Genomic DNA, 72,089 nt, shown 5'->3' with positions numbered 1-72,089 from the left:
ACTAGGCTAAAGAGCCTAGATGGGTCACCCACATGGTTGGCAGTGCATATTGGCTGCTGAGTGAGATACCTGTCTGACATCTCCATGTTACCTGGAGTCCTCACAACGTGGTAGTTGGTCCCAAGACACACAGGCAAATACTACAAAGCTTCTTAGGACCTAGCCTTGGAGGTCCTAGAATACGACTTCTGATCCATCCTATTGGTAAAGCAAGTCATTGTGACTAACACAGATTCAAGAAATTGGGAGATTCGACTCTAAGTCTCAATGTAAAGAGCAGCATGTGCATGCAGGGAGGAACGAAATTGAGGGCATCTTCTTGAAGACTATCATATCACACCATTATTCCAACTAATAAACATTATGTTTTAGATGGGTAGTACTAGCTACTCTTCTCTCCCCCAGAACCCCAAGCCAGGGATGGACATATTGAAGAGAATGTCAGCACCATTAAAAAAACTGTAGAAAAATCACATGTGATGACTGAGGTTAATTCAGTCTGTCAATTACATCAATATAATACCCTTCTTGTAACCCTAAATATGGTGAAACAGAATTGAATTCTACATAAATCTTTCATCTGTTTTCCTATGGAATAATTAACAAACCCAATAAATGTATAAATAGTATGAAGTCTAATTTATTTTAGATTTTTACCTCTTAATTTCAAAGCTCATAGAAATCCAGAGAACTAATCATGATAATCCATAATGCCTAAACAAGAAGTCCTTGTTCTAAGAGTATCCTGTGGCATGCTAAAAATGTATTACTAACTAGGAAATTTAAAACTTTTTGGTTAGTGATTTTAAGAGAGCTGACTAACTCATCAGCACAATTCACAGATTAAGAATGGAGGTTACTCTGCTGAGTGGATTCATAGTGATCAGGAAAAAAATCACAGAAGAGGAAAAGAGACAGAGAAGGGGAAACATACTGTCAATTCCAACAATTAAAGTGATTTTTTGAATGGTTTGATTTTGTATTTGCAAAGGAAAGTCAGCATATTGTGATAGAATAAGAATCCCACTTACATATCTTTGTTTTCTTTTTTGTTTGTTTGTTTGTTTGTTTGTTTGTTTGTTTTGAGACGGAGTCTCACTCTGTCGCACAGGCTGGAGTGCAGTGGTGTAATCTTGGCACACTGCAAGCTCTGCCTCCCGGGTTCACACATTTCTCCTGCCTCAGCCTCCGGAGTAGCTGGGACTACAGGCGCCCGCCACCACGCCTGGCTAATTTTTTGGTTTTTTTGTAGAGACAGGGTTTCACCGTGTTAGCCAGGATGGTCTCGATCTCCTGACTTGTGATCCGCCCACCCCGTCCTCCCAAAGTGCTGGGATTACAGGCATGAGCCACTGTGCCCCGCTCTTCTTCTTTTGAGAATTGTCTGCTTTTGTCCCTTGTCAGTGTTTTAATGGGGTTGTTTTCTTAATGTTCAACATCACTAATCATCAGAGAAATGCAAATCAATGTGAGATACCATCTCATATTAGTCAGAATGCCTACTATTAAAAAGTAAAAAAATAACTAATTCTGGTTAGACTTCAGAGAAAATCAAATGCTTATACACTGTTGGTGAGAATGTAAATTAGTTCAGCCACTGTGAAAAGCAGTTAGGAGATTTTTCAAAGAATTTAAAACAGAAGTACCATTCAACCAGCAATTCCATTGCTGAGTATATGTCCAAAAGAAAATTAAAAATTCTACAAAAAGAAACCCCACATGCACTTGTATATGCGTCATATTGCTATTCACAATAGGGAAGGCATGGAATTAACTTATGTGTGAATCAATAAATTGGATAGAAATATGTGCCACATATACACCATAAAATACTATGCACACATTAAAAAGAATACAATCATGTCCTGTGCAGCAACATGCATACGTCTGGAGGCCATTATCCTAGGGAAATTAATACAGGAACAGAAAACCAAATACCACATGTTCTTGCCTATAAGTAGGATCTAAACATGGGGTACTCATGAATATAAAGATGACAATAGACACTGGGAACTATTAGATGAAGGAGGGAAGGAGGAGGGCAGGGGGTGAGAAACGATGAGTGTTATGCTTACTGCCTAGGTGATGGGATCAATTATATCCCACAATATATGCTCACTACCTTGGTGATGGGATCAATAATATCCCATATAGCTCAGCATCACACAATATATCCATGTAATAAGCCTGCAAATATACTCCCTGAATCTAAAAAATTTAAGGCAGATACAGAGTAAGAGGGCAGAATAGAAGACTACATTCTCATCCCCCACACAAAACACCAAATTTCCACAACTCACTACATTCAAGAAGCACTGTCAAAGGGACCAAAAATTAGGTGAGCAATCACAGTACCTGGTATTAACTTCATATCACTGAAACAGACATTGGAGAAGACAAACAAATAAAAGACCGTCTAGAAGCACGGATGCCACCTCTTCTTCAACCACCAGTAGTGGCTACATCGTGCAGAGATAGTATGTTTGGGAGAGGGAGCACATAGTTTGTGAGGCTTTGCAATAAACTCGTTACTACCCTGTCACAGTGAAGAGCAGAACCAGACTGTACTCAGCTGACATCTGCCAATGGAGGGAGCATTTGTATTGACCCTAGAAAGAGGAAAACCTCCCATCCTAGTGTTGGGAGCTTGAGTTTTTACAAGTCTTGCCATCATGAGTTGACGTGCTACTGGACTCTAAGAGAACTTAAGGGGCAGTCTAGGCCACAAGGACTTCAATTGTTAGGCAAGTCATATTCTGAGCTGGGCTCAGAGCCAGTGGAATGTGGAGGGTGGGGAGTATGGGGTCTACTGAGACAGCAGCCAGAGCAGCTAAGGGAGTGCTCACAGCACCACTCCCCCACCTCCCACCTAGAAGCAGCCACACAACACAGAGAAACCTGTGAATTTGGGAGAGGGAGAGCACAGTGACTGGAGGACTTTACATCAAACTCAGTGCTGCCATGTCAGTAAAGACCTGGCAGAATTCATCACCTGCTGACTAAAGAACCCCTGTACCCAGAATAAAAAACAGTGTCAAACAGGTAATACACGATGGACATTGGGCTCTGAGAAGTGCTAACTTCAGGTGTGACCCAGTACATTTCTAGCTGTGGTAGCTATAGTGAAAGACTTCTGTTTGAGAAAAGCAGGGGGGAAAGTAAAGGGAATTCTGCATTGCACCTGATATACCAGCTCAACTACAGTGGGGTAGTTCACCAAGCAGATTCTTAGAGTCCCTGAGTCCAGGCCTAGGGTCTTCTTGGTCAGCATTTCTGCACTTGCCCTGGGCCAAAGGTCGAGTCCCAGGCATTGCAGAATTTATCACAAGTTAACTAGTGTCCTTGGGCTTTAAGTGAGAAAGTGATGATGATTTGTTAGAAACCCCCCATGGACCAGTAGTGTTGGTAGTCACAGAAGAGGCTCTTCTGCCTGCAGACAGGGGAAAGAAGAGTAGAAAATACTTTGTCTTATTCCCTAAGTGCCAGGTTAGCTACAATAAAATAGAAGATCAGGTAAATTTTGAAGATTCTATGCTTTAATCTCTGGCTCCCATGTAGCATCTGTGGACCCACTCATGGCAAGGGGAACTTGCCACCCTATAGACAGAGACACAAACCTGGCTGGCTTTGCCAACTATTAATCACAGAGTCCTAAGGCTTTGAATAAACTTATATGGTAGCCAAGTAGTGGTTGCAGTGGGCCTTGGGTGAGACCAAGTTCTGTGCCTACTTCAGGTGTGAACCAGCACAGTCTCAGTGGTGGTGGCCACAGGAGTGCTTATGTTACCCCAACCCCAGCTCCACATGTCTCAGTACAGAAAGAGAGACTGCTGATTTGAGAGAAAGTAAGGGAAGAGAACAAGAGTCTCTACTTGATAAATCAAGAGAATTTTTCTTGATGTTAATCCAAGGCCACCAAGGCACTACCTCTATGTGTTTGCATAAACTACTGTGCTATTGGGTTTGGGACCCAAGTTTCTTTGAATACCTGGAAAGTGTTCCCAAAGATAATGGCATGAACAAGCCCAGACTGTGAAGACTACAATAAAGACTGAATTCTTCAATGCCCAGATAGAGATGAACATCTACAAGTATCAAGGTCATCCAGGAAAACATGACCTCACCAAACAAGCTAAATAAACTACCAGGGACAAATCCTGGAAAAACAGAGATATGTGACCTTTTATACAGGAAATCCAAAATAACTGGTTGAGGTAATTCAAAGAAATGTACAATATAACAGAGAAGGAATTCAAAATTCTATCAGACAAATTTAACAATGAGATTGAAATAAAAAGAATAAAGCAGAAATTCTGAAGTTAAAATGCTATTGTCATACTGAAGAATGGATCAGAATTACTTAAAAGAATTGACCAAGGAGAAGATAGATTTAGTGAACTTGAAGCCAGACTATTTAAAAACACAAAGTCAGAGGAGACAAAAATGAATAAAAAGTAAAGCATGCCTATAGAATTTAAAAAATAACATCAAAATAGCAAATCTAAGAGTTATTGGCCTTAAAGAGGAGGTAGAAAAAGAGATGAGTTGAACATTTATTTAAATAAATAATATTAAATAATATTAAACAATTCCTCAACATTTGATATCAACATTCGAGTCACAGAAAGTTACAGAACATAAAGCAGATTTAACCCAAAGAAGACCACCTCAAGGCACTAAACTGAACTCCCGAAGGTTAAGGGTAAATAAATGATTCTAAAAGCATCAAGAGAAGAGAAACAAATAACATTCAGTGGAACTCCAATACATCTGACAGCAGACTTTTCAGGGGAAAATTTACAGGCTGTGAGATTGGCATGACATATTAAAAATGCTGAAGGAAAAAAAAGACTTTTACTTAAGAATAATATATCTGGCAAAAACATCCTTTAAACCTGACGGAAAAAAAAAAAAAAGAACTTTTTCCAACAAACAAAAACTGAGGGATTTCATTAACACCAGACCTGTCCTACAAGAAATGCTAAAGGGATATCTTAACCTAAAAGAAAAAAAGTTAGTGAGCAATAAGAAATCATCTGAAGGTACAGAACTCACTAGCAACAGCACATGTAAAAACACTGAATATTATAATATGGTAATTATGGGGTGCAAAAATCTCAAATAGAAAGAGTAAACAATAAACCAATAAAAACTACAACATATTTCCAAGACATAGACTGTAAAATAGGGAATGAAGAGAAACAACAAAAAGTTGAAAAGAATGGCAGTATAGAGTTTTTATTAGTTGTTTTCCTTGTTTCTTTTTATATTATACTGTAAGTTATAGGGTACATGTGCACAACATGCAGGTTGGTTACACATGTATACACGTGCCATGTTGGTGTGCTGCACCCATTAACTTGTCATTTAGCATTAGGTATATCTCCTAATGCTATTCCTCCCCAATCCCTCCACCCCACAACAGGCCCTGGTGTGTGATGTTCCCCTTCCTGTGTCCATGTGTTCTCATTGTTCAATTCCCACCTATGAGTGAGAACATGCGGTGTTTGGTTTTTTGTCTTTGTGATAGTTTGCTGAGAATGATGGTTTCCAGCTTCCTCCAAATCCCTGCAAAGGACATGAACTCATCATTTTTTATGGTTGCATAGTATTCCATGGTGTATATGTGCCACATTTTCTTAATCCAGTATATCATTGTTGGACCTTTGCTTTGGTTCCAAGTCTTTGCTATTGTGAATAGTGCTGCAATAAACATATGTGTGCATGTGACCTTATAGCAGCATGTTTTGTAATCCTTTGGGTATATACCCAGTAATGGGATGGCTGGGTCAAATGGTATTTCTAGTTCTAGATCCCTGAGGAATCACCGCACTGACTTCCACAATGGTTGAACTAGTTTACAGTCCCACCAACAGTGTAAAATGTTCCTATTTCTCCACATCCTCTCCAGCACCTGTTGTTTCCTGACTTTTTAATGATCACCATTCTAACAGGTGTGAGGTGGTATCTCATTGTGGTTTTGATTTGCATTTCTCTGATGGCCAGTGTTGATGAGCATTTTTTCATGTGTCTTTTGGCTGCATAAATGTCTTCTTTTGAGAAGTGTCTATTCACATCCTTCACCCACTTTTTGATGGGGTTGTTTGGGTTTTCTTGTAAATTTGTTTGGGTTCATTGTAGATTCTGGATATTAGCCCTTTGTCAGATGAGTAGATTGGAAAATTATTCCCCCATTCAGTAGGTTGCCTGTTCACTCTCATGGTAGTTTCTTTTGCTGTGCAGAAGCTCTTTAGTTTAATTAGAACCTATTTGTCAATTTTGGCTTTTGTTGCCATTGCTTTTGGTGTTTTAGACATGAAGTCCTCGCCGATGCCTATGTCCTGAATGGTATTGCCTGGTTTTCTACTAGGGTTTTTATGGTTTTAGATCTAATATTTAAGTCTTTAATCCATCTTGAATTAATTTTTTTATAAGATGTAAGGAAGGGACCCAGTTTCAGCTTTCTACATGTGGCTAGCCAGTTTTCCCAACATCTTTTATTAAATAGGGAATATTTTCCCCATTGCTTGTTTTTGTCAGGTATGTCAAAGATCAGATAGTTGTAGATAAGCAGCATTATTTCTGAGGGCTCTGTTTGTTCCATTGGTCTGTATCTCTGTTTTGGTACCAGTAACATGCTGTTTTGGTTACTGTAGCCTTGGAGTACAGTTTGAAGTCAGGTAGTGTGATGCCTCCAGCTTTGTTCTTTTTGCTTAGGACTGACTTGGCGATGTGGGCCCTTTTTTGGTTCCATATGAACTTTAAAGTATTTTTTTTCCAATTCTGTGAAGAAAGTAATTGGTAGCTTGATGGGGATGGCATTGAATCTATCAATTACCTTGGGAAGTATGGCCATTTTCATGATATTGATTCTTCCTATCCATGAGCATGGAATGTTCTTCCATTTGTTTGTATCCTCTTTTATTTCATTGAGAAGTGGTTTGTAGTTATCCTTGAAGAGGTCCTTCACACACCTTGTAAGTTGGATTCCTAAGTATTTTATTCTCTCTGAAGCAATTGTGAATGGGAATTCACTTATGATTTGGCTCTCTGTTTGCCTGTTATTGGTGTATAAGAATGCTTGTGATTTTTGTACATTGATTTTGTATCCTGAGACTTTGCCGAAGTTGCTTATCAGCTTAAGGAGATTTCGGGCTGAGACCATGGGGTTTTCTAGATATACAATCATGTCATCTGCAAACAGGGACAATTTGACTTCTTTTTTCCCTAATTGAATACCCTTTTTAGGACCACTATGAAGGAGTTTATGACCACTAAGTTTGTTCTTCAAGAAATGCGAGAAAGTCCTTTGAGATTAAAAAATGAGAGTACCAAAAAAGCCATACAATACTATAAAGCTCTGTTGTAAAGCAAATATATAGAGAAATATAGCATCCTGTATTATTGTGATGTTGGTAAGTAATTTTAATTCCCTTATAGAATTTGAGACAAAATATACAAAAATATTTTATATGTATGTTAAAGAATTCATTATATAAAAAGGCCTAATTTGTAACATCAAGAACAACTTGTGTGTTGGGAAAGACAGTCACGTAAAAGACTGGAGTTTTTATATGCTACTGGAGATAACATCAGATTAAACTAGATTGTTATAACTTTGAGACGTTTCATGTAATCTGTATAGTAATCACAAAGATAATACATGTAGAATGTATACAAAAGAAAAAGAAATAAAAACATATTAGTACAAAAATTAATTAGACAAAAAGGAAGAAAGCAAGAAATAAAATAAATAAAAGAACTAAAAAAGAAACACAATACAATTAACAAAATGGCAGTAGTAACTCCTTAACTGCAAATAATAACCTTATATGTAACAATGTTAAATTCTCCAATAACAGACACAAGGTCACTGAAAAAATAAAAATATAAAATCAAATAAATTCTGTTTATAAGTTGTTTATAAAAATAAAAATATAAAATCAAATAAATTCTGTTTATTTAAGAATAAACATGGACTGAAAGTGCAGAGATGGAAAATTATATTCTACATGGTAACCAAATCATCCTAAATAGCAACCAAAATAGAACAAAGTGGGTCACATTTACATTAGATGATTAGAATTTAAGCAAAAAACTGTCATAAAGACAAATAAGGACATTATATAATAAAAATAAATCTCCAAGAAGATATCATAATTAAAATATGCACATGTATCAGCAACTATTCCAAACACATAACACAAATAATGACAGAATTAAAAGGAGAAATAGGCTGAGTACCGTGGCTCACGCCTGCTTGTAATCCCTGCATGTTGGCGGGGGCTGAGGCAGGAGGATGGCTTGAGCCCAGGAGTTGAGAGTAACCTGGGCAAGAGAGCAACACTTCGTCTGTGTAAAAAACAAAATTATGAATAAAAATAAAGGGAGGAATAGAGACCACCACCAAAATGATAGGAGACTTTAATAATGGAGAGGACAACCTGGCAGACCAAATGAAGACAGAGGATTGAGCAAGGAGTGATTCAACCAAATCCAACAGACTTTTAGAAACGGTCTTCTCAACAACAGAATGCACATGCTTCTGGTGCACACATGGAACATTCTTGAGACTATATCACAAATCGGACCACAAAGAAATCAATTCAAGAAAATTAAAATCATATGAAGTATAATTTACAACTAAAATGGAATGGAACTAGAAGTGAATACCAGAAGAAAAATTTAAAAATTTGCAAATACATAAAAATCAAGTAACAAACTCCAAAACAACATTATGGGTTAAAGAAGAAATCACAGTGAAAATTTCAACATAACTGGAGACAAAGCATAACAAAATTATTGAATGCATCTAAAGCTTGTATTCAATTGTAGTAGTAAATGTGTACATTTAAAAAAACTATCTAAATCAACTAGTAAATGTAACCAAACATCAGTAAAGAATAAGAATTTCAGCAGTTATAAATAAATAACAATTAAAAGCCATAGAAAAATCAATTAAAGTTTGGTTTTATTGAAAAGATTAAGAAAACTGACAGATTAAAAGAAAAAGGAAGATATCTCAAATAATTAAATTCAGAAATAAAAGAGGAGCTGTTACTACTGATGCCACAAAAGTAGGAAAAGAAGAGATGATAAAAGTTTACTTCCAAGTATATGCCAAAAAATGTGATAAGCTAAGAGAAATAGACAAATGTCTAGAAATATAGATTATACTAAAAATAAACCATAAAAAAATCTGAATAGGCATATAAGTAGTAACAACAACCTCCCCTCAAAGAGCCCAGGCCTGGATCACTTCATTAAATATATTTTTTGTCAAAATGTTAAAGCAGGGTTAACACCAACACTTCTTAAACTACTTCAGAAAAATGAAAAAGAGAAAACAATTTCCAACTTATTTTATGAGCCCAGCATTAACACAACATCGAACCCCATAAAGAACTTAAGGAGAAAAAAAATACAGCTACAAATCAATTTTCCTGTTGACTATTGATGTAAAAATTCTCCTCGGAACATTAGAACACCAAATTCAATAACATATTGCAAGGATTATACACCATGACGAAGAAGGAGTTATCTCTCCATTGTAAGTATTGTTCAACACATGTAAATCCATCTATTTTTTTTTATTATTATTATACTTTAAGTTCTAGGGTACATGTGGACAACGTGCAGGTTTGTTACATAGGTTTACATGTGACATGTTGTTTTGCTGCACCCATCAACTCATCATTTAGATTAGATATTTCTCCTACTGCTATCTCTCCTCTAGCCCTCCAGCCCCTGACAGGCCCCATTGTGTGATGTTACCTGCCTTGTGTCCAAGTGTTCTCATTGGTAAATTCCCACCTATGAGTGAGAACATGTGGTGTTTGGTTATCTGTCCTTGTGATAGTTTGCTGAAAATGATGGTTTCTGGCTTCATCCAAGTCCCCGCAAAGGACAAAAACTCATCCGTTTTTATGGCTGCATACTATTCCATGGTGTATACGTGCTGCATTTTCTTAATCAGTTCTATCATTGATGGACATTTGGGTTGGTTCCAAGTCTTTGCCATTGTGAATAGTGTTGCAATAAACATACGTGTGCATGTGTCCTTATAGTGGCATGATTTATAATCTTTGGGTTATACCCAGTAATGGGATTGCTGGGTCAGATGGTATTTCTAGTTCTAGATCCTGGAAGAATGGCCACACTGTCTTCCACATGGTGGAACTAATTTACAATCCCACCAACAGTGTAAAAGCCTTCCTATTTTTCCACATCCTCTCCAGCATCTGTTGTTTCCTGACTTTCAAATAATCGCCATTCTAACTGGCGTGAGATTGTATCTCATTGTGGTTTTGATTTGCATTTCTCTGATGACAAGTGATGATAAGCATTTTCTCATGTGTCTGTTGGCTGCATAGATGTCTTCTGAGAAGTGTCTGTCCATATCCTTTGCCTGCTTTTTGATGGTGTTTTTTTCTTGTAAATTTGTTTAAGTTTTTTGTAAATTCTGGATATTAGCCCTTTGTCAGATGGATAGATTGCCAACAATTTTCTCCCATTCTGTAGGCTGTCTGTTCACGCTGTTGGTAGTTTCTCTTACTGTGCAGAAGTGCTTTAGTTTAATTAGATCTGATTTGTCTATTCTGGCTTTTGTTGCCATTGCTTTTGGTGTTTTAGTGATGAAATCTTTGCCCATACCTATGTCCTGAATGGTGTAGTCTAGGATTTCTTCTAGGGTTTTTATGGTTTTAGGCCTAACATTTAAGTCTTTAATCCCTGTTGAATTAATTTGTGTATAAGGTGTAAGGAAGGGATCCAGTTTCAGCTTTCTACCTATGGCTAGCCAGTTTTCCCAGCACCAATTATTAAATAGGGAATCTTTTCTCCATTGCTTGTTTTTGTCAGGTTTGTCAAAGATCAGATGGTTGTAGATGTGTGGTGTTATTTCTGAGGCCTCAGTTCTGTTCCATTGGTCTATAGATCTGTTTTGATATCAGTACCATGCTGTTTGGTTACTGTAGCCTTGTAGTATAGATTGAAGTCAGGTAGTGTGATGCCTCCGGCTTTCTTCCTTTTGCTTAGATTGTCTTGACGATATGGGCTCTTTTTTGGTTCCATATGAACTTTAAAGTAGTATTTTCTAATTCTGTGAAGAAAGCCATTGGTAGCTTGATGGGGATGACATTGAATCTGTAAATTACCTAGGGCAGTAAGATCATTTTCGCAATATTGATTCTTCCTATCCATGAGCATGGAATGTTCTTCCATTTGTTTGTGTCCTCTTTTATTTCATTGAGCAGTGATTTGTAGTTTTCCTTGAAGAGGTCCTTCACATCCCTTGTAAGATGTATTCCAAGGTATTTTATTCTCTTTGTAGCAATTGTCAATGGGAGCTCACTCGTGATTTGGCTCACTGTTTGTCTGTTATTGGTGTATAGAAATGCTTGTGATTTTTGCATATTGATTTCTTATCCTGAGACTTTGCTAAAGTTCCTTATCAGCTTAAGGAGATTTTGGGCTGAGACGATGGGGTTTTCTAAATATACAATCATGTCATCTGCAAACAGAGATAATTTGACTTCCTAATTGAATGAATACCTTTCTTTCTTTCTCTTGCCTGATTGCCCTGGCCAGAATTTCCAACACTATTATGAATAGGAGAGGTGAGAGAGGGCATTCTTGTCTTGTGTCAGTTTTGAAAGGGAATGGTTCCAGTTTTACTGATTTAGTATGATATTGGTTGTGGGTTTGTCATAAATAGCTCTTATTATTTTGAGAGACATTTCATCAATATGTAGTTTATTGAGAGTTTTTAGCAGGAAAGACTGTTGAATTTTGTCGAAGGCCTTTTCTATATTTATGGAGATAGTCGTGTGGTTTTTGTCATTGATTCTGTTTCTGTGATGGATTACATTTATTAATTTGTGTATGTTGCACCAGCCTTGCATTCCAGGGATGAAGACTACTTGATCGTAGTGGATAAGCTTTTTGATGTGCTGCTGGATTCCATTTGCCAGTATTTTACTGACGATTTTCACAATGATGTTCATCAAGGATATTGGTCTAAAAATCTTTTTCTTTGTTTTGTCTCTGCCAGGGTTTGGTATCAGGATGATACTGGTCCCATAAAATGAATTAGGGAGGATTTCCTCTTTTTCTATTGATTGGAATAGTTTCAGAAGGAAAGGTACCAGCTCCTTTTTGTATCTCTGGTAGGATTCAGCTGTGAATCCATCTGGTCCTGGATATTTTTTGTTGGTATGCTATTAATTATTGCCTCAATTTCAGAGCCTGTTATTGGTCTATTCAGAGATTCAACTTCTTCCTGGTTTAATCTTGGGAGGGTGTATGTGTCCAGGAATTTATCCATTTCTTCTAGATTTTCTAGTTTATTTGTGTAGAGGAGTTTACAGTATTCTCTGATAGTAGTTTGTATTTCTGTGGGATCAGTGATGATATACCATTTATCTTTTTTTATTGTGTCTATTTGATTCTTGTCTTTTTTCTTCATTAGTCTTGCTACTGGTCTATCAATTTTGTTGATCTTTTCAAAAAATCAGCCCCTAAATTCATTGATTTTTTAAGGGTTTTTTGTGTCTCTATCTCCTTTAGTTCTTCTCTGATCTTTCTTGCCTTTTGCTTGCTTTTGAATTTTTTGCTCTTGTTTCTCTAGTTCTTTTAATTGTGATGTGGGGCTGTCGATTTTAGATCTTTCCTCCTTTCTCTTGTGGGCATTTAGTGCTATAAGTTTCCCTCTACACACTGCTTTAGACGTGTCCTAGAGATTCTGGTGTTTTTTGTCTTTGTTCTCACTGGTTTCAAAGAACATCTTTATTTTTGCCTTCATTTTGTTATTTACCCAGTAGCCATTCAGGAGCAGGTTGTTCTGTTTCCATGTATTTGTGCCGTTTTGAGTGAGTTTCTTAATCTTAAGTTCTAATTTGATTGCACTGTGATCTGAGAGACAATTTGTTGTGATTTCTGTTCTTTTACATTTGATGAGGAGTGCTTACTTCCAATTATGTGATTGATTTTAGAATAAGTGTGATGTGGTGCTGAGAAGAATGTTTATTCTGTTGATATGGGGTGGAGAGTTCTGTAGATTTCTATTAGGTCTGCTTGGTGCAGAGCTGAGTTCAAGTCCTGGATATCATTGTTAACCTTCTGTCTTGTTGATCTGTCTAATATTGACAGTGGAGTGTTAAAGTCTCCCATTATTATTGTGTGGGAGTCTAAGTCTGTTTGTAGGTATCTAAGGACTTACTTTATGAATCTGTGTGCTCCTGTATTGAGTGCATATATATTTAGGGTAGTTAGCTCTTCTTGCGGAATTGATCCTTTTACCATTATGTAATGGCCTTCTTTGTGTCTTTTGATCTTTGTTGGTTTAAATTCTGTTTTATCAGAGACTAGGTTTGCAACCCCTACTTTTAATTTTTAATTTATTTTGCTTTCCATTTGCTTGGTAGATCTTCCTCCATCCCTTTATTTTGAGCCTATGTGTGTAACTGCATGTGAGATGGGTCTCCTGAATACAGCACACTGATGGGTCTTGACTCTTTATCCAATTTGATAGTCTGTCTTTTTATTGAGGCATTTAGCCCATTTACATTTAAGGTCAATATTGTTATGTATGAATTTGATCCTGTCATTGTTATGTTAGCTCACTGTTTTTCTCGTTAATTGATGCAGCTTCTTCATAGTATCGATGGTCTTTACAATTTGGCATATTTTTTGCAGTGGCTGGTACCACTAGTTCCTTTCCGTGTTTAGTGCTTCCTTCAGGAGCTCTTTTAAGGCAGGCCAGGTGGTGTCAAAATCTCTCAGCATTTGCTTGTCTGTAAAGGATTTTATTTCTCCCTCACTTATGAAGCTTAGTTTAGCTGGATATGAAATTCTGGGCTGAAAATTCTTATCTTTAAGAATGTTGAATATTGGCCCCCACTCTCTTCTGGTTTCTAGGGTTTCTGCTCAGAGATCCACCGTTAGTCTGATGGGTTTCACCTTGTGGGTAACCCGACCTTTCTCTCCGGCTGCCCTTAACACTTTTTCCTCCATTTCAACCCTGGTGAATCTGACAATTAGTATCTTGGGGTTGCTCTTATCCAGAAGTATCTTTGTGGTGTTTGTTCTCTTTATTTCCTGAATTTGAATGTTGGCCTGCCTTGCTACGTTGGGAAAATTCTCCTGAATAACATCCTAAGGAGTGTTTTCCAACTTGGTTCCATTCTCTCTGTCACATTTAGGTACACCAAGCAAACATAGATTTGGTCTTTTCACGTAGTCCCATTTTTCCTGGAGGCTTTGTTCATTTCTTTTCACTCTTTTTACTCTAAACTTGTCTTCTCACTTTATTTTATTAATTTGATCTTCGATCACTGATATCCTTTCTTCCACTGGATTGAATCAGCTATTGAAGCTTGTGCACGTGTCACAAAGTTCTTGTGCCATGGTTATCAGCTCCATAAGGTCATTTAAGGTATTCTCTACACTGCTTATTCTAGTTAGCCATGGTCTGACCTTTTTTCAAGGTTTTTAGCTTCCTTGTGATGTGTTCGAACATACTCCTTTAGCTCGGAGAAGTTTGTTATTACCAGCCTTCTGAAGCCTCCTTCTGTCAACTCGTCAAAGTCATTCTCCCTCCAGCTTTGTTCCATTGCTGGTGAGGAGCTGCAATCCTTTGGAGGAAAAGAGGTGCTCTGGTTTTTAGGATTTTCAGCTTTTCTGCTCTGGTTTCTTCCCATCTTTGTGGTTTTATCTACCTTTGGTCTTTGATGTTGGTAACCTACAGATGGGGTTTTGGTGTGGATGTCCTTTTTATGTTGATGCTATTCCTTTCTGTTTGTTAGTTTTCCTTCTAACAGTCAGGTCCCTCAGGTGCAGGTCTGTTGGAGTTTGCTGGAGGTCCACTCTGGACACTGTTTGCCTGGGTATCTACAGAGGAGGCTGCAGAACAGCAAATATTGCTGCTTGATCCTTCCCTGGAAGCTTCGTTGAAGAGGGCCTCCTGCCTGTATGAGGTGTCTGTTGGCCCTTACTATGAGGTGTCTCCCAGTTAGGCTACACGGGGTTCAGTGACCCACTTGAGGAGGCAGTATGTCCATTCTCAGAGCTCAAACACCATGCCAGGAGAACCACTGCTCTCTTCAGTGCTGTCAGATGGGACGTTTAAGTCTGCAGAAGTTTCTGCTGCCTTTTATTCAGCTATGCCCTGCCCACAGAGGTGGAGTTTATAAAGGCAGTAGGCCTTGCTGAGCTGTGAGTGGCTCTACCCTGTTCAAGCTTCCTGGCCACTTTGTTTACCTACTCAAACCTCAAAAATTGCGGATTCACCTCCACCTGCTCAGCTGCAGCATGAAGGTTAATCTCAGACTGCTGCACTAGCAGTGAGCAAGGCTCTATGGGTGTGGGAACCAATGAACCAGGCACAGGAGAGAATCTCCTGGTCTGCCAGGTGCTAGACTGTGTGAAAAGTGCAGTATTTGGGTGAGAGTGTCCTGTTTTTCCAGGTACAGTCTGTCATGCCTTCCCTTGGCTAGGAAAGGAAAATCCTGCAACCTCTTGCACTTCCTGGGTGAGTTGATGCCCTGCCCTGCTTCAGCTTACCCTCCATGGGATGATCTCACTGTCCAACCAGTCCCAATGAGATGAATCAGGTAGCTCAGTTGGAAATGCAGAAATCACCCATCTTGCATTGATCACACTGGGAGCTGCAGACCAGAGCTCTTCCTATTTGGCCATATTGGAATGAGAGTTTAAATCAATCAATTTAATATATCATATTAACAGAGTAAAAGATATAAACCACACAATCATCTCAAATAATGCAGAAAAGTCAATTGACAATATTAATCATCTTTTCAAGATAAAAAACACTCAATAATCTAGAAATAAAAGGAAACTAACATAACAAAAGATATGTAAATAATTCATCACCAACTGGGTTCAACAGCTCATGCCTATAGTCCCAGCAGTTTGGGTGGCTGAGGTGGGTGGATGATTTTAGGTCAGGAGTTCCAGACCAGCCTGACCAACATGGTGAATCCCTGTCTCTACCAAAAATATTAACATTAGCTGGACGTTGCAGTGTGTGCCTGTAGTCCCAGCTACCAGGGAGGCTGAGGCATGAGAATAGTTTGAACTCGGGAGGTGGAGGTTGCAGTGAGCCCAGATCATGCCATTGCACTCCAGCCTGGGTGACAGAGCAAGATCCTATCTCAAAAAAACAAAAACAACAACAAAAACAAAAACAGCAAAAACAATCATCACTAATATTATACTGAATTCTGAAGTGTGGAAAGTTTATCCTCTAAGATTAATAATAAGGCAAGATATTCACTGTTGCCACATCTATTCAAAAATAGCAGTGAAAGTCCTGGCAAAACAACTAGGCAATGAAAAAAAGAGAAGATCCACATTCTAAAGGAAGAAGTAAAATTACCTGTTACTTATGATATGATGTTATACACAAAAAATCCTATATGCTGAACACAATATCTGTTAGAACTAATAGTTGCATTTAGCAAAATTGCAGAATACAAAATTAAGTGTGTTTATCTTCATTACAAGGTACAATCCAAGTTTTTAAAATTCCATTAAAATAGCATTAAGAAGAATATACTTTGGAATAAACAAGCAAAGAGATGTAAGACTAGTATACTAGAAGATACAAGATGTTGTTGAAGAAAAGTCACAAAAAATGGGGAAGATGTTCTATATTTATAGATTAGACAATTGAAAAGATATCCCATATTCATAAATTAGAAAACAATATTCTTAATTCTATATTAACAAAATCAACAACAGATTAAATGCAATAGCTATATAAATCATAACAATATTTACTCTCAGAAATACAAAATTCTAAAACATATGAAATCTCAAGACTGAAAATAGCCAATTAAACTTGGAAAAGAATGTCAAGTGTGGAGCCCTCACAATTTTTAAATCAAAAACTAATTACAGTGCTGTTGAATTCTTTTCAAATGTGGTATTTTGAGGCCAGGTTCTATGGCTTACACGTGTAAACTCAGCATTTTGTGAGGCTGAGGTAGGAGGATTGCTTGAACCCAGGAGTTCAAACCACACTGGGCATCATAGTGAGAACATCCATCGCTACAAAAAAAATTAAAATTAAAATTAAAATTAATTTTTGGCAACGTGACATGAACCTGTAGTCTCAGCTATTCCAGAGGCTGAGGTGAGAGGATTGTTTAAGCCTGGGAGAGCAAGGCTGCAGTAAGCCAAGGTCGCACCAGTGCACCCCAGCCTGGATGACAGAGAACCTGTCTCAAAAATAAAAAGGAGAAAATCTAAAAAGAAATGTATTAAATCAAGACATGTAGACATAGTAAATAATAGAGACCCCCCTCTCCACAAAAGCCTTGTATATATGGTCAAAATGATCTTCAACAAGGGTGCAAAGGCCAAACTATGGAGAAGGAATAGCCCCCTTTAACAAAAAACGGTATGAAGACTTGCTATCAACATGTAAAATACAGAAGTCAGAATTGTAGTTTATACTATATTTTTTTTAAAAACTCAAAATGTGTAAGTCTGAAAGCCTTACACAAAAATATAAGGGAAAAATATCCAAAATTATGCCATGGAATTTGGCAATGGGTTCTTGACTGCCAGCAGCCCCACATCCCTGGAGCATCCATCCGCTCACCGCTGCCTGGTGCTGGGTCCTTCCACACCTGTCACACTGCTTTGTGCGGGGCTCTGAGGGGCACGAGCCAGGACAACAGGCCGAGCACAGGGCACAGGCCGGGCGTTCTCAGGCTATTCGAGGGCAGGCTGTCCCCATGACCGCCTCAGGCGCAGGAGGGAGGACGGCCTGATTCGAGTCTGCGGAAGGAGGAAGAAGCTCGTTTCCTGAGCCAGCAGGGACACAGAGGCGGATGCGGGACACAGGGACACAGGGGTGGATGCCATAAAAATATATGGCATATATTTTGAAATATGGCCACAATTTGAATAATTACAATATCTAAAAACTCCAAAGATTGTTATGCTGAAACTGCACCAAAATTTGTCATTCCAGTGACTACAGGGAATTTTTAATAGTTGTTACTTTTATAATAAAATTAAACTTTAATGAAATAACTGAGTTTCAAACTTCAGCAAGAGGACAAATATTCAGCCAGAGGTATCAGTTCCCGGTTTCTGCTCTGGGTCCTCTCTGGTCTGCCACAGCCCCTCCTGCATCACCCAAGTCTAAGGGGCCACCTGGCCTGGCCTGCGTCCCCTCATCCCTCCCCTTCCCCACCCAGCTCCTGCAGCGCCCTCCTGGGGCAGGGGCGGTGAACCCTCCAGAGCGGGAGGCTCCCTCGCCCAGGGCAGTACCGGTCCGCCCCTCTCCGCACCTGCCCAGCCCCTGGCAAAGAAGTCGCCTGGGCCTGGCCCGCTGCCCGCCCTCCAATGCCTGCCCTGTGCCTGCAACGGCGACGCTGCCAACAAGAGGTGCCAGAGGCCACGGTACAACCCGCCCAGAGCGCAGGGTCCCACTCACCTGGGAGCGGGGGCACGTCCCTCCCAGTAGGCGATGGAGTTAAGTTTGTTTCCTTATTTATTTTACTTAAAACTGGTAGAATGTTACTATTATATGAAATACCCATGACTCTGTCAGTAAATTTGAGCAAACGTTTATTAGTTTTTGTCAGTTTAACTAGTTCTTTTGTTTCTATTATTAAGGTGAAATTTAACTTCTATCTGAAATCAGTAAGATACAGAGAGATTTTAATGACAAGTCAGTATTTTTTTCTCAGGGGGAACTGAATTATGAATTGAATGAATGAATTATGAATTAAATGAATGAATTCATTACCAAGGTAGAGAGGACACTAACCAATCGGTAGTTTTAATAAATCTGTATTCCCTCCCTCCTCCCTCTGCTTTTGTTTGTTTGTTTGTTTGTTTGTTTTTGAGACAGAGTTTTGCTCCGTCGCCCAGGCTGGAGTGATGTGGCGCGATCTGGGCACACTACAACCTCTGCCCCACGGGTTCAAGCGACTCTCTGCCTCAGAACCCCGAGTAGCTGGGATTACAGGTGCCAGCCACCATGCCCAGTTAATTTTTGTGTTTTCATTAGAGGCGGGGTTTCACCACGTTGGCCAGGCTGGTCTCAAACTCCTGACCTCGGGTGATCCGCTCACCTTGGCCTCCCAAATGGGATTACAGGCATGAGCCACCAGTCCCGGCCCCTCCCACCCCTCTGTATTATGACCATGTGTACCCAGCATTTAGCTCCCACTTATGAAGGAGAACATGTGGTATTTTGTTTTTTGCTTTTGCATTAGTTTGCTGGAAACAATGCATCCATGTTGCTTCAAATGGCATAATTTTGGGTTTTTTATGGCTGTATAGTATTCCATGAGTCTTTATCCAGACCATCACTGATGGACGCCTGGGTTAAGTCTATGTCTTTGTGATTGTGAATACTGCTGTGATAAAAATATGGCTACATGTGTCTTTTTGGTAGGATATTTATTTTCTTTCGGGTATATACCCAGTAATGGGGTTACTGGGTTGAATGGTAGTTCAACTCTCAGTTCTTTAAGAAATCCCCAACCTGCTTTCCACAGTGGCTGAACTAATTTACATTCCTTCAGAAAGTGTATAAGTGTTCTCTATTCTCTAAATCTTCACCAATATGTGTTTTTCTTTTGACTTTTCAAAAAAAGCCATTCTGACTGGTGTGAAATGGTATTTCCTTTTGGTTTTGATTTGCATTTCTCTAATAAATAATGATGATGAGCACTTTTACATATGTTAGTCGGGTGTTTGTGTGTATGTCTTCTTTTGAGAAGTGTCTGTTCATGTCCTGTTGCCCACTTTTTAATGGAGTTACTTGCTCCTTGCTTGTTGATTTGTGTAAGTTCATTATAGGTTCTGAAAAATAGACTTCTGTTAGATGCGTAGTTTGTGAATATTTTCTTTCATTCTGTGGGTTATCCCTTTACTACCTTGATAGTTTCTCTTGTGCAAAAGTTTTTCAGTTTAATTAAATCCCACTTGTCAATTTTTGTTTTAGTTGCAATTTCTTTTGAGGACTTAGCCATAAATTATTTGCCAAGGCCATTATCAGGAAAAGTATTTCCTAGGTTTTTTCTAGGCGTTTTACAACTTGAGATTTTACATTTAACTCTTTAATCCATCTTAAGCTAATTTTTGTATTTGGTGAAATATGGAGATCTAGTTTTATTCTTCTGCATATGACTAGCCAGTTATCCCAACATTATTTATTAAATAAAAAGTCGTTTTTCCCATTGCTTACTTTTGTCAACTTTGTTAAAGATGTGATGGTTGCAGGCATGTGGCCTTAGTTTCTAGTACTCTAGTCTGTTCCATTGGTCTACGTGTCTGTTTTTCTACCAGTACCATGTTGTTTTGATTACTATAGTCTTCTAGGATAGTTTGAAGTCATGTAATATGATGTCTCTAGCCTATGTCTCTAGCCTTAGTATTGCTTTGGCTTGGCTATTCAGACTCCTTTTAGGTTCCATATAAATTTTAGATGTTTTCTATTTTGTGAAAAATGACGTTAGTAGTTTGATAGGAAAAGCATTGAATCTGTAAATCGCTTTGAGCAGTATACTCATCTGCACGCAGATGATACTCCAGTGTATGTTCTGAGGTTGATGAGTGAAGTGTATTGTAATTCCAAATAGTCAAGCCAGACCCTGCCCCTGCCCGGCTCCTCCTCTGCCAGAGCTCCATACCTCTAGCCAGGGGCCCTCTGCAGCCACCGGGGATGGGGCTGAGGGCCGCTTCCCGCCCCAGTGCAGCAGCTGCAGGGCAGACCGCCTGCCTTGGCCACAGCCACAGAGACATCTGGCCCTGCTTCCGAGATGTGGAGAGTGCGGGCGAGCTCGGGAGTTGCCTGGAGGCTGCTGCCTGCACACACAAGGCGGCTGCAGCTCGGGAGCCCAGGCGGGCTGGAGGTGCATGGCCTGGTCGGCCTCGGGATCGCCAGCGCGCCCAGCCTGAGGGCCCCCAGGCCGTGCCTCCCACCCACTCCTCCACCTGTGGGAGATCGGGGCCGCTGCCATGGGCACTCGGCAGTCACCCCATGTGGGGTTGAGCGGCAGGTTCTCAGTTCTCGCTCCTGTGCAGCCGCCGCCGCCGGGCAGAATGCCTGGCTTGGCCGCAGCCACTGGGACACCTGGCCCTGGTTCTGCGAGGCTGGGAGCGCAAGCGGGCTCAGGCTGCCAGGCAGCTGCTGCCTGCACACAGAGGGCGACTGCAGCTTGGGCGCCCAGGCGGCGGAGCATGGTCTGGGTGGCCTATGGAATGCGTGCGCTCCAGGCCTGAGGGCCCCCCTGGTGGTGCCACCTGCCCCGGTCTTCCTCTGCTGGAGCCTGGAGCAGCTGGAATGGCCACTCTGCAGTCACAGGGGATAGAGTTAAGTTTTCTTATCCCACACATGCACACAAAAAGGTAACTATTCTGTGAAGTAATTAACATGTTAATTGACTTCATTTTGGTAATCATTTCAGAATGTGCATATAAACGCATCACATGTACAATTTTTATTTCTCTATTACACCTCAGTAAAGCTGAAATAATTAACAGGATTGAAAGGATAAACCCAGAGTTCTATAGTCACAGTTGGACACTTCAATACCTCATTTTAATTAATGGATAGAAAAACCACACAGAAGCTTCATGAGAAATACAAGACTTAAACAACAGTAGAAGCCACTGAGGGCTAATACACATATACAGGACAGTCCATCCAACAACAGCAGAATATACATTCTTTTCAAGAGTATATGAAACTTTCTCTAGGATAGGCCATATCTTCGTCCACAAAATATGTCCTAATCATTTTTAAAAGTTTGAAATCATACAAAATATAATTTACAACCACAATGGAAGAAACAACAGCTAAATAAGTGAAAACTGGAAAATTCATGAAAATGTGGAAATTAAACAATACAGTCTTCAACTACCAGTGAGTGAAAAAATAAATCACAAGCAAAATTATAAAATATCTTGAGACAAATTAAAATAAAAACAAAACATACCAAAACTTATTGAATGCAGTGAAAGTAGAGTTCAAAGGAAAATGTATGGATATGAACAACTACATTTAAGAAAAATCTCAAATCAGTATCCTCACTGTATACCTAAAGGCAGTGGAAGAAAACAAAAAAGACTAAATCCAAAGCTAGCAGAAGGAAAGAAATAATAAAGAGCATAATTAGAGCATAAATCAATAAAATAGAAGGTTGGAGAGCAGTAGAATGAATAAACATAGATTCTTTGAAAGATCAAGCCTTTCACTATATTGACTGAGAAATAGATGGAAGACTAATTATTAAAATAATAAATGAAAGCAGAGCCATTACTACCAACTTTACAGAAATACAAAAGGATTACAGGAGTATACTGTGAACAACTGTCTAACAACAAATTAGGTGCCCTGGATGAAATGGACGAATCGCTAGAAAGACACAAACTACCAAAGTGGCTCAAGAAGAAAGAGAAAATCTGAATAGACCTATAACCTAGGAGATTGAATTAGTAATCGAAAGCGATTAACAAAGAAACATTTATGACCAAATAGCTGCATTAACCGGTGAGTCAACCTAATATTTAAAGAAGAATTAATACCATTTCTTCTCAAACTCTTCTGACATAATATATGAAGAAGGAATACTTGCTAATTCGTTTTTTGATAACAGCATTATCCTTGTACCAAAGCCAAAGAGAGCACAAAAAAGAGAACTACAGCACAATATCCCTTATGAATATATAAGCAAAAATCTCAGCAAAATACTAGCAATACTAGCAAAATACTAACAGCAATACTGTATAATCAAAGGATTATAAACTATCACCCTGTGAGATTTATCCCCAAAATGCAAGTGTGGCTCAAAATATAAAAAATCAATCAGTGTAATATGCTGTAACAGTAAAAAGAATAATAACGTGATTATTTCAATTGATTCAGAGAAAACATTGATGAAATACAACACCCTTCTATAATAAAAATACTCAATAAACTAGGCATAGAAGGGATCTTCTGCAACATGACAACGGGATGTACAAAAAACCAAGTTAATATCGTGATTAAAGATGAAATACTGAAAGCTGTTTTCCTAACATCTAGAACAAGACAAGGATGGTGCATTTGCCAGTTGTATTCAACGTAGCACTGGCAATTTTAGCCAGAGCAATTAGGCAAGACAAAGAAATAAAAGGCATCTAAATTAGAAATAAAAAATAGAAGTAAAATTATATCTATACATGATCTTATGTGTACGAAGCTCCAAACAAAACACAAAACCGATTATAACTAATAAAAGAGGCAGGATGCAAAACAAACATAGGCAAATGAGCTATATTTCTAAACAGTTGTAAAGAACTATGAAAATGTTTTTAAAATTCCATTTATAATACCATCAAAGAATAAGTTATTCAGGCATAAATCTAACCATGGTGGTATACACAAAACTTTGCTGAAAAAAAATAAAGAGAGTGGAAATAACTGGAAAGACATTCTGTGTTCATGGGTTGTAAGACAATATTGTTAGGATGACAATACCATCTAAAGTAATCTACAGATGCAATGCAATACCATCAAAATCCCAAAGGCATTTTTGCAGAAACAAACTCATTCTAAAATTCATACAAAAATGCAAAGGATCTGACAGACAAAACAGTCTTGAAAAAAATATTGGAAAACTCACAATTTTCAGTTTCACAGCCTACTACAAATCTACAGTAATCAAGAGAGTGTGGTACTGGCATAAGACCAATAGACTTTTAGACCAATACAATAGAACAGATTTGAGATCCTACAAATTAGTCCTCACATATATGGTCAATGACTGTTCAACAAGGTGTTCAAGTCTAGTCATGGGAGGTAAGGACGGACTCTTCAACAGCTGGATGTCAGTGCACAAGAGAGAAGTTAGACCCCTACCTTGCAGTATATACAAAAATTAATTCTAAATTAATAAAAGACTTAAATGTAAGGACTAAAAATATGTAACTCTTAGAAGAGAACACACGGTAAACCGTTATGACATTTGAGTTTTAAGTGTATTTTGAAATATGACAGAAAAGCACAGATAACAAAAGAAAATACAAGTAAATTAGATTTAATCAAAATAAAAACCCTTTATGCATCAAAGGATACTATCAAGGGAGTGAAAAGACAACCCATAGTATGTGAGAAAATATGTATCTGATAAAATCAAAGTGTGTATCTGATAAAAGCTTAATAACCCACAACTCAACATGAGAATTTCTAACATCCCAATTAAAACATAGGCAAAGGACTTGAATAGACATTTCACCGAAGAAGATACACAAATGTCTAAGAAGGACAAGAAAAGATGCTAAACACCGTTATTCATTAATAAAATGCAAGACAAAACCCAAATGAGATGCCACTTTGCATCCACTAGTAAGGCTTTCATAACAACGACACAGAAAATCAATGTTGCTAAGGAGGTGGAGAAACTGGAGGCATCATGAACTGGCTGCTAGGAATAGAAAATGATGGACTTACCGTGGAAAACAGATTGGTGTTTCCTCACAGAATCACACAGAGAAACAGGCGCCTCTGGCTTGCGGGTTCTCCTGGGCTGGCGCTGGACGTCCCGGAATCCCAGGCGCGCATCCCTTCCCGCATGAGGGCCCGCCTGGCGGTGACTCCCGCCCCTCTTCTCCTCCGAAGAGAGATCGGGGACACTCCAGGGGCCGTCTGCAGCCACCTGCAGTCCAGGGCCAGGCTGAGGGTCGGTTCCTTCCCCGGTGCAGCCGCCGCCGGGCAGACCACCTGGCTTGGTCGCAGCCACTTCGCCGCCTAGCCCCGGTTCTGCGAGGCTGGGCGCGGCAGCCAGCTGGGGAGTTGCCCGGTGCCTGTAGCTGGGCGCCCAGGTAGTGAAACATGGCCTGGGTGGCCTCTGGATCGCGAGTGCCCCTGGCCCGAGAGCCCGCCAGACCCTGCCCCCGCCCGGCTCCTCCTCTGCCAAAGCACGAGACCTCTAGCCAGGGGCCCTCTGCAGCCACGGGGGATAGGGCTGAGGGCCGGTTCCCCACCCCCCCCCCCCCCCGTGCAGCAGGGCAGGCCGCCTGGCTTGGCCGCAGCCACAGGGACATCTGGCCCTGGTTCCGAGATGTGGGGAGTGAGGGCGGGCTCCGGAATTGCCTGGAAGCTGCTGCCTACACACAGAAGGCGGCTGCAGCTTGGATGCCCAGATGGGCTGGAGGTGCATGGCCTGGTCGGCCTCGGGATCGCCAGCGCGCCCAGCCTGAGGGCCCCCAGGCCGTGCCTCCCGCCCACTCCTCCACCTGAGGGAGATCGGGGCCATTGGTATGGGCCCTCAGCAGTCACCCCGTGTGAGGTTGAGCGGCGGGTTCTCAGTTGTCGCTCCTGTGAAGCCGCCGCCGCCGGGCAGAATGCCTGGCTTGGACGCAGCCACTGGGACACCTGGCCCTGGTTCTGCGATGCTGGCAGCGCGAGTGGGCTCGAGGGTTGCCAGGCAGCTGCTGCCTGCACACAGAGGGCGACTGCAGCTTGGGCGCCCAGGCGGCGGAGCATGGTCTGGGTGGCCGCTGGAATGCGTGCGCTCCAGGCCTGAGGGACCCGCTGGTGGTGCCACCTGCCTCGCTGTGCGCCTCTCTGCACCTGCGCCGGTGCTAGGCGCCTCTCTGCGCCTTTGCGAGGCCAGAGCTGCTTTCTCCTCAGCACAGACCCGGAGAGCATCGCGAGGGCGGAGCTGAGTTCTCCTCTGCACAGACTTCGGAGATACAGCGAAGGCGGAGCAGTGTTCTCCTCAGCACAGACCCGGGCAGGCGGGCGGGCGGGCCGGGGGCACCGCGAGGGCTGAGCTGCGTTCTGCTCAGCACAGACCCGGGGGGCACCGCGAAGGCAGAGCAGCGTTCTCCTCAGCACAGACCTTGGGGGCACTGCCTCGCTTTGGGACAACTCGGGGCCGCATCGACGGTGAATAAAATCCTTCCTGTTTGCAGCCCTGAATAATCAGGGTCAGAGACCAGTTAGAAGGGTTCAGTGTGGAAAATGGGAAACCAAAAGCCCCTCTGAATCCTGCCCAACGAGGTTCTCCCCAGCCAAGGCGAGGCGGCCGCAGTGCGAGATCCACACCGCAGCCTCGGAAGACAAATGCAGCATTCCTAATGCAGACATGACACCCAAAATATGACACCCCCATTGCTTATGTAACAAGCACCTGTAATGCTAATGCACTGCCTCAATACAAAAATATTAATATAAGACCCTTAATCCCCTCTCTGCCGTGCAGTCCAAAGACAGCGATCATAATAATCAACATTGACATAGTCAATACAAATGTAGTAACGAACCTAGGGTTAAGGTTGCTGTTTGTTAGGGTTAGGGGTTAGGGGTTTAGGGTTAGGGGTTGGAGATAGGGGTTGGGGTCAGAGTTAGGGGTTAGGAGTCAACGTTTAGACTTAGGGGTTAAGAGAAGTTAGGGGTTAGAGATTAGGGGTTAGGGTTGGGTTAGGGTGAGGGTGAGGGTTGGGGTTAGGGGTTAGGATTAGGGATAGGGGTTAGGGTTAAGGGTTAGGGTTAGGGTCAGGGGTTAGGGGTCAAGGGTTAGGGGTCAGGGGTAAGGGTCAGGGGTCAGGGGTCCCACTCTGTGGGTTGCCTATTTACTCTGCTGACTGTTCCTTTTGCCATGCAAAAGCTCTTTAGTTTAATTAAGTCCCAGCTATTTATCTTTGTTTTTATTGCATTTGCGTTTGGGTTCTTGGTCATGAAAATCTTGCCTGTGCCAATGTCTAGAAGGGTTTATCCAGTGTTATCTTCCAGAATTTTTATAGTTCAGGAATTAGGTTTAAGTTCTTATTCCATCTTGGTAGATTTTTGTATAAGGTGAGAGGTGAGAATCCAGTTTTATTCCCCTACATGTGGCTCGCCAATGATCCCAACATCATGTGTTGAAAAGGGTGTCCTTTCCCCACTTTACGTTTTTGTTTACTTTGTGGAAGATCAGTTGGCTGTAAGCATTTGGGTTAATTTCTGGGTTCTCTCTTCTCTTCCATTGGTCTATGTGCCTATTTTTAAACCAGTACCATGCTGTTTTGGTAACTATGGCCTTATTGTACAGTTTGAAATCAAGTAGTGTGATGCCTCCAGGTTTGTTCTTTTTGCTTAGCCTTGGTTTGGCTACATGGCTCTCTTTTGGTTCCATATTAATTTTAGAATTGTTTTTGTAATTCTTTGAAGAATGATGTTGCTATTCAGATAGGGATTGCATTGAATTTGTAGATTGCCTTTAACAGAATGGTAATTTTCACAATATTGGTTCTACCCATCCATGAGCATGGGCATGCATTTCCACTTGTTTGTGTCATCTATGATTTCTTTTCTTTCTTGATTTTTTTTTTTTTTTCCAGAGGGAGTTTCGCTCTTGTCGCTGAAGTGGGAGTGCAATGGTGTGATCTCAGCTCACTACAACTTCTGCCTCCTGGGTTCAAGCGATTCTCCTGCCTCAGTTTCCTGAGTAGCTGGGATTATAGGCATGCGCCACCGTGCCTGGCTCCATCTATGATTTCTTTCAGCAGTGTTTTGTAATTTTCATTGTAGAGGTCTTTTGATTTCTTTGCTAGGTGTATTCCTAAGTTTTGTTTTTTTTCTTTGTTTGTTTTTCGCAGCTATTGTAAAAGGGGTTGAGTTCTTGATGTGATTCTCTGCTTGGTAGCTGTTGATGTATAGAAGAGCTACTGATTTGTGTCCATTAATCTTGTATCTGGAAACTTTGCTGAATTCTTTTATCAGTTCTAGGAGCTTTCTAGAGGAGTCTGTAGGGTTTTCAAGGCGAAAGATCACATCGTCAGCAACCAGTGACAGTTTGACTTCCTTTTCACCGATTTGGATTTCCTCTATTTCCTTTTGTCTGATTGCTCTGGCTAGGACTTCCAGTACTTTGTTGAAGACGAGTGGTGAGAGTAGGCTCTTCGTCTTGTTCCAGTTCTCAAAGGGAATGCTTTCACCTTTTCCCCATTCAGTATTATGTTGGCTGTGGGTTTGTCATAGATGGCTTTATTACATTAAGGTATGTCCCTTGTATGCCTATTTTGCTGAGAGCTTTAATCATAAAGCAATGTTAGATTTTGTCGAATGCTTTTTCTGCATCTGTTGATATAATCATGTGAGTTTTTTTTTTATTTCTGCTTATTTGGTGTATCACATTTATTGACTTGCATATGTTAAACCATTCCTGTATCACTGGTATGAAACCCACTTGATCATCATGGATTATCTTTTTGATATGTTGTTGGATTCAGATAGATAGTATTTTGTTAAGGATTTTGGCATCTGCGTTCATCAAGGATATTGGTCTGTAGTTTTCTTTTTTGGTTATGTCCTTTCATGGTTTTGGTATTAGAGTGATGCTGGCTTCATAGAATGAATCAGGGAGGGTTTCTTCTTTCTCTGTCTTGTGGAATAGTGTGAAAGGATTGGTATCATTTCTTCTTTGAATGAAAGAAGACATTCTTTGAATGTCTGGTAGAATTCTGCTGTGAATCTGTCTGGTCCTCGGCTTTTTTTGTTGGTAATTTTAAAATTACCATTTCAATCTTGCTGCTTGCTTTATTGGTCTGCTTGGGGTATCTACTTCTTCTTGATTTATGCTAGGAGGGTTGTATTTTTCCAGGAATTTATCCAACTCTTCTAGGTTTTCTAGTTTATGTGCCAAAAGGTGTTCATAGTACCCTTGAATAATCTTTAATATTTCAGTGGTGTCAGTTGTAATATCCCCTGTTTCATTTCTTAGTGAGGTTATTTGGATTTTCTCTCTTCTTTTCTTGGTTAATCTTATAATGGTCTATCAATTTTATTTATCTTTTCAAATAACCAACTTTTTGTTTTATTCATGTTTTGTATTTGTTGTTGTTGTTGTTGCTGTGTCAATTTCATTTAGTTCTGCTCTGATCTTGGTTATTTCGTTTGTTTGCTGGGATTGGGTTTGGCTTGTTCTTGCTTCTCCAGTTCCCTGAGATGTGAACTTAGATAATCTGTTTGTTCTCTTTCAGACATTTTGACGTAGGTGTTTAGGGCTACAAACTTTGCTCTTAGCAGTGCCTTTGCTGTATCCCAGAAGTCTTGATAGGTTGTGTCATCCAGTTCGAAGAAATTTTTTACATTTCCATCTTGATTTCGTTTTTCGCCCAATGCTCATTCAGGAGCAGGTTATTTAATTTCCATGTATTTGCATGGTTTTGAAGATTCCTTTTGGAGTTGATTTTCAGTTTTATTCCACTATGATCTGAGAGAGTGCGTGATACAATTTCAATTTTCTTAAATTTATTGAGACTCGTTTTATGGCCTATCATGTGGTCTATATTGGAGAAAATTCCATGTGCTGTTGAATAGAATGTGTATTCTGTGGTTGTTGGATGAAATGTTCTGTATATATCTGTTAAGTCCATTTGTTCCAAAGTATATTTTAAATCCAGTGTTTCTTTGTTGACTTTCTGTCTTGATGACCTGTCTAGTGCTGTCAATGGAGTATTGAAGTCCCCCACTATTATTGTGTTGCTGTCTATCTCATTTCTTATGTCTACTAGTAATTGTTTTATAAATTTGGGAGCTCCAGTGTTAGGTTCATGTATGTTTAGGATTGTCATATTTTTCTGTTGAATGAGACCTTTGTCTTTGTCTTTGTCTTGTCTTTGTCTCTTTTAGCTACTGTTGCTTTAAAGTTTGCTTTGTCTCATATGAGAATAGCTACCACTGCTTGCTTTTGGTGTCCATTTGCATGAAATGCCTTTTTCTACCACTTTACTTAAGTTTATGTAGGTCGTTATGTGTTAGGTGAGTCTCCTGAAGGCAGCAGATAGTTAGTTGGTGAGTTCTTATCCATTATGTGGTTCTGTATCTTGTAAGTGGAGCATTGAAGCCATTTAGAACCAACATTAGTATTAAAAAGTGAGGTACCATTGCTTTCATCATGCTCTTTGTTGCCTCTGTACTTTGTTTTTGTTTTTTTGTTTTTTATTATTGCTTTTTAACTTGTATTTTTGTTTTATAGGTCTTGTGTGATGTATGCTTTAATGAAGTTCTGTTTTGATGTGTTTCCAGGATTTGTTCCATGATTTAGAGCTCCTTTTAGCAGTTCTTACAGTGCTGGTTTGGTAATGGCAAATTCTGTCAGCATTTGTTTGTCTGAAAATAACTGTATCTTTCTTTCATATATGATGTTTAGTTTTGCTGGATACAGAATTCTTGGCTGATACTTGTTTTGTTTGAGGAGGCTGAAGAAAGGGCCCCAATCCCATCTAGCTTGTAAGGTTTCTGCTGCAAAATCTGCTGTTAGTTTGATAGGTTTTCCTTTATAGGTTACCTAGTGCTTCTGTCTCACAGCTCTTAAGATTCTTTCCTTTGTCTTAACTTTCGATAACCTAATGACAATGTACCTAGGCTAAGATCTTTTTGTGATGAATTTCCCAGGTGTTATTTGTGCTTCTTGTATTTGAATGTCTAGGTCTCTCACAAGGCCACGGAAGTTTTCCTTGATTATTCCCCCAAATATGTTTTCCTGGCTTTTAGAATTCACTTCTTCCTCAGGTACACCAATTAGTCTCAGGTTCCATCGTCTTAGGCCCCACCACTGGGGCCGCTACACATGACATGGGATGTGGGCCATTGGGTAGAGGGCACGGAGATGGGGCGCTGCCAGGGGAGCCAAGGAGGAAAGAGAGCACTCTCCAAATTGTCTTCCAAGGTTTCAATGTGCATTTTATTAACTCAGAATCTGTCGGGAATAATACTAGGGAAATACCTTTCCCTGGAGATGGGTCTTGTCAGTGGAGTGAGATAGGTTGGGGGGAGGAAGAGGAATGGGAGGCTCAGTTTATAAATATTAAGATCAGCAAGGGTGTGCTGCTGGCAGGAGCAGAGGGAGCCTGGGGATTTGGGTGGCTGCCGTTGGTAAGTGGTTGCAATCCAGAGAGTGGGATTGAATTCCTCCCCTGTCACGTTAGCATCCCGTTTCCTGGGCGCGGGTCTAACGCCCTGCAGGTGGTCATTTCACTCGTGGTTGCTTTGTCTCTCTTCTGCCATGCCCAGACTCAGCTTCACACTCCAGGGCTGCGTACCACCAGCCACTGTCATGTTAACACCTTCCCAGGCCAATGTGTCCTTGGCCTAGAGCCCAATCTGCTGGACAGCCTGGGACCATCCATTTTCGGGGTGGTGGGCAACCTGGTGGCCATCGTGGTGCTGTGCAAGTCACACAAGGAGCAGAAGGAGACCATCTTCTGTTCACTGTTATGCAGCTGGCCGCCACCGACCTGTTGTTCACTTTGCTGGTGAGCCAGGTGACCATCGCCACGTACATGAAGGGTGGGTAACCTGGGGGCCAGCTGCTGTGCGAGTACAGCATCTTCAGCCTGTTCTTCTTCAGTCTGTCCGGCCTCAGCATCATCTGTGCCGTGATATCTATACAGGTAATTTGTGTTAGACATTCTTAGAAGAGTTTCAAAAGTTTTATGTTTGTATCTCGGTTATAAACAGAGTCCTCAAATGCGTGAAAAAGAAATCATGCCATGGTTGAATTTCAGCAGGAATAAGTTTATTTTACCTATTCAAAATCAAAATACTTTTTTTTTTGTTTGAAAATGTGTTTTAAAGATATGTTTTTGAAAAAAGTTTAAGTAAATATTTAATAATGTCCCCTTTTCTATCCCAAGAAATAATTTCATATAGTTTATTTAAATTTTTTAACAAAAATGTAGCATAATTTTTTTAAATTGTATATTTTATTTAACCCAATATATATCCAAAATATTGCGTCAATAGGTAATCAATATAAAAATTATTAGAGATAGTTTGCATTCTTTTTTCATATGAAATCTTTGAAATCCATTGTGTATTTTACATTTTAGGATGTCTCAACTCAAATGTGAAATTTTCTTGGAGAATATTTGAACTGTATTTAGATTAATACAAATTGCAGTTAAAAAGTTTAATATAGATTTACCAGGGGGCATGCAGCCCGCTTGCCAATCAGATCGCTGCTGAGCGGTCCCGCAGCTAACCCCCGAAGAGCAGCCTGCTGGCTTCCCCAGCGCCCAGGAGTTGGGGATGTTCTACAAACCTACCACCACTGCCCCCAGCAGCACCCCTGGCTCCAGCACCCCTGGGCCGGGCACTCCGGTCCCTACAGGAAGCGTCCCGTCGCCGTCAGGCTCAGGGCCAGGAGCCGCTGCCTCTTTCAGACCGCTGTTTAACAACTTTGGACAGCCTACCATCGGCTGTGTGCAGGCCATGAAACCACCTGGTGCCCAGGGCTCCCAGAGCACCTACGCGGAACTGCTGTTGGTCACAGGGGAGATGGGCAAAGGGATCCGGCCCACCTATGCTAGCAGCAAGAGCGCCACGGAGCGCCTGAAGAGAGGTATCATCCATCCCTAGTCAGAATGCCTGGCAGAGACAGAGCGGAACGCCGGCACTTAACAGGAAACTCCTAGGCCTCTGTGCCTGGACTCCAGAGCACCTGCTTCTCCCTGGCCTTCATCCCTAGTTGCACTAACCATCCTGGGCTTCCTGTCCTGTGTCCCTTGATGGGTGCCCTCCAGGAACCAACGGGCTTTTCTCACTCCAGGTGGCAGCACTAAGGACCCTCCCTCCCCACCCCACCCCGCCAACGCAACAAGAGTTAGCAGCAAGGTCCCCGTGAGTCCCACCCATGACCTGCCGACAGTGTTGCCCACTGGAACTTTCTGCGGCCCCCACCACTCGGCCCTTCCCAGCACTTCTCCCACTTGTCCGGAGCCTCCTTCTCCCTCAGCACGGCTCAGGCCTCAGGCCTGACACTTCCCTGCCTTGTGTCTTTTGCTAAACATGACCTATCTATATTCATAAAAGATGCTTTGGATTTGTGCTCTCTAAAAAAAAGTTTAATATAAAAGAGAAATTAAAGGAAATTTAGCAAAGGAATATATAGATGAATATTTAAATACTCAGAGGTGACATTACTACCAGACGTAATGAGGTTATCAGATATTTCATTTATTTATGATTAATATGTTTGTATTTATTTTTTATTTATTTTATTTTATTTATGTATTTATTTATTTTTATTATACTTTAAGTTCTAGGGTACAGGTGCACAACGTGCAGGTTTGTTACATATGTATACATGTGCTGTGTTGGTTTGCTGCACCCATTAACTTGTCATTTACATTAGGTATTTCTCCTAATGCTCTCCCTCCTCCAGCCCCCACCCCATGACAGGCCCCAGTGTGTGATGTTCCCCTGCCTGTGTCCAAGTATTCTCATTGTTTAATTCTCACCTATGAGTGAGACTATGCAGTGTTTGGTTTTCTGAACTTGCGATAGTTTAAACAAACTAGGAAGTTCAGAAGTCACTTTATAAGAGAAATAAAGAAAAATAAAGTATTAATGACATTGGTAACAAAATAAAAATTAGACAAAGTATTAACAAGCAAGCTTATTTATTTATAAGAGATGGGAAAATATTACAAAGGAATAAATCATGTCAACATGAAGAAAAAGTGTATTATATATAATTCCTTTGTTAACTTATTATTGTGTTTCCTTGTATAATTTTCACTTGTTTTGTTGGTTTCACTACTTACTTCATTCTTTCAAAAACTACATCTTCACAGACCATTTCAGCTTTTGCTATGTGGGCAGAATTATAAAACCCAATTTCAAAATTTCAACTCAACGTTGTCAGCATTTTTCTTTGGGCTTTTTATTAAAAAAAAACCTAAGTAATTGTGTGTGTGTGTATTTTAGTATTAACATGAATGTAATAACAGTAAAATCAAACAAAAACAAATGGATACGCAATATGTTCAACTAGCATCTCAAATATGAAAAAGGCATTGCCAACAGTGATATGATTTTTTTTTCAAAATGGTAAGCTTTTTAAAGTATAATCTTATTTTAACCTAAAATCTTACTATCAGAAAATGCAGTGTACATTAAAATGTTCTGAAATGCTTTATTCACATTTATTAAATGGTTGTACTCACTCAGATATCTACAAATTGGTTTTTCACTTATGTAATTATAGAACGTTCAAAAGTCATGCAGAATGTGAGATAATTTTCTATTGAATATGATTGTTTTATCATTGCAAGACATCAAACATCCCTGTTTCCTACCAAATGAATGTACAATAGCAATAAATGTAAAAATGTGTTTTTGAAAAAGACATATTTTTCAGTTATAAAACAAAGATTTCAAAACTTGAATTGTTACAGTGAATATCTCTTAATATAGGCTACAGTCACTTTAGATAAAAAATTACCTCACATCTATTTTCAGTATTACTTAAAGATGTTCATTTAGTGGCAAAGATTTTTTTTTTTTTTTTTTTTGCCTAGAGGCAGATATTTTGCCACATGGCTATTTATGAAACTGTTTTTAAATGCACGTACACATATAAAAGCTGCCACTGTGGCTGTAAACTATTACAAGTTATCAAGATTAAAAAATAAACAAATAAAAATGTTTCAGTTTTTCTATGAAGTATCTTTACTTGAGTCCAAATTTAGAGGTTTAAAACGCCTCAGATTAATAAAACCAAGTGTTTCACATATTTCAGTTGGAATGGCGTTTGTCCTAGTTTTATTAGTGAAGCAGCAGACTGCATTTTTTCACTCTCATACACCTTCAAAAGGTGGACAGAAAAATTTGATAAAACTTCTAGGGCATTATCTGATGAAACACATTAAACACTAAAGGAGATATACAACTTCATTGCTTGTAAAAGACATATAAGAAGAAAACCTACATACATATATCTATCAGTTTCGTATTTTCAAGAAATATTTGCCGTAAAGTGAGCTTCATAACAGTATGTGTTCTCCCACAAAGCCAAGGAAAGTAAGTTTGACACAAGGACCTGGAAGTCTACGTGTGTGGCGTAATTACATTGAATACATTCACAAATAAGGCAGAAATGTATAGTAGAGTGTCCATTATAGAGGAACACTCAATACATATTTAATAAAGTGCTTAAAAATTCTCATTATCGACCTGGACAAAGAGTATACTTGTTATGTTTGCCAGTGACAGATATTAAAAGTGGAGATTGAAGGAAAAATGATGTATAGAAGAGCGATTTTACCTTCAAAGTGACATAAATAATTTGAAGAAATTGAGGGAAGTGACTTGCTTAAATATCCATAAAGTAAATATTTATTGTGTGCTTACTGTGTGCACTGGGAATTAAGCAGTGAAAAAAAATACAAAGGAAAACACCAACAAGGTCTCTTCTATCATGGAGCTTACATTCTACCAGTAAGAGAAAGACCATCAACAAATACATATGTAGGATAACATGACTATGAATGGTATGGAGAAAAATAAGAACAGTAAGGGGCATGTGGGGACCTGGGGATTTATTTTATATAAAGATAGACAAGAAAGGCCTCATTACTAAGTAATTTTACTCAATCCTTTATTCAATTTATTTATTTGTTGATTCCATAATACCTATTTATGTATTTATGTGTTTTTAATTTATTTTTTATTTTTAGAATCAGGGTCTCTCTCTGTCACCCAGGCTGGAGGGCAGGGATGTGATCATAGTTCACTGTAACCTTACTCCTGGGCTCAATTGATCCTCCCATCTCAGCCTCCCAAGTAGCTTGGTCTACAGGCACCTGCCGCCATGCTTGGCTAATTAAAAAAAAAAAAAAAAATTAGAGATGGGGTTGTGCTATGTTGCCCAGGCAGTTCTCAAACTCTTGGCCTCAAGCAATGCTCCTGCTTTGGCCTGTCGAAGCATTGGGATTATAGGCATGGGCCACCGTGCCTGGCCCCATAATATTTATTTAGTGTATACACTGTGATAGGCACAAGAAAGTCTCTGATAGTTCAGTAAAAAACTGCAATGATGTCTGCAACAGATAATTAAGTTTGCCCACGATTCTTTTGAGTGTCATAACACTGTCCTAAGAAAACGTCTATATTTCCACTTACTGGGTCTGTGAAACTCAAACTCAATGTTAAAAAGCTCTGATCTGTGGTTGAAATCATAATCCATCTAAAAGCCAGAAATGTGGAGACATTTTTTAAATTTTAAGTGAATCATAAGCAGTCTTGTATTTAAGACAGATAAAATTATTGTACAGTATTATGTTTTCTGTACTTAAAATGAGAGAAAACCATGAGGGTTGTTAATGTTCGAAAAAAGAAGGCATCTATGAGGAAGCTTCACATTGGTAGAAAGTATGAAAGGAAAATAAAATCTCAGGACCCCAATCTCACTATGACAAAGGAAAATTAAGCTTGGAACCTGAATCATGCAAAAACTGCCATCCTTTTGTTCCCAAACAGCTGTAATTTCACATGCTTACTTTAACTTATGTAAAGTGTAGATTTACTGAGAGAGAGAATGAATGCACAACTGACTCCTTCTTCCTGTTTTTTGCCACATGTAACATATAGATTCACTGAGTACTAATCAGAGTCTCACAAGAATGTAGCCATTTGCTTCCTTGCCTTCCCTCTCTCCTTCTTTTCCTCCCCTGTTTTAATTTCCTGCCTGCTTCCTCTTTCTCCTTTAAATATTGAAGTTCCCAAAACCTCTTTAGAAAAAGCACAGGACACCGCCTACTTGTGACTTGTGATTCTTTTTTCCAGGTGTATTCTCCACCTTGCAAAGCAAAATCTCTAAATCACTTGAGATCTGCCTCATTCACTTACTGGTTTACAAAAGGAAGTTGGAAAAAACCACTCTTCTTGCAATGCACAAATGACTGTTTTATAGTAACTTTATTGCCTATGCAATCAATCACATATTTGATATAATTATAGTATCAGATGATAAATGCAGATGTAAAAAATCTATCTGTAAAAGTGACTTTTCTTATTTCCCCTCTCTCCTTTACTCCCCTACTGTGCTTTGAATTCTTTATTTTCATATTCACTTTGCTGGCTTCGGATCATTTCCAAACCTACTCTAATGGTAGCATGACGGCATCCAGTGAGTTTGTTGTTGTTGCTGTTCTGATAGGACCATAGACTTTCACATCTAGTTGTGATATCACATGCTCACATTGTCTAACTACTTCATTTTACAGTTGAAGAAATTGAGACACAAGGTAAGGTGACCTGACCAGTTCCAATCTAGTTATATAATAAAAGAATGGCTAATATTTAATAAATAATATGAGTCAGGCACTGGGAAAATAAGGCACTTTTTTTTTTCTTTTTTTTTGAGACGGAGTCTCCCTCTGTCGCACAGGCTGGAGTGCAGTGGTGCGATCTCGACTCACTGCAAGCTCCGCCTCCCATGTTCATGCCATTCTCCTGCCTCAGCCTCCCCAGTAGCTGGGACTACAGGCGCCTGCCACCACGCCCGGCTAATTTTTTGCATTTTTAGTAGAGATGGGGTTTCACCTTGTTAGCCAGGATGGTCTCGATCTCCTCACCTCGTGATCCTTCCGGCCTCCCAAAGTGCTGGGATTATAGGCGTGAGCCACCGCGCCCAGCTAATTTTTTGCATTTTAAATAGATATGGGGTTTCGCCGTGTTAGCCAGGAAGGTCTCGATCTCCTGACCTCATGATCCGCCTGCCTCGGCCTCCCAAACTGCTGGGATTATAGGCGTGAGCCACCGCGCCCGGCGGTAAGGCACTATTTTTATCTCTATTTAAAAATGTAGAAACTGAGCCAAAGAGGGGATATGGTATTTGCCTGGGATCGTAGGATTAGTAAATGTCTCAGTTGGTATTTAAAGGCAGGCTGCCGGATTTCATAGCCCATCCACAATTGCATGCCACTCAAGTCTTCTGGCTCCGACTTCTCTGCAATTTACACAGCCCTACACTGCCTTCCTCCTAAACTCTCCAACCTCCTATTTTTTTCAGCTCTAAACTTTGATTCCCTAAACGCAGCAGTCAGGGACAGGTGGAAGATTGTTGTGAAAAGAACAGGCAGCAGCATTATTGTTTAGCCTCTTTTTATATCTATTTTATTCTACAGATTCGTGTACTTTTCTCAATTATGCATACTTTTCCATTCTGCCAAAAATTTATTTTAAGGCTGTTAAAGCTGTAGTCAATTTTCTCACTTTGATCTTCCAAAGGAACCTGCTGTGTCTTTTTCATTCTGTGCAAAAATAGGCATTTTAGGATCCACTCAATGCTAAAGTCATTGAGTAGCTAGAGACTTTCTATTTGTTTTCTGCATTGTTATATTTTCATAGTTTTAGAATCTGAGCAGCATTTAACTTGTCTATGCTTTATATTTTCCTTTAGAGAAAGAACACAGTGATACTTGCTCGTAGTGTTAGAGGAATAATCCCAAAGAGAGAAATTATTCTTCAAATATCCACCATGACTGAATACTAAGTAATACTGAAACCTACTTATAAAACAAAACAGAAAACCTCCAAAAAACCAAATAAACAACAACAAAACTTAAAACCAAAAAAGTACTGGAAGTCTCAGAAGTATATAGCAGTTATTCTTGCTCCTTCAAATGAAAAGATGCTTTATCGTATCCTCTGTGGAGAGAATTCTGACAGTATTTATCAAAGACCTTACATTTATTCACCTTGTACCCTAACAATTTCATAACTTAAAAATACATACAACAATGTATAATATAGCATTTTTTGTAAAGGGAAATAATCAGAAAGAGTCTAAGTGTTCAACAATAGGGCACTTGTTGAATTATGATACAATCACACAATAAGTTCTTTATAGAGCCCATTAAAATGATGTTATTGATATTTATTTATTAATATGAGAAATCATTTAGCATTTTTGATTAAGACCTTTAACAAAACACAAAGTTTATGAAATAATGGGCACAACATTCCATATTTTCATAAAGGGCATGACTTTTAAAACTACCCTGCAATCATCTCATTTTACACAAATGTCTAATCTGGTTGCTATTCCTGCCACATTTTATGTCTTTGAACCTAATCTACTGACTTCTTTCTCCCAATATTTTGTATGTGCTGAAGGAGTAAAAATGGAATAAAAACAGATATAAGCCATCCCTGCTTTCCTGATGTTGCCAAAGACCAACTGATGCTAGTGTTAAACAAACAAACAAACAAAATGAAAATATGAAGACTGTTAGGAAGGAAAAACACAGGATGCTCTCTGTGTTTTCATATAATAGCAACCTTTGGAAGCCTAAAACTGTAAGACTAAGATTCACACAGTACTTCAAAAAAGAAGACCCTTGCCTACCTAGAATAAAAGAAGTCTACTTTTGTAACTTGATATTATTAGGCTTTGTCTTATTTTTTTTATTGGATTTGTAGATTCTTGGAAGTTAAGCTTCATCCATTTTTACTTTTTCTAAGCCTGGAGTGATTCTCCATTTTCTTCGTCTGAACTCCTCTAGCACTATTTGTGAGCTAACTCATTTGGTTCCTAGTAAATACCACATTTGCGTGTGCATATTATCTTTCTTCTCAACATCATGGGAAATTCCCTCAAAGCAAAGACAGTCATTTCTGATTCCTCACAGTATGTAATAAAAACTCCGATAAACAATTGAGACTAAATAAAGAACTGTTGTACAAAAAGCCTCAATTCAAACCTAGTTACTACTGATATGTATTCTATATGAAAGCAAACTTAATATACATTATATCTTTAGGAAAACATATATAATCACTCTGTGATCAAAGGCTTCCTAATTAACATATCTTTATTCACTTACTATTAAATAACTCTAAGAGGATAAAAGTCAACCTCCAGGAAGCATGCTATGGAGGACAGAATGTGATCTTTGGAATCAGACGTACCTACATTGAATTCTGCCTTTTGAATATCCAGTTGGGTGATGTAATGCATGGATTATAGTTAACATGGGGGAAAACCGTAGGAAATCTAAAATGTTGTTTGGAGGATTTCATGAAAAAACATTGATAAGCAGCACAATTCCTTTCTTTATATAACTTTTATAATTACTGAATCTCATAACCTGTATTCTAGTCCAGTTAGAAAAATTTTTCCTTTGGATAATGCAATAGTCTTTTAAATAATTGCTGTGTTTTACCCTTGCCGCCTATGTTCACTCAAAGTTCATATTCTGAGTTCCTAATTCCCAGTACCTAAAATACAGTGACAGTATTTGGAGACATGGTCTTTAAAGAGATAATTAAGCTAAAATGGAAATTTGAACACAAACAGGTACAGAGGGAAGATGAAGTGAAGTTACATGGAAAAGATAGTCATCTACACGCCAAGGAGAGAGGCCAGAGAAGATGCCAACCTTGATAGCACCTTGATCTTGGACACTTCTAGCCTCTAGACTTGTGAGAAGGTATATTTCTTTTATTTAAACTATCTAGTCTATGGAAATATGTTATGGCAGCCCAAACAAATTAAAATAATGTCCTACTCAAATAGTAGTGATATCCTTTATTTGCTTTTTAGTTTTTTTTTTTTAATTCAAATTGTATTTTAGATACAGGGGGTATGTAGGCAGGTTTGTTACCTGGGTATATTGTGCCATGCTGAGGTTTGGGGTATGACTGATCTCATCATGCAGATACGAAGCTTAGTACCCTGTAGTTTTTCAACCCTGGCTGCCCTCCCTACTGCCTCTACTAGTCTCCATTGTCTATTATAGTCATGTTTTCTTTTTTTAAAAAAAATCTGTTTTTCTGATTTTTTTATTAGGTAAAAAATGAAAAAACAAAATATAATTTTCATTCAATACATATTTCATCCTTATGGGTTATTTTTTCAGAAAGTGAGGTCCATTTAGAATGATAGCAGTTCATCAACCAAATAATTCGTCTTCATAGAGTTTCAATAACTTCAGAAATTTTCTTCATCTCTCTCTCTCTGTAGAAATTCTGAAACTGTGGAATGGTCATCTTTATCGTCATAAATATTGTCATCTTTATGTCCAAGAGTATCCAACATTTAGCTACCAAACTACTACCCAAATCTGCTTAATTGATCATGTTGATTCTGTTACATTCTACTTGCCATATCAGATTTTTATTAAAGAAATCATTAGCTTATCTATTATTGTTACTGGGGCTGTAAGAAAATTTTATAATTCATTTGGACCAATTCTCTTCTTTATGGTCTTATTTGAGAATAAAACTTGGTTCAGTCTTAGCCTGTCATTTAATAAGCCAGTGACCTGGGGCAAATCTAACTGCTTCATCTGTAAACTATGAATAATAATGGAGGCCCTCTGCCTGTCACACATGGGTATAGTAAAGTTCCATTTTAAAAATGGCTCTTATTATGTTACCTGAAAGGCATTCTATAATGATGAGTGGCAAGGTGGTCTTAGCAACAGTGCAGTGAAAATTGGGACCATTTTCTGTTGCTATCATTTCTATTTTTGTGATAACCTCTTTAAATTAGCCTTAGGATGTAATTCAAAGGAGTTATGTAATTGGATTTTTTTTTTTTTTTTTTTTTTTGCGACAGAGTTTCCCTCTGTCGCCCAGGTTGGAGTGCAGTGGCGCAATCTGGGCGCACTGCAAGCTCCGCCTCCTGGGTTCACGCCATTCTCCTGCTTCAGCATCACGAGTAGCTGGGACTACAGGCGCCCGCCACCGCGCCTGGCTAATTTTTTGTATGTTTAGTTGGGACGGGGTTTCGCCCTGTTAGCCAGGATGGCCTCGATCTCCTGACCTCGTGATCCGCCCGTCTCGACCTCCCAAAGTGCTGGGATTACAGGCGTGAACCACCGCGCCCGGCCCGTAATTGGAAATTTTTGTACTGTTAGATCTAAGAGTATTTTATGTGGTATAATAAAAGATAAATTTAGTGAGCCTCATTAGATAATTAGCATGGAATATATTATGCACTGCCCTGCAGGGGCCTAAGAGAATGGTCCACAGGTCTTGCGAAGTTGATATAAAGACAGGCAACAAGACAGTCTAGCTGAGTAAAAATCTGTAGACATCTCTAGGGAGGAGTGGTTAGAGAATGCCCTGACTCTGTGGATAGCTTGCATATTTTACCCCAGAAAGAAGAGCACACAGTGGCAGAGAGTACTTGAGGTTTAAATAAGAAAAGAGGATGAAAAAATTACTTTGACTAATTATAAATTTTCTCAAGAATGGACTTATTCTCTACTTTCTATTGCCTCTTGAGAAATCATTATTTTGAATTGAGTCAACATAATTATTAAGACTAATTGTGGAGGGTATTCAAAATGGAATAACAGCGGTCCCTAGGATTATATTTTATTTATGAATGATCACTCATTTGTAACTTTTCATTCAGTTAGATGTTTTTCAATACAAAAATACCTTTCTAGCACCAGTTCAATTTGTGAAACGATATGTGAAATTCAGGCATATATTTAATTTTATGTGTAAAATACTCCATTTTTTTCTGTTAATAAAGTAAGTATGTTTAACATGAGACATATCCTCTTAATAAATTTTTAACTGCACAATACAATCTTGTTAACTATAGGTGCTCTGTTGACAGCAGATCTCTAGAACTTATTCATCTGTTATAACTGAATTTTATACCCATTGAACAGCAACCCCCATTTCCCCTGCTTCCAGACCCTGGCAACCAGTATTCTTCTCTGTTTCTAAGAGTTTATCTATTTTGGATATCTTACGTAAGTGGAATCAGGCAGTATTCAGACATACTTTCAATTAGTAACGACTATAATTCTGATAGTTTAAATGAGAGAAAGCAAACATCACTACTACTAGCTTTTGGGGGAAAATATTACAAATAGGGATATTGTGATAAAAGCGTACAATATTTTTTACGTTTGTGCACTTAGATCCATGTTCAGACTTTGCCACCTATACATGTATAGCACATTTGAATATGTGCTACAGTATGCCATTTATAAAGACTGAAAATAACATTTTATAAAACATTATTATTTATTTAGCAACCTCATGAGCTTTGGCTTCAAAAATACCTGATTTACATAGCATAGTCCTAGTGCTGGAGAACAGATCAGTGGCTGCCAAAGGTTAGGGTTGGTTGGAAGATGTGATTAGTGAGGGACAATGTGAAAACATGCACTTTCTTTGTGGTGATAGAGCAGTTCTGCATCCAGATTATGGTGATGGTTACATAAATCCACACTTCATAGATCTATACACACACATCACACATACAGTCACACACACCTACACAAGAGTACATGTAAAATCCTTAGAAATATGAATAAGGTCTGAACCTGAGTTAATGGTATGGAAACAATGTCAATTTCCTGATTTTGGCAATGTACTAGGTTAAGTTAGATATAATCATTGGGGAAAGTTGGCTGAAAATAACACGGTCATTCTTTTTACTATTTTTTAACTTCTTGTGAGTCAAATTATTTAAAAATAATAGGTATTAAACAAAGACAAAAAAATCTAAAATTTCTAAAATCAAAGCCCTTTTGAATGTGAACATATTATTTGATTTATTTTGTAGACCTTGATTTCTTCACCTGTAAAAATGGAATAATAGTACAATTCCTATCTCATTATTGTCATGCTTAAACCATACCATTTATGTAAGTGCCCAGTACCGTGTCTGGTGAACAATAATGCTTAAACACTGAGTTCCTCACTTATTTTGTGGCTATTGGTTTACAGGTGGTTTTTAAGTTCTTAAGTGGAAGTTTGTTTAAAAAGATGGAGTCAAAATAAACAGCAATGTCTCGGAGCATCATCTGAACAAGAAAGTAAGGTGTCCTCCATCCCTTGAAATGGTCTCAGTCCTCTTTTATTGTTTAGCTCTCATGTGAGTCTTCACAAATAACCTCAAGGATTGCTACAACACCAATAGAGAATTAACTCTCATTGAGTTTTTAGCTCAGTAGATTCTGGGTCCTAAACTTTAGGGACTCACCTGCTTTTTAAAATTTTCCCATTTAGAAATATTCAATTTAAATCTTCCTTCAGTAAGTGTTAACTATTAACAATCCTAACATTATAATAAAGTCATAAGTAACATTTATTACTTTTGTTTTCCACTCATACTGCTTGCAGTCCTTAAGCATACAGCATTTTGGTCTTTCCAAATATCTAAAGGAAGATAATCAAAATCAAAACTAAGAAATCCTACTCTGAAGTCATATCACTCTAACTAGATTGTATATTTATTGAGGGTGATGACTATATTTTCTTTTCCAGAAGAACAAAACAAATACAAAGTTGGGATGAATTGAATTCAGTGGGGGATGGAGAGGGGAAGGAGTCAAGGTTCTTCATCCTTTCCCATGCTTTGATAACTTTATCTGTGGGATTCTAGTTAAAAGAACATGACTATCTAAAGAAGTAAGTGCTTGAAAGGCCCACTGTATTAGGAGATTAGGAATTGTTAGCTTGAAAAGACATAAATGGAAAGAAAACATAATGCAGAGACAAAATACATGAAATTTGTATTGTGGTACACATGTGCTTTGTGATCATATTTCTGTGTCATAAACAAAAAAATGTATAAAGCTTAACCAAGAGAAATTTAGGGCACATAGAAGCATTTATGTATTTTCATACTATGAACTGGGGCTAAGGTGTCCTTTACCATGACGGTTGGTGAAACATAAGAACAAATCAATTCACAAATGTTCTAGTAAATTCCAATTTCCACGTCTTAAATCATAGACCTAAGTCAGTCAAAGTCAGTCATATATATAGGTATATGTGTGTGTGTGTGTGTATATATATATATATATAGGCACTTACATAAGTGGTATGATTTAAGCATGACAATAATGAGATAGGAATCATACTATTATTCCATTTTTACAGGTGAAGAAATCAAGGTCTACAAAAGAAATCAAATAATATGTCCAAATTCATATGGGCTTTGATTTTTGAACTTTCAAATTTTTGTCTTTGTTTAATACCTTTTGTTTTAAAATAATTTGACTCATAAGAAGTGAAAAAAAGAAGTAAAAAGAATGACCATGCTATTTTCAGGCAACTTTCCCCAATGATTATATCTAACTTAACCTAGTACGTTGCCAAAATCAGGAAATTGACATTGTTGCCATGCCATTAACTCAGGTTCAGACCCTATTCATATTTGTAAGGAGTTTACATGTACAGATGTGTTTGAATGTATGTGTGATGTGTGTGTATAGATCTATGAAGTGTGGATTTATGTAACCATCACCATAATCTGGATGCAGAACTGCTCTATCACCACAAAGAAAGTACATGTTTTCACGTTATCCCTCACTAATCACATCTTTCAACCAACCCTAACCCTCGGCAGCCACCGATCTGTTCTCCAGCACTGGGATTATGCTATGTAATTCAGGTATTTTTGAAGCCAAGCTTATGAGGTTGCTAAATAAATAATAATGTTTATAAACTATTATTTTCAGTCTTTATAAGTGGCATACTGTAGCACATATTCAAATGTGCTATACATGTATAGGTGAGCCAAACTTTGAACATGGATCTAAGTGTACAGACATAAAAAATATTGTACGTTTTTATCATATCTCTATTTGTAATCTTTTTCCCCAAATACTAGTAGTAGTGATGTTTGCTTTCTCTTATTTAAACTATCAGAAGCTTTAAACTTTCTCTTAGTTAAACTATAGTCGTTACTAATTGAAAGTATGTTTGAATACTTCCTGATTCCACTTACACAAGATAGATATATATATCAGTCATATCTATGTGTGTGTATATATTTATATATATATATACGTCAGTCATATATATGTGTGTATATATTTATATATATCACATACACACATATATAGACGGAGTTAGGTCTATGATCTCTGTATATATTTATATACACACACATATATTTTTAAAGTATTACATGAAGCAAATAGTACAGCTGATTTCATATAACAAGAGTTATTGGATGTATATGGGCAAAAGTTAATGCATATGGGCAAATAAATTGATGAACTTACAGACTCATTTATTTGACAGATATTTATTGTGTGGTCTCTATTGAATGCTGGATATCTTCCGGGAGCCTGAAATTCAGCAGTGAACGTAACAGGCTCAAATCCTTGTACTCAAGTAGCTAATATTCTAATCGAGGGAGAAGACAATAAGCAAAGTTAATAAGCAAAATATTAAACATACTAGTTGATAGGAAGTTCTGTGGTGAAAAATAAAATCAGAGGAAAAGAATGAGAGGAAGCTCTAAAAGCAACTGAAGATTTACATGAAGAAGCTGCCCCGGCGTTGGCCCAGAGTGAGAGGAAGCGCCATGAGTTCAACAGGCAGGTCACAGTTCAGTGGAAAGAAAAGGATTTCCAAGGCATGTTGGAGTGCCACAAAGAGGGCGAGGCCCTCCTCATCCTCAACCTGGTGACAGACTTGAAGCCCCATATGCTGTTGGACACAGTGCCTTGTCTCCCCGCCTACATCCTCTACATGTGCATCTGGCTCGCGGACCACACCAACGATGATCTCAAGTTGCACTCCCTGATGACCTCCACCACCAACGGCACTAAGAAAGTCCTGAAGAAGCACAGTGATGACTTTGAGATGACGTCATTCTTGTTATCCAACACCTGCCACCTTCTTCACTGTCTGAAGCCGTACAGCGGGGATGAGGGCTTCATGACTCAGAATACTGCAAAGCACAACGAACACTGCCTTAAGAACTTTGACCTCACCGAATACTGTCAGGTACTGAGTGACCTTTCCATTGCGATCTACCAGCAGCTCTTTAAAATTGCCGAGGGTGTGTTACAGCTGATGATAGTTTCTGCCATGTTGGAAAATGAGAGCATTCAGGGTCTATCTGGTGTGAAGCCCACTGGCTCCCAGAAGCACTCCTCCAGCATGGGAGATGGGGATAACTCATACCATCTGGAAGCTATCATCCGCCAGATGAATGCCTTTCATACAGTCATGTGTGACCAGGGCTTGGACCCTGAGATCATCCTGCAGGTATTCAAACAGCTCTTCTACATGATCAACGCAGTGACTCTTAACAACCTGCTCCTGCGGAAGGACGCCCGCTCTTGGAGCACAGGCATGCAACTCAGGTACAATATAAGTCAGCTTGAGGAGTGGCTTTGGGGAAGAAACCTTCACCAGAGTGGAGTAGTTCAGACCATGGAACCTCTGATCCAAGCAGCCCAGCTCCTGCAATTAAAGAAGAAAACCCAGGAGGATGCAGAGGCCATCTGCTCCCTGTGTACCTCTCTCAGCACCCAGCAGATTGTCAAAATTTTAAAGCTTTAGCCTCCCCTGAATGAATTTGAAGAAAAGGTAACAGTGGCCTTTATACAAACGATCCAGGCACAACTACAAGAGCAGAATGACCCTCAGCAACTGCTATTAGATGTCAAGCACATGTTTCCTGTTTTGTTTCCATTTTATCCATCTTCCCTAACCATGGAGTCAATCCCAGCATGTCTCAATCTGGAGTTCCTCAATGAAGTAGATGCATGTTTAGTCTGATTCGCAATGTGAGCAAGAAGGAAGTATAGACAGTAAAGTAAATTCGAGGATCTGTTAAACCTGGTAAAAGTCGATCAAATCAGAGATTGACAGCCTGTGGAGGGTGCTGAACTATACAGAATTAGACACAACTATGGCATTATTTTTTTGTACCTACTGCTCAGAATAAAAACACATGAAATATGGAAGATTTTAAGTTTGATTTCAGTCCAACAAATATACATAATAATTTATAGACACCAAGCAGTCCCCATAGCCATATAAAAGATGCCAATTCTATAAAATGAAGCCGCTGAGTTTTAATCTTTGCATATAACTGGAGAATGTCCAAATTAAAATACTAACTATATATAAGTCACATAAATTGTCTTCAAAGGGCTTTTAACAAATAATAGTACTAATAACCATGATAATGGCATATACTGACATTTCCCAAAGTTTGCAAACCATAGGTGTGGTAGAGTTTGTGGTGAGATGTGTTAAGAACAAAAGTATGGGGATGAGACTTCTGAGAAATGTCCCCAAAATATTTTTTAATGGCTGATTATACAAAGACAGCAGTGTAACTGACCTCCAAACCAGACATTTTGAGTAATGGTTTCTGAAGCAAAATTAGAAGTGCCAGTCCTCAGTGTCCTCAAATGCTTTTGTGTAATCTTGGTTTAATGGAAGAGATGATTAAAATGCTGCTATCTGAAACTCCAAGTGAGAAAAATGGAAAAATAATTTGTTTCTGATGCTAATCCATACGCTTTCCAAGTCCCACAAAACTTTCACAAAAATGTATATAAGCTAAATATTAGAAAATGATAACAATTTGTTTTATTTATAGATGTAAAAACCAAACAATGTGAAAGCTTTTAATCTCTTAATGCCATTAACCCTCCAGTAAGAGAGTCATATAATGCTCTACTATTCCAAACAACTAAATAGTAAAACAAACTAAACTCGCACATCAGATTATCTGAAAAACCTTCAAAAATAATCAGTTCAGGGATTACTATTATACAAAAGTTTGGGGTTTTTTAAGAGAATAAAATGGCTTAGGTCAACTTTCCCCTTTCAGGTTATTGTCAATGGTTTTCAAACGTTGTAATTCAAAATTGTAAATATCTCTCCTATGAAATAAGGATTTTAAAAAAGAGTAATTCAATAATATAACAGACATACATGTTTGCTGTTCTTAGAATTTTTTGTTTGTTTGTTTTTGGGCTCTTCAAAAGCAAGCATTCAGTTAGAAACCCATATTATTCTTTCCACAGTTTTTTATTATACTGTAAGTTCTACGGTACATGTGCACAATGTGCAGGTTTGTTACATATGTATACATGTGCCATGTTGGTTTGCTGCACCCATTAACTGGTCATTTACATTAGGTATATCTCCTAATGCTATCCCTACCCCCTCCCCGCACCCTACAACAGGCCCCGGTGTGTGATGTTCGCCTTCCTGTGTCCAAGTGTTCTCATTGTTCAATTCCCACCTATGAGTGAGAACATACGGCGTTTGGTTTTTTGTCCTTGCAATAGTTTGCTGAGAATGATGGTTTCCAGCTTCATCCACGTCCCTACAAAGGACATGAACTCATCATTTTTTATGGCTGCATGGTATTCCATATTCTTTCCACACATTTTTTTTACTGTCTTTTCCCTATTTCTTGATAGCAGTATGCTGTTTCCATGATAAGAACAAATAGTGTTTGCAAATCATAGAAGAACAGCCTCTGTATTACATTAAGAAAATGAGATTTATCCATGGATTGGAAGTAGAACAGCCTGCCTCCACCCTCCTTTACTCAACCACCCAACTTAAAAGGCTCTCGGAAACACAGCACACTCCAAGCTACCTTCTGTACTGTGCGCTTAGAGCACAGCTTCCTTAGTCGTTCTCTGCATCTCCTGGGGCTTAACCCAGTCTTAGCCTGTGTTAAGGCTGCTGACAGTTGTGTTCCAATCAGTTGCCATGGGCATTATACCCTCTACATCCACATTAAACATGCCAGCTTCTCTTGGGTGTCTGCAGAGCTGTGCCTTTTTCTTTCAGTTACAGTTACATAATCACTGACGTCCATGACACTCACACGTGGATCCATGTGCTGACTTCATTTAGAAGGCCAACCTAAAACAACTGGGTTTGTGGCTACCTCTTTAAAGTTGTTTGTGAAGTATAATTTGCTTTTCGATGCACTTTAGTTTGAAACTGAGTCTCTTATGTAAGGACTGTCCTTAATCTTTAAAGACCAAAAATGACTTGTTAGAGTGTTAAGGAGTTTTGACATGCAGTGGTTCCACAAACACAGTGGCTTACTATCCTTATATACTGTCTTACACCATCATTCTCTCCATGTCTCTTGGTCACTACACTTTGCTGTCACTGGTTAATCACTAGGTGCCAAGAGCTTACTGAATAAAAGCTTGGCAATTAGAATAAATGGGGAGGGGAGGACCTTATGAATAGTCCATTTAGCCTAAGAAATGGCAGGTTTAGTTCTTCTCTTCCAAAAGATAAAGGTGTATCACTGGAATTGTACTTAAAATTTATAGATGACTAACAAATATATACTTCATATGTACTTAATATTTAGATCTGTCTTGTTTAGTATTTGGAGGTTAGAAGAAGCATCTTTAGGGGAACTATATAATATTTTGTTAGCATTTTCTCTGCATTTTTAAAAATCATTTCAACTCAAACACTTATCAGTGTCATGAAATCAGTAATGACTCTTTAACAATTCAACATAAAGGTTTGAACTCTGCACTAGATGTCTCTTTAATTTTTTAATATTTAAAATTTAGATGACACTTTACCCACCAGGTGCCTTTAGTGGTGACTAAGATAACTGACTTCTCAATTGTTTGTCTGAAATAAGTGTTTCTGTGGGAATAATTTTAATGTTCAAAGTGATATCATGGTGGAGTTTTGTCTTTTAAAACATTAGAAGCATTTTAAATATTAAGAATCAAATATTTATAGATCAAACACTTGTGTTTTAAGTATTATACGGGACCTGTTTACTTATAGTAAATGTGTATGTATACATGAGTTGTTGCTGAAGCCGGCAAGCATATTACATACATGCATTTTCCCTGTGCCATCATAGTTGCAGTTAGAGTTCTAGTACCTGTAGGTTCTCCTGGGAGGCAGATTAGACCCAAAGGTAGACATTTTTCCCTTTCCATGAAGCATGACGTTGGGAGTTGATTCCTTTGATTTCCCTAGTACCAAATTTTAAGGCTTTTGTAAAAACAAAAAGAAAACAAAACTTGGAGCTTGGAATATTTAAACATTAATGCTGCTACCATCAATTCATCAAATATTTACTTAGAGCCTTCATACATTAAGGTTCCAGTAACCAATAAATTAGAATTTATTTCTTCTGCATAAAGTAAATTTTCATACACTTGACCTACTAAGACAGCAAGGGTGTCCTAAATTGAGGCAGTTGTATAATGCCTGCATAACTAAATGGTAACTAAAATGGGACAGCATGGGGCAAGACCTTGTAGTTCTTCACAGACTATTTGTCATCAGTTTCTCCAATTAATTTGCTGCATGAACCAAATAACCATAATTCACCTTTTGTACCCACTGGTGCCATAATTAGAGAATTAAAGGGTGTAGACAGAGGTTAATGCCAATGACAAACACAGAACAGGGTTTCTTATTATTGTAAAGGTCATTAGATACAAAAGATTGTTTTTCAAAAAAAAAGTTCCTAATTCTACCAAAGGGGATCAACCAGAAATGAAACTCACCTACTTTCTGAAGTGACACTGTATCAGAATAATCCATATTTTAATATAACATTTTGCCGCCCACTGACATTTAGAGGAAGGGCTGCCTCTCCGGAAGAGTTCAGAACATATTCGGCGGTGACGCTAACACCATGGAGGCAGACTACTGATGAAAATATTTTTCCACTTTGAACAAATCTGTAAACTACACCTTTGTTTATAGAAAATTGCTTGGAATAGTCACTTTAATATTTAGCTGTGGATAAAAATTTGTGGAAATAAATACTTTTGAATAAAAAAAGAAAAATAAAGCAAGGAAGAAGAATGGGTTGATAGGATGTATATTTAAAATAGAATATCCAGGAACAACTGCACTGAAGTTATAATATATGTGTAATTATGTATCACTATATATAATAACTATATCTTTATATCTGGTGCAGGTGAGTAAATAACCCATACAAATATCTGGAGGAGGAATAGTCCAGGCACTACAGGAATATCAAAAAGGCCAATATGACACGAGCAGAGTAATGACAGAGTGATATGGAGTGAGGAGCAGATGACATAATAAGAAAAGTAGGCATGTCGTTTTGAGGGGTATGCTTCTCAGATTCTAATTTGCATATAAATCACTTAGGTTTCACATTAAAATAAAGATTCTGATTCAGGTGGTCTGGAGTGTTTATATTTCTTACAAGTTTCAGGGGATGCTGGTGCTACTGGTCTGTGTATCACACTTTGAATACCAAAGGACTGGAGATGTGTGCATGGTAAGGGCTTTGGATTTGAGTACTGTGGGTTGAATTTTGTCTTCCCCAAAAAGATGTTCAAGTCCCAACTCTCAGTACTTGTAAATATGACCTTACTTGGAAATAAAATCTTGCCTAGTCAGTCAACTTAAGTGGATTCAGATGGACCCTTATCAATGACTAGTGTGCTTGTAAGAACGAGGATATTTGGAAAAACACACAGTAGATAAGGTATGTGAAGATGAAGGAAGAGATTGGAGCCATGTAACTACAAGCCAAAGAATGCCAAGGATTGATGGCAACTGTGAGAAGCTAGGAAAAGACAAGGAAGGATCCTCCCCTGGAGGGTTCAAAGAGACCATGACCCTGATGACACCTTACTTTCAACTCCTAGCCTCCAGAACTGTGAGAGAATAAATTTCTGTACTTTTAAGCTACTCAGTTGGTGGTAATTTGTTACAGTAGCCTGAGGAAACTAATGCATTGAGTGGGATGGAGAGTGAAGTCATTGGAGGGCTTAAACAGAAGAATGGCTCAGTCTGACATATTCTTAAAGAACCAACCTAATTGCAGAGACTAGAATAGACTGAAGGCAAGGGGCTACAGGGAAGCAGGAACACCAGTTAAGGGCTATAGCAGTAAACCTAACTGGAGAGTGGAGGGATGGTGGTTTGGATCAGGGTGGTAGTGATGGTGGTGAGACAGGAACAGAATCTGAAGATGTTTTGAATTACTATGGATAAAATTTGTTAACATAGTATGAGCTATAAAAAAAATGAGGGTGCTTGGGAGTGGTGGTTTACTCCTGTAATCCCAGCACTTTGGAAGTCTGAGATGGGTGGATTACCTGAGGTCAGGAGTTTGAGACCAGCCTGGCCAACATGGTGAAACCCTGTCTCTACTAAAAATACAAACATTAGCTGGGCATGGTGGCAGGTGCCTGTAATCCCAGCTACTCAGGAAGCTGAGGCAAGGGAATCACTTTAACCCAGGAAGTGGTGGTTGCAGTGAGCCAAGATCATGTCATCACACTCCAACCTGGACAACGAGAGTGAAACTCCATGTCAAAAAAAAAAAAAAAATGTGGAATGATTTATAATACTTTGGGTAGAAACCCAGTAATGGGATTGCTGGGTCAAATGGTATTTCTGGTTCTAGATCCTTGGGAAATCACCACACTGCCTTCCACAATAGTTGAACTAACTTACACTCCCATCAACAGTGTAAAAGCATTCTGATTTCTCCATATCCTCTCCAGCATCTATTGTTTCCTGACTTTTTAGTGGTCGCCATTCTAACTGGCATGGGATGGTATCTCACTGTGGTTTTGATTTGCATTTCTCTAATGACCAGTGATGTAGGAGATTGGTCAGGGTGGTGGGAGAAGCTATAAGGAAAGATGCAAGCCCTCTTGAAAGGTTGGAAGGTCTTGCAAAAGCTTCATGAGAGAATAAAGGTGAAGGAAGATAATTCTCTTACTCTGAGGCTAAGGGCAAGAAGTAGGTGCAAGGAAAAGTAAGCAGTTTATCTAAATAGGCTTGTTTACTTATGTCATCAGGAAATTGACTTTTGAACCTCTGAGCATGAGACTGCTCCCTGTAAGGGGGAGCAATGATGTTAATTACCCAGCAATTGTGTTGGCTCCGGGCCTTGGACATTATACAGTTACTGAATAAATACAAGCAGCTCTGGCTTATCGAGACTGCTAACTCTCCTCTGCAGATCACATGAGGGCAAGAGTTCCAGACAGTCTGGCCAACATGGTGAAACTCCCGTCTCAACTAAAAATACAAAACATTAGCTGGGCGTGGTGGTGCGTGCCAGTAATCCCAGCTACTCTGAAGGTTGAGGCAGGAGAATTGCTTGAGCCTGGAAGCAGAGGTGCAGTGAGCCGATATCGCACCGCTATGCTTCAGCCTCGGCAACCGAGTGAGACTCCATCTCAAAAACAAACAAACAAATAAACCCCACTGAGGGCCACGGCGCCAGGGAATGGCTAGCATGGAGAGGGTTCCGGCTTAGCACTAACAACTCAGAATTCCACTACCTTGTACGGGCCTCAATTTCCTACCGGGCCCCGGCGTAGGTCTGAGGGTCTGAGGTCTGTTGGTCTGAGGGTCCTAGGGAAATCCAGCCACTCAGGATCCTGAGATATTTTAGCATCGTGGCCGGCCCTGCTCTCCCAGCGGACTCATTTTTCCAGCACCCTCATTTTCCAGCACCCTCTCCACTGTCTCCGCCCAATTCCTCGGGGAAAAAAAGTTTTTTTTTTCTTTTCATAATACGTCCTGAAACTTTTGCGGGTACAGAAACCACAAACTGATCGGCTGACAAAAGGGGGAAGAGAAGAGGCAACCAGAAACCTTTGGGGACCGGTTCGCTCCATGCCCAGGTCTCTTCTCCCCAGCACAGCTCGGCCCACAGTCTGGATGTGCCAGCGGGGACCCTCACCCTACACGCATCGGGATATGGCCTTGACCTCTTCTCCTACAGCCCAGTGGCTCAGTCCTGAGAAGGAACCAAAGTAAGAGGGGCAAAAAGCCCTGCCTCCTGATCCCACGTTGCCATTCACAGACCCTCGGTTGATTGGCAGCACTGAACAGGTTAAAAGAAAAGAAAACAGAGAGACCCAAACACCCAGACGGGAGACCATGTGCGGAGAGAGCGTGCTGGGAGCCTCAGTAGCTGGCCTCCTCCTGGTAGTAATGAGGATATTCAGGGGCCTCCCCTGGGCCAGGGCAGTCTCCGGCGCCCGAGGGAGCCCCGTGGGCCACTGGGCCTTGCGGACAGTACTTGTGGTCATATATCTGCTGGCCCAGGCTGAAGACTTGGCCGCTCTGGTTGGCACCCTGCGTGTAGACTGTCTGCAGGGACATGGAGGAGTTGCCACACTTGTTGATTCCAAGCCTGGTATCATAGATGTGCCGCCGGTCCCGAGAGCCGTCATGCCCACCTGGCTGGCGCACTTGTTTATGCCCATCTGGAGGCTGATGGTCGAGTGGTCCATGGGGGGCAGGATGTGGTTCTTGGGGTCGTAGAGATGCCTCCTTGTGCCATACGTGGTCATGCCTGGCTGGCTGAAGCATTTGTTGGTGCCCATCTGCAGCCCGATGACGCACTGGCCCGCCTTCATAATGGCATATTGGAAATTCCGCTCCTGCTTCTCCGACTACTTGTCACTGATGTCCCTACCGCTCCACAGCCCCTTAGTCTTGGCCTTCCTTCCCTGCCAAGGCGAGAAGAGACACCTGCACCTGCCTCACATTCCCACTCTCAAACAGGTCGTTGGCCTCAAATAGGTCCACGAGGTTCATGCTGTAGCTGACCATGGCCTTGATGAAGCTGGGGAAGTTTTCTAGCTGGTGCCAGTTCTGCACGGAGCGGTTGATCTTGGGGACTGAGCCCGGCTGCATCTTGTTCATGAGTGTGTGTAAGATAATCCCGTCCTTCCAGCCTTTCTGGAAGTGGGGCCGATGAAGCGGCTGGTGAGTCCCTCGATCCAGCTGCGGAGCTCTGCCGTCTTCTGGGGTCATATTTGGACAGAAGCCGGTTCGTGACCTCTGCAAAAAGCCTGTAGGAGGGGCCCTTGTTGAACTGCGTGGAGCTCATGGCTGGCGGGCGCGGCAGCGGGATGGGACAGGACTGGACGGGGTGGGGCTAAGTCTTTTTTCTAGTTTGCAATATTTGTTTTTACCGCACCATTGTTTTTAGTACATATGTTTTGAGTATTTAAAAAATGCGTTTAAAATGTTAGACCATTTCCCTTTTTTTCACCTTCCGTTTTACCCTTTACTGCCATTTACATCTACACATCCACACACACATACACACACACACACATGCACACACACATACGGACCAAAATTAATTTACATGTACAAATGGGTTATTTGAATCAAAAATGTCAATCTGTATTAGTTAAAGTGTCATGCCAGTGCGAATTATTTTTATAATCCTTTTAAGAAGAAAGAACTTCTGGCTGGGCGCGGTCACTCAAGCCTGTAATCTCAGGCGTGATTTTGGGATTTTGGGAGGCTGAGGGGTGTATATCACGAGGTCAGGAGTTCAAGACCAGCCTGGCCAAGATGTCGAAACCTCGTCTCTACTAAAAATAGAAAAAAAAAATTAGCTGGGCATAGTGGCACGAGCCTGTAATCCCAGCTATTTGGGAGGCTGAGGCAGAGAATTTCTTAAACCTGGGAGGCAGAGATTGCAGTGAGCCGAGATCGCGCTGCTGCACTCTAGTCTGGGTGACAGAAAGGGAGTCCGTCTCAAAAAAAAGAAAAAAAAAGAAAAAGAAAAAAGAAAAAAAAAAAGGAAAAGAAAAGAAAGAACTTCCCTAATTTTTTGAAGAGACCATTCTGTATCCATTTTATAATTTTGTGGCCACCAAAAAAGATGTGTCAAATCATAGAGTGAATATAATAAGTGGTAGTTTAAAATGTTGAATTTTGCCCGAGTGTGATGGCTCACGCCTGTACTCCCAGCGCTTTGGGAGGCTGAGGCAGGTGGATCACCTGAGGTTGGCAGTTCGAGACCAGCCTGGCCAACATGCCGAAACCCCTTCTCTACTAAACATACAAAAATTAGCCAGGCATGGTGGCACAAATCTGTAATCTCAGCTACTCAGGAGGCTGAGGAAGGAGAATGACTTGAACCCTGGAGGCAGAGGTTGCAGTGAGCCGAAACTGCGCCACTGTGCTCCAGCCTGGACGACAGAGAGAGGCTCCATCTCAAAAATAAAATAAAATGTTAAATTTTTACAAGTCATTGTTCCTATTCTAATTTTTGAATGCAACAACTGCCTCTTACAAAGCAGTCTCGTTAAACTATTTTGGTGATAATGAATTCTTAAATAAAAGGAGAATTCCACAGAAATATACATGGCTCTTTTATCTTTAATAAAAGAGCCTGAAAAAAGGCTGTATTCTGTAAAATTGAATTACTTTCTATCCAGTTCCACTGGTTCGCAGTGTTTTATCTTTATATTAAAATAAATATAAATGATTGGTTGATGAAATTTTTGCCTTTAGACACTGCTGCTGAATCCATGGAGAAAAAAAATTTCCAGAAGTAGGCTCCCTCCGCTCCAGTTCACCCAGGGAAGGCGCGGCGAGACAGAGACTGAGGAGCGCGGCTGGGGCGATGCGGCGCTACCCGCGCGTGGTGGCGCTGTGTCTGACCTGCAGCTTCTGCTCCCTCCTTTATGCCTTCAGCCAGCTGGCCAAGTCCCTGGAGGAATGAGCGGGCGGCTGTGGCTGGAAGCAGCAGGCTGCGGTGGCTTCCTGGCTCGCGGGCGGAGGACGCGGTGCAGTGAGAGGCGCTGGCAGCGCGGGCCCTGTGGCGCATTCCGGCGGGTGGGACAGGTGTAGACTGAAAATACAGCCTGTTGAGAAAATGCTTCTAGCTGTAGTTACCTGTGGTGAAAGTCTGGAAGAAACTATGACCATGTTGAAGTCAGCTATCATTTTCAGCATCAAACCTCTTCAATTCCAGATTTTTGCTGAAGTTCAGCTACATCATAGCTTTAAAGGAAGACGTGACAGGGGTCATTTCTCCAAATATTTAATTATACAATATACCCCATAACCTTTCCAAGTGAGAATGCCGCAGAGTGGAAAAACTAAACCACGTGCTTCGCAGAGATCGTTCTTGCCTTTAATCCTGAAAGAAGTTGACTCCCTATTGTATGCCGACACTGATGGCCTTTTTTATGACCCGTTGATTATATTTGGTCTTTATTAAAGAAATTTAATTCCACACAAGTTGCTGCAATGGCACCAGAACATGGGGAACCTAGAATAGGATGGTATAGTCTCTTTGCTAGTCATCCAAAATGTGGAAAAACTGGAGTAAACTCTGGAGTTATGTTGACAAACATGATTCGAATGAGAATGAAGTGTTTCGAGAATGATATGACAACTGTGTGAATACAATGGGAAGATATACTTATGACATGGCTTAAAAAATACAAGCTAGACATTACATGGGCGATCAAAATCTGTTAAATATCATGTTTTTTCATAATCCAGAAAGCCTTTTTGTTTTTCCGTGTCAATGGAAGTGCCATCCAGATCATACTCTATATGGAAGCAGTTGCCAAGAAGCAGAAGAAGGAATCTTTATTCTTCATGGGAACAGGGGTGTTTACCATGATGGTAAGCAACCAGCATTTAGGGCTGTTTATGATGCACTGAGAAATTGTTCTTTTAAGATGACAACGTTCATTCCCTAATAAAACCTTTAGAACTGGAACTACAAATAACAGTGCATACATACCGTGGAAAAATTTACAAAATATTTATCAAACAACTAGCAAAAAGCGTAAGAGATTGTTATGCTAGATCACCAAAGGAAAGGTGATTCTTGGTGCCTGCAATATCAAATGGATGAAAACAACAAAGCATCGGACTGTAAGTGTGAAGGAATAGTCTTGGGTGAAGCCTTAAGGAAGGAGTTATTCATCTCCAGAATCTTTTTTTCTTACAGAGGTTGAAAGAGCAGTATTTTCAGGTAATGAAGAATAAGGTAAAATCTTGGGCTCCAACAAAGAAACATTTTTGGTCTCTGATGTTTTGTAATGTTACTTACTATCATTCCAGTATTGATGAAAATATTATTGAATGGTTTTAGCCTGCAAACTTCTATTGACTAATACTCTCAAGTAAGAGTGGTGGGGCTGTGAAGATGGAGAAAATGTACCTCAAACACAGTGCAAACACTCAGACTGTGAGAAGAGCAATAATTTTATGTCAGCTCTACTTCAGTTTAAATGTATGAGAGAAACAGTTTGTTTACAGGAGCAGAAACCGTTATGTTTCTAAAGAAATGTGATGTAACCAATGTAACCATTGACAATTTATGTGTGCTTTTATACATTTCATCTCTGTTTTAAGATATTTTTATGACAATCATGTTTAAAATTGTTTTTAGATTATAAGTAAGCTACATGTTAACAATTGAGCTGTATAAGAAAGAGGAAATATAGTGAAAACTTTGAGGTTTTAATCTGTGCATTTGTGTGTGTGTGTGTGTGTGTGAGGGAGAGGGAGAGAGAGAGAGAGAGAGAGAAATGCAGTGTTTTCATTTTGTATGCATTAAACTGTCTTGCCAGAACTCAGATCTAAGAATGTTAAGTAGATATATGGGGAATTTTTTTTTATCACTTTAAATGAAAAATTTCAGCTTTACTGGGCATTCTGGAAGCAAAACATATTAGGCTGATGATAAAGTGAGAACCTTAAGAGTACACTCATATAATGGTGGAAAATGTGATGGACCAAAATGCAGAAGCTATACAATTCCTGTGAGTAGTAATTTTTCTTACAATGGAGTAGAAAAATGTGGTGCATTTAAACTTTTCTTCCAACTCATAATGGCCTTGCAAGATACTTTTGAAGAAGCAAATGTCTACAGCTTTACTTTAAGTAAGTCAAACAACTTTGGTGAATGATTTGGATTAAGATTGTTATAGATTGCTATAGATTGCTATATGATTGCTATAGAAAATCTGGTTTAATTGGGATGATGTGAGTATCTTCCTTTTTTGAATATCACTTAAAACAGTTAATTTTTTAAGTCTTGAAGATGAGAAAAATATTACTTATCTAATAAAACTATTTTAACAGCTATCTAATTTATAATTATCTATTATAACTATAGATTCTGAACACTTAGCATGTACTGTGCTGGGGCAGATACCTTATTTTACCAACTGCTAAATGATTATCTTCTTTTTTCCCTGATATTTTAATGCTCAAGTAGAAAGTGGAAAATCATGAAGAAAAAATATCACCTGTGAAAATTGTGGCAGTTAGCTTTGTGAAGACACCGTGGCCTCTGTGGAGACATGGCATATACAGAAAGAGACGGTGAGTACAGTTGTTCTGATTTCTGCAGTTCAGTCAGGGACACCTTGAGAGAGCAAAGTTTAAGCAAGGTACATTAGAAGTTACTAACCAAAAGCCAAAATTGACAAATGGGATCTAATTAAACTAAAGAGCTTCTGCACAGCAAAAGAAACTACCATCAGAGTGATCAGGCAACCTACAGCATGGGAGAAAATTTTCGCAACCTACTCATCTGACAAAGGGCTAATATCCAGAATCTACAATGAACTCAAACAAATTTACAAGAAAAAAACAAACAACCCCATCAAAAAGCGGGCGAGGGACATGAGCAGACACTTCTCAAAAGAAGACATTTATGCAGCCAAAAAACACATGAAAAAATGCTCATCATCACTGGCCATCAGAGAAATGCAAATCAAAACCACTATGAGATATCATCTCACACCAGTTAGAATGGCAATCATTCAAAAGTCAGGAAACAACAGGTGCTGGAGAAGATGTGGAGAAATAGGAACACTTTTACACTGTTGGTGGGACTGTAAACTAGTTCAACCATTGTGGAAGTCAGTGTGGCGATTCCTCAGGGATCTAGAACTAGAAATACCATTTGACCCAGCCATCCCATTACTGGGTATATACCCAAATGACTATAAGTCATGCTGCTATAAAGACACATGCACACGTATGTTTATTGCGGCATTATTCACAATAGCAAAGACTTGGAACCAACCCAAATGTCCAACAATGATAGACTGGATTAAGAAAATGTGGCACATATACACCATGGAATACTATGCAGCCATAAAAAATGATGAGTTCATGTCCTTTGTAGGGACATGGATGAAACTGGAAACCATCATTCTCAGTAAACTATCGCAAGAACAAAAAACCAAACACCGCATATTCTCACTCATAGGTGGGAATTGAACAATGAGATCACATGGACACAGGAAGGGGAATATCACACTCTGGGGACTGTGGTGGGGAGGGGGGAGGGGGGAGGGATAGCATTGGGAGATATACCTAATGCTAGATGACGAGTTAGTGGGTGCAGCGCACCAGCATGGCACATGTATACATATGTAACTAACCTGCACAATGTGCACATGTACCCTAAAACTTAAAGTATAATAAAAAAAAAAAAAAAGAAGTTACTAACCGGTCCAGCATTCTCAGAACTGATGGGCTTAGAGAACACGAGTTGTAGTTCCTTGGCAGAATGCCATGGTGGACATGAGGAACTGTGAACAGTGTTGAAATTGAGCTTACTGAGCAGAAAATGAGAATACTAAAAATTTTAAGTTTGAAGGTTATGTATTAGATCATTTCTAATGGCCTCCAAGTATGATCATTGCCTGCCTGACTATATAAGACTCTTGGAGAGGTTAAGAGTAGATTCCTGAGCTTAGCCCTTTGGCGACTCTGGTATACTGTGTCTAGGATGGAGTCTGCAAAAAATTTTTTAATGAAGAGACATAAAAATTATACAAAACTGGGCCAGGTGTGGTGGCTCATGCCTGTAATCCCAGCACTTTCGGAGGCTGAGGTGGGCAGATCACCTGAGGTTGGGAGTTCGAGACCAGACTGACCAACGTGGAGAAACCCCATCTCTACTAAAAATACAAAATTAGCCGGGTATAGTGGTGTATGCCTGTAATCCCAGCTACTCAGGAGGCTGAGGCCAGAGAATCGCTTAAACCAGGGAGGCAGATGTTGCGGTGAACCGATATCATGCCATTGCACTCCAGCCGTGGAAACAAAAGCAAAACTCCGTTTCAAAAAAAAAAGAAAATTATACAAAACTAGAAAAGTGCATTGGTACTCAATATCCAGATCCGACACTTATCACAATTTTACCATGTTTGCTTCATCTGTCCCTTTTTTCTTTGCTGAAATATCTGAAAGAAAATCCCAGCCATCATATTATTTCACTGCTGTGAACACTTTGGGTGGGTACCGTGATATCACACTTAATAAGAGCAGCAGCAGGTCTTCAGCTTCATCTCACATCCAGTCCTTAAGCAAATTTCCCTGATTTTCTCAAATATGCCATCTTCTAGTTGGTTTGTTAGAATCAGGGTACAGAATATAAGTCGCATGAAGATTTTTATTTTAACAAGCACCTCAAATGACTTTGAGGGCAGCTACTTTGGGAATCACTGGAAATTATTTTACCAACTAGAAAGTTGAAGATAGGGTGCCCAATTCTTGGCACAGTTGGTGGATTATAAATGTGATCTTGAAATATTACACTAGAGGAAGCATTTGGGATTATTGACAAGATATAAATTTATATTAGTAAGTTCCTTAAGATTTAATTTTCTCAGTGAACATAGAATCTCGGCCCCATGGGTTCTAATTGATTGGGATTGTGTAGAGCATGGTCACAGTTTAATCCAACTGGACTGTATGCCATGGTCTCACTCGTGTTGTGGATCACTTACACTCTCACACACTCTACACTGTGGATCATCTGGAAGGTTCTTCATTTGGTTTATTTAGCCTAATTGATCATTTTGCCATAAATTGAATTACAGTGAAAGCTCTCTGTTAGGGGCCATTTCTACTTAAAATTAAGTTATCACAAAATATCTATAATAATTTTTAAATGAATTTTTTGAATTTTATCTTTAGACAAGGTAACTCTTCTTTTTAATTATAAAGAAATGCAGTTCTCAGAGTTAATGAGAGGATAAGTTATAGATGGATGACTTGGAGAATGTATTAGATTTTCATATAAATGGACTTTCATAAAACATAGTATAACTATGCAGTTTATATAAATCACAATGTTTATTCTTTGAGTCTATGTATTAATTCTGACCCCAGAACTATCTCTGGGCTACAGTATTACCAGTGGGATGCCTTTAATATGCAGTCAAACTTCATTTGTATGAAGTACAAAAGAACTTAGGAAACCTTTAAAACTACGTATTGTAATTTATACTTTAAAAAATGCATACTTTTTTCTTATGAAGAGTAGTTCATAATATACAAGGGTTATAAGGCCCTGAAATAATATTAGTGCTTACTCATTGCCCTCTCATCTTGCCTACAGTCAGATATTATTGGTATGGTGAAAAGAAGACCAGATGGTGAACTAGGTCTGGATTATTCTCTTCTTGGTTAGTAACTGCATATTACTTAACCTTCTCTGTGCCTTAGGTTTTTAAGTACAATCAGTATACCATTCAAACCTCACAAGATGAGACTCAGAAGAGATAATGGATTTGGAAGCATTCTGCATGGCTTCAATTATGCCACACCAGTGTTACTGTTCAAGTGCTGTTTTGCTCTGTTGTTTCTGTACAGGGCATTCAGTTTACTCAGGCTGAATATTTTCTGACACATATCTCCAGTATGAATTTGTTTATTTTATGTAACGAAGTGTTTCTGAGGAAGAGAAAGCAGAGAAGAAAAGAATGACATAACTGAATCAAAAAAGAAGGAAAAGAGAGGAAGTGAGAAAAGGGAAGAGGAAAGAGAAAGGAATAAGAATGTGAATGGCAAAGGGCTGAGTAAGAGAAAAGGTGGAATCAGAGTTTGGAAAATTGAGAAGTAGAGCTGGAGAGAAATGGTGTGGAAAGATTTACTTTTTGAGTTGTAGCCCTCATGCTCCACCACTGTTTGCTTGCCTAGGCTCTATGGGGTCGGGAAAGGTGCTGACATCCATGGATTGGAGCAACAGGGCCTGTTGTATTTGGTTGGTTGGTTGGTACTAGAGTAGTTTCCCCTTCACCCTACTCACTGATTATTTAATTCCAATTCAACAGTTTATTTTTTTTTACTGGATCCCAGTTTGTGAGCTAGGACCTGTGGAAACACAGTATCTTCCTTTCTAACTTTGTCCTTTTAGCTATCCCAAGTGTTAGGCTGCAAGACTAACTCCATATTCCCCAGGGGAGGTTGGAGGTGGAGGGGATGCTTCATTAGGTCTGAAAGGGCCCCAGGAATATGTTGCAGCAGTTTTCCCAGATGATACCTATGGGAAGCCAGGTTTGGGAATCGCCGCCCAGCCTTGAATGACAAATTAAACAATAAATCAAACCAATTTATTCCTCACTCAAGATACTTTCAATTGAACCATTCTGAGTAGATTGAAGAGAACAAAAGACAGCAGAAATAACTTAAAAAATTCATTGTCTTATTTTTCAGATGTTTGCATTTAAGTAATACCTTAGTAGTAATCAGAACCTCTTTGAGGTGTTTTTACAAAGACCACTGATTTGTTTTTAAAAATATTTTTGGTTCATTAGAGTAGAGAATAAAGTAGGGGTGAAATATGTCAGGTGTGGGGACAGATATTCATTTATTAAATGCAATTTCAAGGATCTTTAAACAATAATTGCCTTATTCCATTTTAATGTTTAATGAAAGTAGATTTTTTAAAAATCTCCAGAACTAATTAATCTTTAATTGAATGTCAAAGAAAAATTGCAAGAGATATTGTTAAGGAGGTGAACAAAATGTTACTTAAGACTATTTCAAAAGAGGTTAAAACTATTGCAGTAGAGGAGAAAGACTGAATTCAACTCATTGAAACAAAAGGCAGGATAATTTTGCATGAGCTAGTGAAATCTACTGCATGTTAGGAGAGAGGTTGGTCAATGTGATTAGGACAGATGTGTTTACTAATTGAGGCTTAGGAAAGTTACATTTCTAAGCTCTCCCAAAGACTGGAAGATAGAGATGTTATCTTTCTAGATGATTATCTTTCAATGGGATAGCTCCCAGGTCCTTGAGAGTGACATTTCTGTGTTGTAAAACTGGACAGAGACTAGGGAATGATTTACATCTCAAAGGGCCAATTTCATCTTTACTGAAGTGAGTGATCTTAGGAAATGCAAATGCGGGGCCTAGCATCAGAAGAAAACCTGCTTAAAGTTTTGTCTAGCTGTGGGGAAAGTTGAGGCCATTGTGGTCTCCTAGTTTTAAGCAATAGGTGAAAACAGTATACTTTATTTTAAACATGGTGGTGGGACACATCATTTCAAACTTTTATACATAATACAATATAGAATTAATATGAGTCCACCAGTCTTGGACTTCTAATAATAGGACAAAAATGTGTTTTTGTTTCTTTTTTATGTTTTTATTAATAGCATCAATGAACTAGTGAGATAGTAGGGCATAACCAGGTGGCAATTTAAATAGGATCAGAAGAAGCTAGAAAGAGGAATTGAGCCTTCAGAACTCATCATGTCAGGGAACATGCTTTCCTGGAGAAAGCCACCAAAAGTCTGAGCTGCACATTTGGGAGCCTCAAGGACCTAGTGGGAAGAAAGTTGTTTTTAAAGCTTCAGAAACTGAAAAGACTGTTTCCTGAAAGGATAAAACAGAATTAAACTTGCCATAACATGTACTATAGTGTAGAGACACCAATCCTTAAAGCAGTACCAATATGCTCACTTTGGTTGCACACATGCTGAAATGGGAAAAACACATATAAGATTAGCACGGCCCCTGTCCAAAGATGACATGTAAATTTGTGACACATTTCCTATTTAAAAAAAATATTATTGAGGTATTAATAACTTAAAATTGTATTAAATATTAGTAGTTCTGAGACTACTGACTCCCCCAGGCATCTTACCAAAGAAATTTCTCTCTAGGGTAAGATAAAATCAGCTGAGGAGTCAGCGATATTATAGGTTTAAACCATCCTCAAGTAATAAAAACATAATTCAAGTAATAAAAACATTACTAAACAGAAAAGCACTGGTATGAAGTCATAAGCATTTCAAGACTCCAACTCTTAGAGTCTGGAAGAAACAGATATAGCTCAAATCAGCACATCTAGGTGACAACCAAATAATCATAAAGGAAGAGACGTAATGTCATGGTAGTGTTGTAACCGAGTGAGTTATAGAGAAATGCCACACTCTGAGACGAATTCAGGAGTCCTTTATTAGCCGGCTACTGAGAGATGGCTAGTTCTCAAAATTCTCTTGGTCCCAAAGAAGGGGCTAGATTTCTTTTTATATCGTGGTCTAAATAGGGGAGGGGGAGTTTAGCTGAAGAAATTTTTACAGAAGAAGAACTGGCAAAAAGTTAAAAAATAATTGGTTACAGAAGCAGTTATAGAAAAAAATAAACAGTTCCAGGTGCAGGGGCTTAACCTATCACAAATAGATAAATGCAGGGGTTTTAGATGCCATCCAACGAGCGCGTCCCCAGGAGCTGCTGGTTCAGCTTGCCTCAATATCTTATCAGTAAGTGCATTCCTGGACATGCTTGGAGTCAGCTTGCACTAGTTATGCCCTTAAGGGAGGGATGTAAAGGGGCTGTAAGTGAAGGAACTAAAATGGAGTCTGTCCGGCTCTCTCAGCTAAGAGAGAGACAGTCAGGTTAAAACAAGGTAGGGTATCACAGTAGTATAACTCCTATTTCTAGCTGCTCTTGCAACTAAAGGTGGCTGTGTACAGAATAACTATTCTTCTATATGATGTTTGGACAAACCATCTTTCAATTGATTAAAGCACACCTTCAGAATGAAACATAATTTCTTATCTCAGGAATCCCAAAGTCTAATGGAAGAGGCAAGCTTACATTGAATAATTTAACAAAGCAGATTGTGCTTAGCAATAATAAAGTAATTCAATATACAAAAAATAAGAAAAGAAGGAAATATCTGTTTCATAGTTGTAATAAATTAGAACTTTACCATGCAGAATAGATAGAGAGGTATTCCACAAAAGATTAAGAGAGGCATAAAGTAAATGTAAGTATAAACTATAGCAGTTTTCTTAGGCAGAGAATCATACTTTAGGGTAATGAAGGTGATGCTGGTACTCAGATTCCTTTGGAGAAGGCAATACTAAAAGTAGAGTTATCATTTATGAGATCCAAGAAGCCCAAGAAAAGGTAATAAGAACCCAAGCCAACGAAGGCTCAGGCTTTTCTCCTAAATAAAAAGGAACGAATAGCTAAATGTGACAAATGTCAAGGTATCTTTCAGGAAGGTTACACTTCCTCTGAAACACAACAGAAATCAAAGACAGTCACCCTACTGCACTCCTTGCCTCCCTTCCAAGGATACAGCTATGTATTGTTTTTTAAAAAAATAAAATAAAAAGGTAAAGGGAGTATATCGCTTGACCATGTCTCTGTCCAAGGTGAATATCTCCAAAACCACAACTTTGGGGTACTTGTATGGGATATAGTTTAAACCCCACTGAATTTGATTTCTCACCCTCCCAGACACTTACCATTTTTTTTCTCTATATTTGTTTGTTTTTGCTTCCTTAATATATTCCAGGAAATGTATTTCTGGGCTGTCCTACAGGAGAAGTGATGATGAATGGAAAAGTGTGAAGAATCTTCTATTCTCCCAAGAGTGTAGGGCAAAGAGGGTGCAATTGCACCTAAAATATCAGTTTGGAAGGGTCACATAACTGATACTATAAAGTAACACATTGTCTTACAGAATTCCCATTCTTAGGTTAAAATATTACCTTCTTCATCAAACTTACCTGACCGCATGTTTTTTTGATGCTGTTTGAGTAAAATATAATACTCTTTTATTTCCCAAATGTGCACACACACACACACACACACACACACACTTCATATATTATATTTTGAGAAATATATGTGCTATAGTATCTATATTTATTCACTTCCAAAATTTGTACTTAATTAAAATGACAAAAAATAAATTTGCTGAAAAGAGTTGGTAAAATGATCAACTGTATTAAGTCACATAACTATTATTTAGTCTTAGTAACGAAAATAGAAAAAAAAAAATAGCCAGGTGCAGTGGCTCACGCCTGTAATCCCAGCACTCTGGGAGGCCAAGAAGGGTAGATCGCCTGAGATCAGGAGTTCGAGACCAGCCTGACCAACATGGTGAAACCTCATCTCTACCAAAAATACAAAAATTACCTGGGTGTAGTGGCACGCACCTGTAACCTCAGCTACTTGAGAAGCTGAGGTGAGAGAATCACTTGAATCTGGGAGGCGGAGGTTGCAGTAAGCCGAGATTGCACCACTGCATTCCAGCCTGGGTGACAGAGTGAGAATCCACCTGAGACACAAAAAGTAGGAAAGAAAGAAAGAAAGAAAGAAAGAAAGAAAGAAAGAAAGAAGAAAGAAAGAAAGAAAGAAAGAAAGAGAAAGAGAGAGAAAGAGAAAGAAAGAAAGAGAAAGAAAGAAAGAAAAGAAAGAAAGAAAGAAAGAAAGAAGAAAGAAAGAAAGAAAATAGAAAAAAACAACAGACACTAAAAGCTAAGAAAATAGTGTGTTCATTTTGGAATCTAATTCAAAATTCATTATAATGAATTTTAATGGAGCATCAAAGGCATATGTTGAAGTTCACTGAATATTACTTAATATTTAAGAATTACAGACAACACATATTTTGTTTGTAGCAATGTTTGATTTGTTTTGTATCTATATATTTGCATTTATTTAAAACAAAAAATGTCAAAATATATTTCATCTGTTATTTGGAAAAAAAACACTGAGTAACTAATTGTCCAAATATAGCTCCCTATTTTCTAATTTTTAATTAAAAATGCTTCTTATTAAAAAATAACATTTCAAAATAACTGACATTTAATGTTTTTACATTTTTTTAAAAGTGTTCATACACATCTATTTAATTTCTAGATGCTGTGAGAGAATAATCACTTTGTCACTGTATCTGGAAGACAGATGCCAAAGATGTTCAGTTATTATCCATGTATCTATGCATAAAGGATTGAAAATGATATTTCATGCCATAATTTATCTAAATGTTCATTCCTTTGGAACACTGTTTTCCACAGATAGCAACAAGACTTGGAACAAAATAAATAGTAATATCATATGCATTTTCTATTTCTGCACTTTTCCAATTCTGGAAATAGTCATAGGATCATTTTGTGACAGATTGATAGCATCCGTGATCCTAAGTCGCTAAGAATAAGTGTTATATTCTTTGGGTTAAATTGCCATAAAGACCAAATTTATTTTTTTAACCAATTCCCTAAAGAATCAACTGATTTTTAGTTTTACAGCATATGTATCACCTCTCCATCCAACTTGACTTAATTCTAGTTCTTTTTATCCTTCAATAGTGAGGATGAGAAAATCTGGATTCATACGGCTATGGTTGATTTGAAAAGTACTTTTTAAACATTTGGAAGCTTTTCAAAACCAAAAGCATATTTGCCAAGTGATCTTTTTCCCTTTCATTTTAAATCCATGTGCAACTTAAAAGAAACTTAGACCATATGCTCTTCAGATTTACTTATATTAAAATCATGAAAATTATATTTAATAGCTCTTTGACACACAGGGAGCATTTAAATTAAGCTTCTTTAAATTTTATATTTTTCAAAATACACTCTGTTTTCTATCTACCCTCAACCACTCCTCACTACTCTCCAAGAAAATATCAGATTTAATTCAGGAGATGTAAGTTGGATGTTTTCAGTCCATCAACAATCTTTAAGTAATTTAAAAAAATCCTTTTTTTCACTTTTTCTCTAGTTTTTGTTTGTTTGTTTAAATATCTCTGTGCAAGTTCTGAACAGTTTTATTTATATCAGGATCAATAATCTGAGGAATGAAATAAATTGTTGCATTTGTTGCAATAAAAGAGTTTATGCTTCCTTTACAGAACATTAAGGACATGAACTTTTTAAGAACGTTTTAATGTTTCACTATAAATGATACTTGAGCCTTGTATTAGAACAAATAAGGTAAAATTATATAAAGAAAACATAAAAATCTTCTCCTCATCTGCAATCCCACCTGCACTGAAGTAATCAATGTTAATGGTTTTCTGTCAATTCCACCACACCTCTAATGGATGGAATTTATGTAGTGTAATTCTTTGTCAGGTACAACTACACATGAGTAGAACTAGGTGTGATTTAGAACTCAAGATTAGGGTTTTTAACTAGTAGTGAAATGGGAAGGGAAAAGCAAAAGTAAAATACACATCAACTAATGGCAGAATGGGGTGTAGAAGGGAGTCATCTGTATACAGGACATCTGATGGCCCAGCCACTCAGCTACTTCAGCCACACATGAAATAATAAATAGACAAGTGCATTGAAAATTGTAAGTGTGATGGAAGGGTCACCATGTGATTGCAATAAATATTACATTTTTTATTGTTTTGTTCTCCCAGTGGTGTTTAGCTCAAATTTATACTACAGGCTGTTCATATCCCTTAACAAAATATCCATTAATTTATGGATTTGATAAAATTCTAACTTACTAAAATGCCCTACAATTAATAGTTCAGCCCATCCGTGGTGATGACTATTCCGGAAGATCTTTCTGATGTTGAATAACTAATACTGTTTTTCAATGTTACTATTAGGTTGGTGCAAAAATAATTGTGATTTTTGCCATTAATCACAACTACTTTTGCACCAACCTAATAGAAATTTAACATTCTGTATCTAACGTTTGTCGACATTGATTGAATATGCAGTAATCTGGGGAGAAGTTGGTGGAAGAGATGTGTGTTGTTTTGTGAAAGATAGTATTCTGAGGGAGGGCAGAAAAGGGATATACATATAAGAAAATAGTGGATCTTGATCAAATGCATCCTTGTTCCTATTTACAAGAAGTCTGCTCTGTGTTACCAAACTAATCTACTTACGTGAAGTCAACTAATTCAAAAGAATTTACCGTCTAGAGAAATTCACATTTGCAATAAGAGTTTTCTTAATGACAGAAATTTCCTGTTTTTTATTGTATAGCTATAAATGTAGAGTTATAAAATCGAAATACAGACAAGCCTACCCAGTGTTTGATTATATTCAATGATGTTTAAAAGTAATGGCCTCTCTTTTGTTCTTACTGGGAACATTATCGTTAGCACAGTGCTTCATGCAGGTTCTTATTACTTCTATCACCCATTGTTATGATTGGCAAAGCACAAAGAAATACTCAAATAGGAATTCTTGGGCACATTGCAGCACTTATCCTAGGGTGGGCTGGATACTGAGTTTCTTAATTTATAAATCTTTCTTTCCAATGCAAAATTCGTGAAGCCTTAATGTTGGGAAAATGTCTGAATGGCTATAAATTCCCTGTCTAATTCCCACCCCTCAACACATACCCATTTTTTGGCTTATTCTTAGAACTGTAGCAGTTCTTGAATCTTTGATGGGTTGAAGCTAATCCACATTTGGATTTTTCAATCTGATAGATTTGCCAAAATTCTACCCTTCAAAACACTTGTTTCTTTCTTTTTTTCTCTTCAAAGAAAAACATTGAAAAAACAAATTTTTATTTCGCCTGAAACTTTATGGTGCAAGTCTGAGGACAGGAGGAAATTTAGAGACCTGTTCACCCACTTCCAATTTGGAGAATGCCTGGAATATATATTTTTCTCTCTCTACACAATGCAAAGTAGTTGCACGCACAAAGTATCAACTACAAAAATTAATTATTTCAACATTTCATCAGAATTTTAAGTAGTTACACTACAATAATCCCAAGATACTTGGGAAATAGTAAAACAAAACTTTGAAGACCAAACCATCATTATTATTTTCACTAAAACCTAAAAATTCAGCCACAATATGTCAAACCAGTTGTGACAGGACTTCCCTCCTCTAATTTAGTTTTTACTGCTGGATACCTGATGGGCTACTTACTATATCAGGTGTCTCATAGGGCAAATTGTACCTGGAGAAAATGTGAATATTGACTCTGTGATACTCCTCAGTCTGAACCAACACAAACATTCTATGAGTAATTCTGAATACTGTCAGTCTGCTTGTTCTTCAGCCTTTAAATTTGGTAATAATAGCAAAAATAGGCAACATTTATTGAGAACTAACTATGTTCCAGACTTTACTAAGAACTTTATCTGCAACATTTTATTTAATGCTCATCACCAAGCTGTGAGAAATATATTATTGTTTTGCTCACTTTTACATAAAGGAAGTAGGGCTTAAAGAGGCAAAGTAAAGTGACTGTGATTACATAGCTAGTAAATTCTGGAAAATGCCATGATTTAAAACTGTGATTGTCAAAATTACAGCAAAACATCAGAGCCTCTTATTATTCACCTCCCTTCTTTCTTTGGAGGTGGTCAATCTGTACATATAAACAGTTATTTTTTTCTCCTATCAAAATGGCATCATAACATTTGATAACAACTAAGGAAATCTAAACAACGTATGGACTTTAATTAATATCATGTAGAAATATTGGTTTGTTAGTTTCAAAGAAGGTACCATACCAGTACAAGTTACCAAGCTAGGAAACAGAGTGTGGGGTATGGGAGAACACTCTGTGTTATAGTCAATTTTCTAGAAATCTAAAGCTATTCTAAAATTAAAATTCTATCTTAAAAAATGACTATATAGGCTGGGCACGGTGGCTTATGCCTGTAATCCCAGCAATTTGGGAGGCAGAGTTGGGCGGATCACCAAGTCAGGAGATAGAGACCAACCTAGCTAACATGGTGAAACCCCATCTCTATGAAAAATACAAAAAA

At 38.8% G+C, this 72,089-nt stretch overlaps 2 protein-coding genes, 1 non-coding gene and 2 pseudogenes across 3 annotated transcripts; 4 read left to right on the top strand and 1 right to left on the bottom strand.

The window, feature by feature from the left end:
- Nucleotides 1–32,047: 32,047 nt before the first annotated feature.
- On the top strand, nt 32,048–32,517 carry LOC107972937 (cyclin-dependent kinase 2-associated protein 2-like). The gene has a single exon (XM_054674407.2). The coding sequence runs from the start codon at nt 32,048–32,050 to the stop codon at nt 32,375–32,377; it is 330 nt and encodes a 109-aa protein (XP_054530382.1). The 3' UTR covers nt 32,378–32,517.
- An 11,919-nt stretch (nt 32,518–44,436) lies between these two features.
- On the top strand, nt 44,437–47,302 carry LOC100612351 (unconventional myosin-Vb-like). The gene is given in 2 exon segments (XM_054674479.1): nt 44,437–44,442; nt 46,025–47,302. Coding segments are annotated over 2 exon segments (1,284 nt in total).
- A 7,164-nt stretch (nt 47,303–54,466) lies between these two features.
- LOC473250 (calponin-2-like) lies at nt 54,467–55,397 on the bottom strand (annotated as a pseudogene).
- Nucleotides 55,398–56,933: 1,536 nt separating this feature from the next.
- On the top strand, nt 56,934–58,287 carry LOC740738 (glucoside xylosyltransferase 1-like; annotated as a pseudogene).
- A 6,754-nt stretch (nt 58,288–65,041) lies between these two features.
- LOC112206548 (U6 spliceosomal RNA) lies at nt 65,042–65,146 on the top strand. The gene has a single exon (XR_002940973.1). It is a non-coding gene; the product is annotated as a U6 spliceosomal RNA (small nuclear RNA).
- Nucleotides 65,147–72,089: the final 6,943 nt, after the last annotated feature.

This window comes from Pan troglodytes, chromosome 21 (assembly GCF_028858775.2).
Source record: "Pan troglodytes isolate AG18354 chromosome 21, NHGRI_mPanTro3-v2.0_pri, whole genome shotgun sequence".
NCBI classification, from domain to species: domain Eukaryota; kingdom Metazoa; phylum Chordata; class Mammalia; order Primates; family Hominidae; genus Pan; species Pan troglodytes.
The sequence above is the reverse complement of the archived record's forward strand: the minus strand, read 5'-3'. Positions and strand labels throughout refer to the sequence as shown.

Excerpts from the sequence above, each read along its gene's own strand:
- LOC107972937 (XM_054674407.2), top strand. The coding sequence starts at position 32,048 with ATGTTCTACAAACCTACCACCACTGCCCCCAGCAGCACCCCTGGCTCC.